The 72,089-nt window shown below is 37.7% G+C and overlaps 3 protein-coding genes across 3 annotated transcripts; all 3 read right to left on the bottom strand.

The window, feature by feature from the left end:
• Positions 1–25,078: 25,078 nt before the first annotated feature.
• Positions 25,079–25,819, bottom strand: LOC139152294 (uncharacterized). Its single transcript, XM_070725470.1, has one exon. The coding sequence runs from the start codon at positions 25,817–25,819 to the stop codon at positions 25,079–25,081; it is 741 nt and encodes a 246-aa protein (XP_070581571.1).
• An 8,758-nt stretch (positions 25,820–34,577) lies between these two features.
• Positions 34,578–63,953, bottom strand: LOC139123648 (arylsulfatase B-like). Its single transcript, XM_070689848.1, has 15 exons — positions 63,792–63,953; positions 60,288–60,399; positions 59,928–59,979; positions 59,595–59,698; positions 57,754–57,860; positions 57,411–57,475; positions 55,451–55,552; positions 54,714–54,777; positions 53,383–53,480; positions 50,962–51,104; positions 49,352–49,410; positions 47,476–47,593; positions 45,613–45,656; positions 45,201–45,293; positions 34,578–36,291 (listed from the first exon to the last, which is right to left on the bottom strand). The coding sequence occupies exons 1-15, from the start codon at positions 63,898–63,900 to the stop codon at positions 36,119–36,121; spliced, it is 1,443 nt and encodes a 480-aa protein (XP_070545949.1). The 5' UTR covers positions 63,901–63,953; the 3' UTR covers positions 34,578–36,118.
• Positions 63,954–68,897: 4,944 nt separating this feature from the next.
• LOC139152195 (uncharacterized) lies at positions 68,898–70,943 on the bottom strand. Its single transcript, XM_070725364.1, has one exon. The coding sequence runs from the start codon at positions 70,941–70,943 to the stop codon at positions 68,898–68,900; it is 2,046 nt and encodes a 681-aa protein (XP_070581465.1).
• Positions 70,944–72,089: the final 1,146 nt, after the last annotated feature.

The following is a 72,089-nucleotide window of genomic DNA, read 5'->3' as shown; positions in this document are numbered from 1 at the left end:
AGGCAAATATGGCTGAATTTTTGATATTAGATTTTGCTTTGATAAAAACATAATAGGAAAATCGCGTTTACCAAAGTAAATGCGAAAGTGAAGTTCACTAAACAAAATGACCTCAGCCCCCTTCCCGTGAACAAATTTCGTTTTTTTTTGAACTTATGCGACAATTTGAGACAGTCCCTTAGATTTTTGATTCACTGGAAATAAAAACTAATTGAACCACAAGACTATGATTTCACATGAAAAAAATGTCAATTCAATTCAACTAATTGAATCACAAGACTATGATTTCACATGAAAAAAATGTCAATTCAAGACTGTTGCTTTCTTTACCAGTAATGTAGTGATTATAATTGAACTTTTCCATTCAAGAAAATCTAAATATTTATTTTAATGCTCGTCACTGAAATAATAAAACGTGGTACCTTCTCTTTGAATGTCATTGGGTGTCGGAATTCACCACTAGAGTTGTGCGCACTAGCAAGCCAAAGTTGCTCTTCCTCTGTGAGTTCAGCATACACAACACAATACCGCGTTTTAAAAAAGGCCCCTCCGACACTTTCCTCTGATAACATATTCATACAGTTTATAAATTTAAAAGATTGAACCACACTAGAATAATTTTTTTATAACCTCATCATACTATATATTGCTCAACGCAATAATTGAGCATTTTTAGTCCCCACGGACACCGTCCGGGGGGACTTATAGGTTTGGTCATGTCCGTGTGTGCGTCCGTGCGTGCGTGCGTCCGTCCGGTGCGTGCGTCCGTCCGTTCACGCAGATATCTCAGAGATGCCTGGAGCGATTTCATTCAAACTTGGTACAAGGATTACTCCTTATGTCATACAGATGCACGTCGATTTGTTTTGTGATACGATCCAATATGGCCGCCAGGCGGGCAATTTATTACGATTTTTTCATGTACAGAGCCATAACTCAGGCATGTTCCAACTGATTTTATTCAAAGTTGGTACAAGGACATTGACCAATGTCATACAGATGCACGTCAATTTGTTTTGTGATACGATCCAATATGGCTGCCAGGCGGCCATTTTATTACGATTTTTCACGTACAGAGCCATTACTCAGGCATGTTTCGACCGATTTTATTCAGAGTTGGTACAAGGTTATTGACCAATGTCATTGATATGCACATCAATTTGTTTTATGATACGATCCAATATGGCCGCCAGGCGGCCATTTTATTACGATTTTTTCATGTACAGAGCCATTACTCAGGCATGTTTCGACCGATTTTATTCAGAGTTGGTACAAGGACATTGACCAATGTCATAGATATGCACGTCAATTTGTTTCATGATACAATCCAATATGGCCGCCAGGCGGCCATTTTATTACGATTTTTTCACGTACAGAGCCATTACTCAGGCATGTTTCGACCGATTTATTCAGAGTTGGTACAAGGTTATTGACCAATGTCATTGATATGCACATCAATTTGTTTTATGATACGATCCAATATGGCCGCCAGGCGGCCATTTTATTACGATTTTTTCATGTACAGAGCCATTACTCAGGCATGTTTCGACCGATTTTATTCAGAGTTGGTACAAGGACATTGACCAATGTCATAGATATGCACGTCAATTTGTTTCATGATACAATCCAATATGGCTGCCAGGCGGCCATTTTATTACGATTTTTTCACGTACAGAGCCATTACTCAGGCATGTTTCGACCGATTTTATTCAGAGTTGGTACAAGGTTATTGACCAATGTCATTGATATGCACATCAATTGTTTTGTGATACGATCCAATATGGCCGCAGGCGGCCATTTTATTACGATTTTTTCATGTACAGAGCCATTACTCAGGCATGTTTCGACCGATTTATTCAGAGTTGGTACAAGGACATTGACCAATGTCATAGATATGCACGTCAATTTGTTTTGTGATACGATCCAATATGGCCGCCAGGCGGCCATTTTATTACGATTTTTCATGTACAGAGCCATAACTCAGGCACGTTTCAACCGATTTTATTCAAAGTTGGTACAAGCTTATTGACAAATGTCATAGCTGTGCACGACAATTTGTTTTGTGATACGATCCAATATGGCCGCTGTGCGGCCATTTTATTACGATTTTTTCATATACAGAGCCATAACTCAGGCATATCTCAACCGATTTATTCAAAATAGGTACAAGGACATTGACCTATGTCATACATATGCACGTCAATCTGTTTGTGATACGGTCCAATATGGCCGCCAGGCGGCCATTTTATTACGATTTTTTCATGTACAGAGCCATTTCTCAGGCATATCCGCATGTTTCAACCAATTTTATTCAAAGTTGGTACAAGGACATCGACCAATGTCATAGCTATGCACATCAATTTGTTTTGTGATGCGATCCAATATGGCCACTGTGCGACCATTTGTTACGATTTTTTTCATGTCCTGAACCATAACTCAGACATGTATCAAGCGAATTCATTCAAAAGTATTTTTATCACAGACCTAATGAAGAGGACTCTATCCTCTTTGAGGACCTGTAATCAAAATACCCATTAACAAGTGGGGACTGTGTCATCAACGATGACTTGTTTTTCTTAATTTGTAATTTTTTATACTTAGGTTTTATAGATTCAATAATGAAAAATGCTCCGTAGAGAATGCTTTCAAACTTGGATTTTAGGTTATACAAAGTCATGACTTGCGGTAGTTATTTCAAAAACAATAATGTTAGTATAAAATATTGTACTTATGGGAAAAGCTTGAAATTGAAAATTTACAGAATTACCATAATCAAAATGAAGTTCAATGCTATGTCAAATAACATGTAGACAAAGGTTCAAAGTAGAATTAAGAAACTACTTAATGAAAATATAACAATATGTATCTTTTTTCTTGAGTTGTTTATGTATCTAATGTATTTTATTTCCTCTTTATCTCCGATATGTATTTTTGTCTTGCTTGAGCCCTTTATGGCATCATCGTTTGCAGTTATTAGCTGATAGTGGGCCATAGACTCGACTAGTCCTTATGGACTATTTTCTATGGTCCAAACAAGATTAAGTCATACTTTCGCTGTAATAATTTTCTTGTAATTGTACCTTTATCTGGCTAAATAAACAATTCTTTCAATTCATTCATGTTTTCAGACATTTTAATTTTTTGCAGTTGAAAAACGTAGACTATTCTCTTCCACGGTTAGGAACACAAGTTTTCACTTGTCTAAAATTTTGTTTTTCCCTTGCAATTCACTAGAAAGTGATCTTGACATTGCTCATTTTTTAGATTTCTTAAAATGAGCAAAACCCCAAAAAATGAGCGGGTGTTGATTACGAAAGATTGACAGAGGTTGAGTCGTAACGAGAACGTACTTGATTCAGTACAGAATAAAGATTGATAATATATTAGCCTTTATTGTTCGCCCGTGAAAATCTTTAGTCTGGAACTTCAATGCTTTATTTATTAGATGCCTTGAAACCACTATCGTTTGGGGACTGGAAGTTAACTATTCGCAGACGAGGCCTGTGCTACACTAAAGTGGTGGTATACCATAGACCCTTGAAACAGGGGGTATATCAAGGTGATATAGAAAGTGTAAATCAAAGATTCCCTTCAACATTACAAATCACTGCCTGACAAAATCTCCATGGATCGTTCCTAATGTCGCTGGGTTATCGGATTTTTAATACAATAATACTTGATTACCTGTTCATATTTGAGACGAAATTTTACACAAAGATGTTTCCATGGTATGATGTGATACACAGTAAAATATTTGTAAAATAAGACATTTCAAGTGTTAGACAAACTTTCGAACTATCTCCTCTTAAAGTGAAACACAGGCCCACAAGCGATAGTGATCCGGGACCTGAAAACAGCCCAGATGATTTAGCGTGGCACCCCCGGGAACAGCTATTCATTAAGATGTTCATCTCGAATACATTGTTTTTCTTTGTTATGGTGTATAAATACACACTACATTAGTGTTTAAGTTGCTATGTGTATAAATCCACAGTACAAAATATGCTGAACATTCCTAGCAGAAAATAACGAACACAAATTAAAGGGACAAAGTCGGCCATTTTTCATGAATTTTCGCAATGGTTTCATGTATCGTGTCTAAAACCGGGGTCGAATATATGCATGGTCACCTATTCATTCAGTATCTTTAAAACATGTCAAACAATATAAGTAGTATCTCGTATCACACAAAATTCTTGAAAAACGGCCGACTTTGTCCCATTAAAGAATGTATTCAGACTGTAATCATCGTTTTATTATGTCAAAAGTTACATATTTTTCTTATTGGTTGGTAGGCGGAGATTTAGCTTTGATGATGCCACAGATTGTCTAGTAGCAAAGTGCATAGACATGAAAGGTGCCATATAAAACCTGATTCCATATTTACCTAAATCTTGAGATCCAATGGGCAGATTATCTTCAGCTTTATCAGTAAACCTCATACACATTTACCGACTTTGAACATCGTGCAGTATGCGGTTGTTGAGTTTTGTCTCGTATCGTTACACAGTTACCCATATCCTATTCCATAGCTGCACCGCTGACGACAAAGCCAAGCTGAAAGTTCTGTGAAACTAACGCAGCATTTTGTCATGAATCAAGCCATTAATATCTCCAAGTCGGACTGTCACAGTATGATACAAAAGAAGTGGTTATTTCTTCTTACCAATATCATGGCAAGTACATGTTTAAGTTTAATCTGTTAAAAGTATGTCTATCTACGGATCAAACTGCTCTAAAATACAACAAACATTGGCTATAAATAGACGATATTCAAAATTGCAACTCTTTTTAGATGTTAGTCAGAATCTTCATCAACTCAAGTTCATGTGATACATGTTTGTACGATGAGAACATGACCATGTAGAATCAGAACGAAAACGTCTACCTTGAGAAAAAATGAAAAATTATTTCAATATTGCAAGATTACGTGGTTCCAGAAGTCGTTTCTTCCTCAGTGGCGGAAGTTGTACCAGCTGTAAGACTGACACCAGTAGATGAAACTTTATAACATTATACACTGTATTTTATAATCAAAATATCTCCACTTTTAAAAGACGCTTACGCACATTCCTTTAAAATGGCAACTTGGTATCCGTGTCTGTAATTTTTTAAAGCTGTCCGAATAAACAATCTAATGTCTATTTTGATGATTGTCTCGCTAAGCCGGTTTATCTCTGGTTTTAGTAACTCCAAATCGGATACTATTTCCAAGTGTCCATGTCGAATGTAAACGTATAGTAATTTTTTACCAGTCCAGCCTACTAATGTTAGTGGTACACCGATAATTCACTGGACAGTTTCCCTCGGTCCATGATGTTATAAATAACTTGGCAATACTCACTACGCATATATGGGGTGAGAACACCGCCAAAATTATCTTGAAAACTTTATTTAAACTTATCTCATTATTATTATTCCATTGTTTGGTGATTTAATGATAATTATATCAGTATTTGGCCATTATTTTGCAATTATTTGATCATTATATGGATATTATTTTGACATGATTATGAACTTATTTGGTAATTCGGTTGTTTTGACATTATTCAGCATTGATGTCTTGATTTGGAACTTATTTCATCATTATTATGCCATTATTTGGTGATTTGGTCATTTTTATGTCATTATTTGGTCTTTCTTATGCGATTATTTGGTCATGATTACGACATTGTCTTGATATTATCTTGATATTGTCTTGACATTATTATGTTAATTCGGTTCTTTTGCCATTATTCGGCATTGATGTCTTGATTTAGAACTTATCTTATCATTATTATTCCATTATTTGGTGATTTTGTCATTTTTATGTTATTATTTGGTCTTTCTTATGCGATTATTTGGTCATGATTACGACATTGTCTTGACATTCTCTTGGCTTTCAATTATCTGACCTCCTTTATTATCTGAACTCATTATTTGACCTGCATTTGAACCCTACCCAGAAATCATTGCACATTCACAATGGCGCAGTTGATACGGTCTGTTCCCTCGCATAGGGATAGAAAAGCGGGCTTTGCGTAAGTTTTAAAGCGCAGCTCAGCACATCACGTATCTAGAATAGTTGGGCGTGCTCGAAAACTGAGATCGACCACAATTTTGGATAAAAAATCGATTATTTTCGGCGGCGGAACTTGGCTGTGTTGGGTAGCCGATGGTGGCCTGTAGTATTACACCTAGCCTAGCCCTGCGTACGATGCTGTGTGTTCCTCTACAGCTTATCGCCCCTCTCACCACGTTATGACTTTTCTGCCTTAAAGAAGTATTTTGATTCATTGCGGTTTCATACCAACAAAGCAATAAAAAGTCGTTAGGTTAGCGACCGTGCCCCTATGAGTTTACAATAAAAAAAAACCATGCTCGAGAATAGTTCCCGACCAACCAAAAATATTATGTGGCATACCTACGATAAAACATCTTCGTTGAACGAATATTTCTTGATACTTATTAGTACCGGCTTTTCAGTCTGTAGCTTACAGGTGCAACTCTAACTGGCCGTAAAATAAGATAAAAGATAAAAGTATTGCTTTCTCATTTTTTCATAATTCCCATCTGGACTCATCTGGATAAGAAAGCTTCAATAATGGCACGAGTATGTTGAGATGATTTTGATTCTAATAATACAATCAAATGCAGTGTGGTCTATATTTGGCAAATAAATACGACAATGTAATCGCTTTGTCAAGGTCAAACATATTTAAGGCTGCGTTCAAAAAAAATGGTGGGGGGGGCTGGAGGAATCACGATTGAAATCTTATTTTTTTTCAGATCCCCCCCTCAATACCCTCAAAAATTTTCAAGTCCCCCCCCCAAAATTACCATATAGCCGCATATTTATTAGGAATGCACACAGAGTAAAAAAAACATGTAATTGTCGTTCTGCACGCAAATCTTTAACACTACCTCTTATCAGCAGGTTGTGGAGCCATATACCTAGGGCAAGTTCTAAAATTGATTCATTTTTAAATGCATCAGTGAACTTTTTGGATTTCTCAGTCTAAGCCGACTTGAGTTTATCCAACTCTGGCCAGTTCAATGGCACCAGCTGAAGAGCACACAAAATGACAATCATGAGAGAGTATGAAAATTGTGTATCCCTAGCTACGCTTAACCAAATTGTGTGAAAAAATGAGCACAGTGACCTACCGAAATTTTTTTTTTCAAAAGTACAAGACATGTACAACTTAGATGCCACTTATAAAATGTTTTACAAAATTGACAATACTGGAAGGTTAAAATATTCCATGAAATAAATGTATTAATCTCAGAAAATTTTGGGTCTAATAATGGCAAATTTAATAACAAATAAAAGTTTCCATTTAGTCACACATTTTTCCGTTTAAATTAGAGTCTTTACTGTTCAGAGTTTAACTTTGTGTTATTGGTACAATGAGATGTAAAAATTTAATTTACTGCATGAACTTGAAATGAATGGTTTTATATATTGATTTTAAGTGATTTTAGAAAAACTGAATTTTCATCGTACACTTGCATAAGATCAAGTATGGTGACCCCATCTTTTTTCTCTAATATTTGATTGTTTTCATATGCCAGAATTCAAAAATCCATGGTAACTGTTAGTCCCCAGTCTTCTATGTGTTGCGATTTTTTTAAGACAGCGCGGCGATTGTCGTTTTCGTCCACGGTATCGATACCTTTACTGATCTCTGTGTGGCAGGCTGGGTGTAACCTAGCCGTGCGTACGTACAGGTCTTGTGTGTTTCCGGTGTTATACGGCCTCCACCATATAACATAGCAGGCCCACGGAACGTTTCGTAGATCGTCGTCGGATGGGAAGTGACTGACACTGTGAGGCCGAAGACCGAACCTCGGTCTTAGTCACTTCCCATCCGACGACGATCTACGAAACGTGCCGTGGGCCTGTACCATATAACGCCGAGAACACACGGTACACAGACCTGTACGCTCGGCTAGGTGTAATAGCTAATGTAATACTACAGGCCACCAAAGGCTAGCCAACACAGCCCAGTTCCGCCGCCGAAAATAATCGATTTTTAATCCAAAATTGTGGTCGATCTCAGTTTTCGAGCACGCCCAACTATTCTAGATACGCGATGTGCTGAGCTGCGCTTTAAAACTTACCCAAAGCCCGTTTTTCTATCTCTATGCAAGGGAACAGACCGTATCATCTGCGCCATTGTGAATGTGAAATGATCTGGGTAGGGTTCAAATGCAGGTCAAATAATGAGTTCAGATAATAAAGGAGGTCAGATAATTGAAAGCCAAGATAATGTCAAGACAATGTCGTAATCATGACCAAATAATCCCATAAGAAAGACCAAATAATGACATAAAAATGACCAAATCACCAAATAATGGAATAATAATGATAAGATAAGTTCTAAATCAAGACATCAATGCCGAATAATAGCAAAAGGACCGAATTAACATAATAATGTCAAGACAATATCAAGAGAATGTCAAGACAATGTCGTAATCATGACCAAATAATCCCATAAGAAAGACCAAATAATGACATAAAAATGACCAAATCACCAAATAATGGAATAATAATGATAAGATAAGTTCTAAATCAAGACATCAATGCCGGAATAATGGCAAAAGAACCGAATTAACATAATAATGTCAAGACAATATCAAGAGAATGTCAAGACAATGTCGTAATCATGACCAAATAATTGCATAAGAAAGACCAAATAATGACATAAATATGACCAAATCACCAATAATGGAATAATAATGATAAGATAAGTTCTAAATCAAGACATCAATGCCGAATAATGGCAAAAAGAACCGAATTAACATAATAATGTCAAGACAATATCAAGAGAATGTCAAGACAATGTCGTAATCATGACCAAATAATCGCATAAGAAAGACCAAATAATGACATAAAAATGACCAAATCACCAAATAATGGAATAATAATGATAAGATAAGTTCTAAATCAAGACATCAATGCTGAATAATGTCAAAACAACCGAATTACCAAATAAGTTCATAATCATGTCAAAATAATATCCATATAATGATCAAATAATTGCAAAATAATGGCCAAATACTGATATAATTATCATTAAATCACCAAACAATGGAATAATAATAATGAGATAAGTTTAAATAAAGTTTTCAAGATAATTTTAGTGGCAATACTCACTACGCATACTCATACGTTTGTATTCGTGTTGAGGAAAGGAAGTGAATACTCGAGTGATACATTTTAGTCTCTTAGGGACCGTCGATAATTAAAGCTGATGCACGACAAACGTAATTAATTTGTTTAGGGGAAGGGGCAAGATCTTATTTCGTTTTTCTTGCATCAAAATCGCATAATATAAGGACTTTACTAACTTTATTTGTGTCCAAGAGTTGAATAGGCGGAGACAAAACCGTAACATGCAGCCGTGGATGTAAATACGTGAAGCAACTCAAAGTCTGCTCAGGAAAGGCACCACCTACTGATACGTCAAGCAGAAAGGAATTCAAGTAGAAAGATAGATAAAATGAAGATAAAGTTCGTTGCCACGCAATTATTTGCACAGGGTACTGCAGGTATTATGCGTCTAGAATTTATGAATTTGATTAATAACTGTCAAGTATTAAACGTCTTTTTCATTATACAAGAAGCTTTACCTGTATCGGGTGTGTGCCAAATACTTTATGCTATGTCTGTATAGTATTTCAAAGAAAACAGTCCATATCTATTAATTGCCCTCTCTAATCTCCTCCATTAATTTGTTCTGTCGATCACCAACGCGGGGGCTTATAGCCCTTACCAAATTACTCATTAGCAACTCACAAAAGTCGTTTACCTTATGAGCTGCTAACGAATTATTTGGTCAGGGTGATAAGCCCCAGCGCTAATGATCGGCAGAACAAAATTAATGAAGGGGATTAGGGAGGGTAACTAAGTGATGTAAGCTGTTTTCTTTGAAATACCATGCAAAAATGGCAAGTATACATGCGACACAGGTAAGGCTTGTATAATGACAAAACGTTTTAATACATGACATCATATTCATAACGTCTACACGAATAATGCCTGTTGCAACCTGTGGTATTTGTAATAATAATAATAACAAGGCAGTATTGCTGAAGGCAATGAGTACTTGGGCCGTGATAGAGTAATTTTGAGGACAATATATACTACTATTCAAATATGGTCTTGAATTTCCTCCTGTCAATTAGGCATTTGATTAACTGGTTATTAAACGAAGCAATGGCATGACAACGGCAAAATATGTCTAGCAACTTTTGTGGAGTTTGAGGCAGGGGTTCTTTATTTATAGTGGAAATTGCTTAAACTCCTTAAATATTCAAATTACAGCAAATTTCTTTTGTTCTCGATGGTAGATGTCTAATATTTAGATGGGCATATTTAGATTTCTACCCTATAGTTATCCCTATATACCAAAAATCGGACATCCAGCTCTATTGGCTTGCTCAGAATTAGATATGCGCATAATTAATGAGGTACAATATGTGGTGTCATAAGGTGTCCCATCATACCAAATATGAAGGGTGTAGCACTTGTGGTTACTGAGTTGTGGACAAATATATGTATTTGAGGTCAAAGGTCATTGAGGTCACGTGACATGTTGTCATAATAATTGTATTGCTAAGTTATTCCTATATACCAAAATCAGACCTCTAGCTCTATTGGCTCGCTCAAAATTAGATATGCGCATAATTAATGAGGTACAATATGTGGTGTCATAAGATGTCTTATCATACCAAATATGAAGGATGTAGCACTTGTGGTTACTGAGTTGTGGACAAATATATATATTTGAGGTCAAAGGTCATTGAGGTCACGTCACATTTTGTCATAATAATTGTATTGCTAAGTTATTCCTATATACCAAAAATCAGACCTCTAGCTCTATTGGCTCGCTCAAAATAAGATATGCGCATAATTAATGAGGTACAATATATGGTGTCATAAGGTGTCCTATCATACCAAATATGAAGGGTGTAGCACTTGTGGTTACTGAGTTGTGGACAAATATGTATATTTGAGGTCAAAGGTCATTGAGGTCACGTGACGTTTTGTCAAACAAATTATATTGCTAAGTTATCCCTATATACCAAAAATCAGACCTCTAGCTCTATTGGCTCGCTCAAAATAAGATATGCGCATAATTAATGGAGTACAATATGTGGCGTCATAAGGTGTCCCATCATACCAAATATGAAAGGTTTAGCACTTGTGGTTACTGAGTTATGGACAATAATGTATATTTGAGGTCAAAGGTCACCAAGGTCACATGATATTTTGTCAAAATGTCTGAGATATCTGCGTGAACCGATGGACTCACTGATGGACTCACGGACGGATATGACCCAATCTATAAGCCCCCTGGACTTTATCCGTGGGGACAAAAAACTGTGTCACTGCATCCTTTAGGCAATATGAATACGATGAGAAACTAAATTTTTATTTTTCTTGGCCTTATACATGGGAGTCTATGGAGGTGTAAACTAAAAAGTCCTCTAACACGGCCAAATTCGATCGCATTGTGAAACAAATCGACGTGCATCTGTATGGGTTTGGGTACTATTCTTGTGCAAAGTTTGAAAGACATTGACCAGGGCATGTCTGAGATAACTGCGTGAACGGACGGACGGCCGACGGACTGACATGACCAAACCTATAACTCCCCCAGGACTTCGTCCGTTGGCACTAAAAACAACGCAACAGTTATTACAGCTACACCGGCGGTAGGTTCATATCCAGAGCCCCGTACGGTCTGCCGCCGTCGCTTGAAAACAATCTCATAAACCTGGCCATATGGGCAACTGTGTATGTGCAGCTAGCTGGATGCTTGACTTCCCGGAGAAGGCGAGCTGTCACGTTCAAGCTCAGGATTATTTGTCGATCAAATTTCAGTAAATTTACCTTACCTAAATGAATTTCGCCGAAGTTTGACAAAATTGCATCGATTTTTCAGGTTCATATCCGACATTTTTGAGTTTTGAGTGCAGACAGAAAATAAGTTTGAGGCAACATGGCTGCGACCCCATGTTGACCCCTAGCCCTGCGTACGATGCTATGTGCTACAGCTAACACACAGCATCGTACGCAGGGCTAGCGGCGAGAGAGTTGCCGACATCGACGGTTATTTACGAGAAGTGAATAAAAGACTGTCATTTTTGGAAGCGATCGAGTAGCTGAGGTAGGGTGGGATACGACTTGGGCCCAAGAACGCTGAATTTCGGCAGTAATTTGGCTTTTTACGTCAAGTCCCAAAATGGATTTGAAGTCACCGACCCTACGTACGGGTCTTTGCAGGGCTGCGGTGAGCGGGGCGATTAGCTGTAGCGGAACACACAGCATCGTACGCAGGGCTAGTTGACCCCAACATGAAAATGTGTTCGCGATCAAATTTTCATATGTTTTTTTCAGAATTTTCGACAAAATCATTGCTTCTTAAATCTTTTGTAAAATATAAAATACTAAAATAAAATGCGATGTGCCATGTCTCCAGATTTCTAAAATATCGTTCGTTGACCGTTCGACGGAATACTCATTTCGCAAACTTGTGACGCAGTTGAAATTCAATACTGACCGCCAAATAATCTTAATGAGACGAGATCATTCTAGACATCCTCCAAATTATCCAACCATTCGCGTTAGAGTTCAGCTCGCTTAGAGTATCATAACATTCTTGGGCCTTCGTTTAGATCGACCCTAATCCCATTTAGGAAATAAATACACAAGCCACCTTGACTAAACTTCGTGCACCATCCAGGACCAAACGCACTGCAAATCTGTCTTGACGTCATCATCTCCTACATGGTAATCGGCATACCGTATTTTTTAGCAAAGGAGACACAGAATACGTCGGAGTATTCAGTTTCAAAACGTATTACATTGTGTGATGTTGTCAAAAAAAAGGTAATGTTACTGCAGTGGTATAAATTACAAAACACAAATGTTCAAATCAATTAAAGGCACATGAGCTGCAACTTTTGACATTATTTTCATGATTTTATTTTTGAATGAAAATTAGTTCATAGAAATGTTCTTACTCAGAGACGTTTACTCAAGTATAATTACCCACTGAGTGGGACTGCATGGAGAGGTTTCAAGAAGATAAATAATAAACGGGTGCCGCACCCAAATATGGCCGCCTCCATACAACTACATGATAAACAGCGTAAATGGTGCATGTACACATTTGAATCTTTACAAATACAACATGGCGCAGCCCACAGAAAGGACGGGGAAGGGATTCACTCCACTTTGACAGACAATTCCCTGTTTCTCACATAACATGGCAATATTTTGAAAATGGCGGGAAATATAAAATGAACAAAAATGTGTTAAATTTCTTGCCTATTCTGCTACAAGCAAACGTTGTTGAGGCACGGTTGATGACTATATCGTTCGATTTGCAGATTGCAATGAATATCTGAGGAAATTGGAGGTTGGACAAATTTCGCAGAGTTGCAGCTCATGGGCCTTTAAGGGGACTGGCTTTACCCAACATTTCATATTGTTTCTTATGCCAGATTTGACCACGTGCTTACTGGCGACCCCTTTACATGCAAATTTTGTGTCAAATGGTGTGTTCTCCTGGAAAAACAAACGTACGATTTCTATATGAAGGAGGCGAAATTTGCCCTCAAAACTCGAAACCACCCCTTTATGGGGTGTACCTAGCTATTTTGAACGAGCTTCTCGAATCTGCAGCTCTATTTCGAAATGATGGTCTGGTTTTCACAGCTCAAGGATAAGTGTTCTCCATCGCTGTGGGCATTACTATTCTCAACTGGGGGTACAGTTTCCAGTCGTAATGTTTTCATTGTGTCCGGGATATAAAACCTTTCCTTTTCACACTTTTACTTGGATTAAGACTAGTCCACATCTTGTCAGCGATTAAACATGTTTCAAGTTTAAATGTTAAATTCTGGTCTCGAGCCTCCTGTTCAACCAAACTGAAATTACCCCTCCCACTTTGGCTCGTCCAGTGGGTGTAGCAAGGGTCGTGCCATCGCCTAGGAAACGGAGGGTGCATTAATTGTTGCATTTCGATGCACATTTTGATTATATTCAGAAGATTTTGTGGCAAAAACTCAGATAGAGAAGCATTAATATTCACATCTCACTTATTCAAGACTGGCTGAGAGCATCACTTCCATTCAGTTAACATCATTACGCCATTTATTATGCCAAGAAAGATGAAGCCCAGACATTTTGCCCTCCCTGGTCTCAGCCAGAAATGGTTATACCTTACAGAGTTTTTTCCCACGGAATGAAAACAAATGTACTTGGGCTGAGGCCCAAGTACAATAATAATAATGTTTATTCCCAAAAACAAGTGAAGATCAAAATGTAAATTTACAATAAATCGATTACACAGAAGGAGGGAAAAGGAGTACGGAAAATAGTTGTCCAGTAACTAATCGAGTCCGCCTCCAGCCTCATTAACATATTTTGGCAAAAGAATGTGGGCAAGCTGTTCCTCTGAAACACACGTAATTACTTTACAGAAAACTACTCAGAAAAGAAAAAAAAAATATAAAGAAATCAGAAATATATTACAGTGATACATTTCTTTAGACAAGAGATTGGAGATGTTTTCTATATTCACGTTTAAAATATTTCTATTTGTTATGTTCCGTATGATATCAGGTATGCTGTTCCAAGTTTTTGTTGCTGTATATTTTACTGTAAACTGACCTAGTCTGTGTTTAGCTTTGGGTATTTCCAGATCATTTCGTTCCTTTTGTCTTGTACAATATGAATGTGAAATTGGAGTAAAAAAGTCATGAAAAGTACATGGAAGTCTAGCATGAAGAGCATCATGAACAAAGACTGCAAGCTGTAATTTATGCTGTTTGTAAATATCAAGTATATCTAGTTTTTTAAAAAGTGGTGCTGTGTGTTCTGTCCAATTACTAAAGTCATTGTGCGAATCATCGTTTTTGAAGTACAATATTTCATTAAGGTATGTTGGATATGTGGCTCCCCACACTTCAACACAATAAGTAAGATGGGGAAGAACAAAGGCGTTATACAACAGGACTAAGATCGATTGTGGCATTATGTGACGTAATCTGTAAAATACACCAGTTAATTGCTAATTTTCACACATACCTCATCAATGTGTTGTTTCCAAGACAGGTTACTGTCGATAATTACTCCAACAAAAGAAGCACATTCCACTTTCGAATGTCATTGTTCTTCAATTGAAGTGAACCGTGACACTCAATATTTTTTCTACAACTTTTCATGATCATGTAATTTGCTTTTGTGGAATTGATTGTCAGTTTGTTGGCGTCACACCAGTTACTCACATGCCTAAAATCGTCATTAATAGTATGCAGATTAATACAATTTGAACTGTTACAAAATGTGTGGAATAAATTCGAGTCATCAGCATAAAGTCGAAAGTTAAACGCGTCTGATGACATAGGAATATCATTTATATAGATTAGGAAAAGGGTAGGGCCTAAAATTGATCCTTGGGGGACTCCACATGTGATTGTTTTTGCGTGAGAATTCACACCGTGTACACCAACGAACTGACTTCTTGACGATAAATAACTTTGAATCCAGCTAAGAGGTAAACCCCTTCTACCATAAAATTCAAGTTTTGCAAGTAAAACATCGTGATTGATTGTGTCGAATGCTTTTGAAAAATCTATGAATATACCTAGAGTGGGATTGCCATTGTCAATTTCATGAAGTAGATATTGAGAAAGACTGATTAGTGATAACTTTGTACTATACTGTTTACGGAACCCGTACTGGTGATCATAGAATAAATTGTGTTGATTAAGAAGAGCAGAACCTGTTTGTTAACAATCTGTTCGTAAATTTTGCTGAGTACCGGTAAAATGGAAATAGGCCTGTAGTTGCCCATGTCATCTAGATTCCCTTTTTGTGAATTGGTAGTACCTTAGCAATTTTTAAATCATCTGGGAACACCCCTTTTGAGAATGAAAGATTTATCAAGTGACAAAGTGGCTTGGAAATTTCTTCAACAGCATCTTTGACAAGTTTAACACTAATGTTATCATGGCCAGTTGCTTTCTCAATATCAAGTGACACAATGATATCCCTTACTTCAACCTCAGTTACAGGACGTAAAAAGAATGACTGTTGATTACGATTCTTTAAGTACTTATTAAAATCTGTTGCAGTAGAAGTATCAATACTCGATGCTAAATTCTCACCTATATTAATAAAGTAATTATTAAAAAGTTCAACCATATTTTGCAAGTCAGAAGTACTTTCCATACTACTATCGGATGCAACATGAATCTGATTTGGAATCTTAAGATTCTTTCGTTTTTGCTTACCCAAAACTTCATTTATTACACACCACATCTCATTACTAGTGTTACTCTTTGTCATGAAAAGCTGTGAATAATACATTTTTTGGCTTTCTTCAGGATATTAGTTAGACAATTTCTATATTTCTTGTATTTGCTACAAAAAGGTTCCTTGAACCCACCCTTGATTAGTTCTTATACATACTATGTTTAGCTTTTATTGATTTTCTTATACCAGGGGTAATCCAAGGTTTGTTTTTCTTTTTAACTTGCTGAATGACTTAAAAGGGGCGTGTTTTGAAGAATAATTGAGGGATTGAAAAGTTTCTATAAGCTAAATTGACATCTTGACAAGAGATAACATCGTCCCATGTTTCTCTTCTGAGGTCATTTGTAAAGATATCCTTGCTATAATTGGAAAAATCCCCTGACAAAACTCGCACTTTGTCTGGTAGTGATAAACAAAAATTATTAAAAAATACAAAAACTGGTAAGTGGTCAGAAATTTCAGCATAGAGAACACCAGCATCAATGCTTCTGTCACAGAGATTTGTATAAATATGGTCAATGGTTGTCTGTGAATAACTGGTAATCCTAGTTGGATCTTGAATGACTTGCTCATAGTTTAAACAATGGAGATTGTTCAATAACCTGTTAGACATACTTGAAGACTGGTTGATGTTGATATTAAAATCACCAACTAAAACACAACCATGGTATTTGTGGTTTATCAAACGCAAAGTATTTTCAAGGCCATCTATAAATAACATTTCATCGTCACTTGGTGGTCTATAAATTACACCAACAATATACTGTTTGCCTTTGTCTTTAAATTCTAACCATAACGATTCTGCATTGGGTACTGAAATTTCGTCACAAATATTATATTGTATAGACGTATGTACATAGATCCCAACACCTCCACCTTTACAATGACTTCTACACCTTGTTTCCAATGTGTAGTTCTCCATGTTGAACATATTTTTGTTCCGAATCTGCCATATTTCTGTGAGAGCAATTATCTTAAACTTATGAATGATACAATCCTCAAAAACCGACTTAAAATTGTCGACATTTTTGTTCAAAGACCTGATATTAATGTGTGAAACAGAGAAAGAGTTCTCTCTGTTTGAAAAAGTATCATTGAATTCTGTAATGGAGTAAGAATGACTAGATATCTGATAAAGATTCGTGTCTAATATGTGCATGGTATTTGTATAGTTTGAGCATGACTGTTAACTTTCATCTTATTTTAACCATATCTGCCTCATTACGAATAATGACAGACTGCATACCTTGTTCCTTTTTAACATAGATATTGTTGTTATATGTCCATAGGTATTTGTAGTGTAAACTCTTCCTCTTGACATTCACCTGTTTCATCAAATTTCGTTTGAACGGAGTTAAGTTCTCGTTAATGTAGATCTTATTCTTCTCGCGATACCCAAGTTTGTCCGTGGTTGTTCCTTTGATATTCTTTCTTTCACTGTATGTTCTGTCACGCATTCTTCGACTGGCAAATTTTACAATTATTGGTCGATGTCTAGTGGCTCCCGCTCTTTGATCTTGTTTTCCAATCGTGTGCGTCACTTCAATATCGTGGGACGATTTGTTTGACCACTGTCAGTGTAATGTCATCTGTTTTTTCATTTGGAGTTTCCGGAATTCCGTCGATTTCTATATTTTCTCTCCTGCTATATTGGTTTTGGTCTTCTTGCATCTTTTCAAGTTCCGTCATGCGTTTAGTGAGTTCATCGTTTCGTTGCTGTATCACTTTGTTGTCACTTTCAAGACGATCAATCTGTCCCCTAATTTCTTCCACTATTGTATTGAAGTATTCCAAAGATGTAGTGATTGTATTCTGGGCAGATTTTATGTCTTGAATATCTTGCACAACAGCTGGCAAGCACGCAAGCTTGCCGTTGATGTCATCAAGCTTCTGCTCCATAGTTAGATTTTCCTTTTCTGGACTGGTCAGTGAAGAAGCTGCGATCGCAGTTTCATAATCTTGACTTGCTGGCTGAGAATTTGCTTTCTTCGAGAATCGCTTTTTCTTACACTTCCTGCACAGAAACAGGTCACCTTGCGTGAATGTTACCCTGGAGGTTTCAGCACAGTCTTGACATTGTGGCATGGCCCAATTTGCATATGAACAATGGGCCTACACAAATAGTTGACAGTATGCAGTGCAACGACGGAAAATCTTCGTTTTTCTTCTTCAAAGCACAACAAATTTCAGCCAATGAAGCATATACAATTACCTTGTATCTTCATTGCAACGATCATTCTTGACGATAACTAAAAACTCTCTTCTCATCGATGTAATTTGCGGAGAGTTGTAGAGACGAAACAGCGAGAAGATCTGTTTGGAGCAGCGCCCTCTCCGAAGCAGACTTGTATGTGTATTTCAGCTCTCTGATGGCACGTAAGTGCGACTTTGCTGTAAACACACGATACTATCTTCGCGTTTATCTAGAGCAGATCAGAAAGACCACAAAATACGGAGACGAAAAATGACCCCCCCCCCCAACAAAGAATGCGTTAACATTCAAATCTCCCCTTCTGACTTGCTATAATTTTGAAATCCCCTCAAAGGGATTGGACAGAAATTGTTTTGCACAAGCATTTTTACCCAAGGGTTATGAACTTCCATGCGTGCTTTTTGGGAGGGTCACCATTTTTGCGCAACTATAGGCAAAATGTGGCAGATATAGTCTGGATATAGGCTGGATATGCCAAGAGGTTTTGTACCGACTCTCCGAAGCAGACTCGTAAAACTTACAATTTTCAAGAGCGCATCTGCGCAAGTGCAGTTCATCAAATATATCTTGCCTGAACTTTAAACCGTAAATATACCTACAGTGTATTGCATCAAGCCTGTGCATAAACTTCGACAATTGGAAAACACTGGATTTGACTCGATTTGACTAAGATTTAAGCTAGATTCATAGGTTCTATAGGTAAACAAAGTGTGTTATGTGTCACATTACGTCCGGTACGTTCAAGATACAATCCCTCAGTGTCATTCTTTTCTCCCATGACCTCTTTCCTAATTCACAATACCCTTCCATTTTCTTCCTTAACATCAAAATTACATCCCCGTGTGCGACTGATGTGCGATTTTCATGATAATTGACATAATAGTTATCTAAAGATGGGTGTTGTTTTTTATCGAAAAAAGCTGTACTTGCGTTGGTTAAAATGTTATCTAGGTCACTATGATTAGTCAATTTATTATTTTTTTGACGTGTATATGAATATATGCTAAAGTCACATTTGTACGTAAATTGATGTAACTGAACGCCTTTATTGTATCCAAGTATCACAAATCGTTTTCTATACGCCAATATTGAATGCGTATAGGTCAGTTCACAGTAATTGATGCAAAAGGCAACTCGGATCATATATGTGAACTTGGCATTTGTCGATCTAAGTTATTGATCACTACTTGCAATTGATTCCGATAATGTGAAGTTTCAACGATAATGGGGCATAACATACAGACAATGTAGCTTTTCTTAACGCTTAACTTTGGTCAGATATAATGCATATTGCTTTTTTACTAAAATAAGTATATATCAAATATTTTCGATTCATAATGATAATGAGTTCCAACTTAAACTGCGGTGTGTATCTCATCAGCATATGATTCTAGGAGATAATAGAAAACAACTACATCATCGTGTTGTTCTTCGTTTGGATCAGAATAATAGTACCAAGTTAAAATCTACACCGTATAGACCCTTTTCATAAAGAGGGTGTCCTTTAATTATGACGTCATTTACCAAACGAAAGCGTAATGAAAGCGATGTCAGTAGCATCGTCCGCTCGCACGGCTCGTTAGCCAGACAGGAGTCTTCCACTAACCACGCCGTGCGGGATACCCCCACTATTTTGCGTTAAGGAGTTTGATGGAATTAGAAAATCAGGCGGACCAATAAGAGCACGCGTTACACTCAAAGAGAAAACTACCACGCCTACTTTCCAAGCGCCGACCACCGCACTGTTTGTGCACAGCTTTTCTCTCGATTTACTTACTGGTTTACGAGACTTGGTTCAAGTGCGTGATTGTGAGCATGTGAGTTGTGTGAACGTCTAGAATGCAATGATCTGTGTTCTGTTTTCCTGTGAAATGTGTGAGTAGGATTATGTGAACGCGTTGAGTGGGGTGAACGCGATACAGGGGAGTTTTACCCGGCACAAACTAACTCACTACTGCTGCTGCACAGACTAAATAAAAACGCGTCCAAAAACGCTACCAAATTTTACACGAGGAACTTTTACAAATCATTTTATTTTTTGAAAATTCACCGACTTGAACAAAGTCTCTGGTTTACCTTCGTCCTGTGACACCCCAATGGCTCAAACGGAGATTTAGGAGTGGGAAGGCAATCTTGCCCGAGTTTATAATACAGGATTTGATTGTCATGCATGGGGAAATCTTACTGCGTGGTGGGGATAAAGTTACGGGCGATTTTCTCGTCATTCAGAGAGGTGGCGAAAAGTTCCGTTTCAGTGATCGTGGGTTACGAAATGTATGGCGACGCTTTGTATCGTGTGAAGCGTTAGATATCTCCAAAAGAAAAAAAATCGACGAATAAATATGGCGATAGTGCAGAAGATGACTTTGAAAAAACTGACGCATGTAGTCTATAAAAAATTCACCGATGAGTAAGCTTACATTGCTTGCTGAAGCTTGTAGTAAATGAAAAATTCACCGATGAGTATATTGCTTGCTGTGATGAATAGGTCAATTTTTTTTTGAACAACACCCAAACAAAATTCGATTTCCAGTTCTAGCATATTTCACAAAGTCCTAGTCCATATTTTCGAGCCATGCTTCTAGTTGTTTCTCCCGCGGCGTGTCGATGTTCTGTTCTGGTAAATCCTGTTCATCGTCTCACAATGTTTACAATTTTCAAAAGATATGAACAACAGAAGATGACATTCCAGGGGCAGTATTGAATGGAAGGGAGCCAGCAAGGTTAACCAATGACGAGCTGAGATTCTGGTTGAAGTGTAGAGGAGACAAACCGTGGCAGAGTATGACTAAAGCAGAACTTGTGGCAAGGTATTCCAGCAATGCAGTTTCTTGTTCAGTTTTCTATGAAATACAAACTCTGTATGTTGATACACTACTTGTTATTCACATGATCGAGTACATGTAACTGTTAATTGTCTGCATGTATGTTATCTTGTTATTAAGTTGTATGCAATATTACTGAATTTCAAGAAACATCAATCTGGTAATCTTCAAGGTAAGGGATCTTGTTTTATTCTTGTTTTCAAAGCCATGATTGAATAGGACTTGATTTAAGATGATGTCTACCAAACACACGTACATTTTTATAAAAATGGAAACCCATTGTCATGGTGACTAAATCTCAATTTTCTTAAGACAAAACAATTCACTAGGTTCCATGTTCAAAGGTATACTAAATGGATTATACTATATTTATATTTTTCAGAGTGCATCACTTTATTGCCAACAAAATAGATACCATTGTTGATCCAGATACAAACAACATATACACAGAGCTGAAAAGGAGAAGCCTGGGGTTAACAAGAAATAATAAATTAGCACCTACTCAACCATCTACATCTATTCAAAGCTGTTTCCCAGTGACAGGATGGGGCACATCACTTGAGAAACTGCCATTGTTTTCCCGAGCCCAGATGGACCGCTATGCAACACAGGGTGGTAAGGCCTTGCACAGACACAAAAGAGGAGAAGCAACTTCATTTCATCGTGGTTCTGTATTTCATCATGAGAACTATATTTTTAGCCTACAGACAGCAGTTTCAGAATCCTTCTTTTTTTTGTAAATCAAAATGTTTTCACAGCTACAGTAAAACCAAAGATCCTCATTCTCTAAAATTAGCTCTGCATTTAGTAAGTGGTGAGGTGTTGTATGGCCAGTGTACATGTGTTGCAGGTAAATCTGGTTTTTGTTACCACATGATTGGGCTTAAGTTCCGAATTTGTGAATTTTCGCTATATGGATACAAAGATGTAAATGATGAAAATCTACAGAAAGATTTGAATGGTAATATTCCTGTGACATCAAAATTACAAAAGTGGAATCAAAGACGGACTGATGGAATTGAACCCTCAGCAGCTATGGATGTAGCTGTTAAAAAGCTTAAAGTGGGTCAGAAAAATCAGGGGGATGCAGTGTGCTGTACTTTGTATCAAGCTGTAAGAGGTGATGTGATTAATGTTGACAATGAAGTAACATTAAAAAAGAATTGTGTTGACAGAAACCCCAAAAGTTTTGCAATGTTGATCACTCCTTTGAATGATACTACAAATATGATTGATACTAAAGCTGGTGAAATGCCAAGAGGTTCAGCGTTAAGTTATCAGATAGCACCAAGTGAATCCAACTTTGCTGTTTACATTTCAACTAACCCTTCAGCAAGAGTTCCAGTAAATACTATGCCACTGATTAGTTACCCTAGATTTCCACTCTCTTCATTGCCAACTGAATCTACAGATAAACAACTACCTGATTGTCTCAAAGCTTTAATAAGTCAACTAACAATTGATGAAAACACTGCTTCAAGCATTGAGGTTGATACCAGGGGCCAGGCAGCTTGTGACAAATAGTGGGAATATTGCAAACCAAGGATAACTGCGTCAACATTTTTTGATGTTTGCACTAGAAAGCATAATTTTGATACTCTTGCTGAGCGATTATTTAATCCAAAGCCATTTAGGTCAGTGAGCACAGAACACGGAAGGATGTTTGAAAAGAAAGCTTTGGAGGCTTACATTAAATTTATGCAAAATGGTGGTTACAGTATAACAGTATATAAATGTGGTCTAGTTATTGACACAACACAAGGTTTTCTTGCATGTTCCCCTGATGGTAAGGTTATAGACATGAGTGCTGATTCACACTTTGATATCTGTGAAGTAAAATGCCCTGAATAAAAAAAAAAACATTACACCATTAGATGCATATTTTGACCCAAATTTCTGCAGTGAAAATATTGATAATAGACCTGTTTTGAAACAAACTCACAGATATTATTATCAAGTACAAGGCCAGATGGCCATCACAGGTGCACAGTGGTGTGATTTCATCATCTACACCCACAGGGGTTTAAGTGTTGAAAGAATAGATTTTAACTATGCATTTTGGAGAATGATGTTTCTAAAATTGAATGATTTCTTTGTAAATTATTATGGGCCATGTGTTATTGCATCTCACAATGCAACACAACAGTGAATTATGAATTTCATATTGTCAGACTTTGAAATATTCTTAGATCCTGTATGTCTAATCTTTGTGAGACAAAAAAGTTAAGCCAAGTATTTACACCAGAGTGAAGTTTGCTTTAAAATACACTCAAAAAGACAGAAAATACATCATCCAATATAGATTTATTCAACATTTATTAAAATATTCATATCTGAACCATTGCTTTTATTTATATTTATATTGACTGATCAAATTTAATTATAGAGCACTGAAAATTCTACATTCTAAAAGTATTTATATTGCTGAAATAAATAATTGATAAAACATGTAAATATTATTGAAAACTAAAGTCTCAGTTATTTTTTTGTAAATAATTTACTGAGAATATATGATCTCTTGGTATAAATAATCCACAGGTTGTATAAATATTTAAAATACCAGTTTTATGATTACAGTATCAGAATATACATTTTCTCTTTAAACACTTTTAACTATTTATATTTGTAATTTCACAGAATATATAACTGAAAGGCTTTGCCACTTTTAAAAATCAATGTTGATATACACATATTTATGATTACTTGTGACTTTAAGATAACATTTACATAGGCCAACTCTGTTTAAAATTAATGTATTTCTATTTATTTACAGAGTTCACTATGTTCTCAAATGTTAAATATTTTGAAAAAAATACTATTATGAAATGCACTTGACTTAACATTTAATAAAACTACTTTTTTGCAATTAACTAGAAAAGTGAGTAGACTGCTTGTGTACATTTCTCTTTCTACATACTATTAATTAGATCGTGAAAATTGCAAAGAAGTGCACATACCGTCCACATTTGGGTGATGCTGCCAAACATAGACAAAGGGAACACTTTGTCCCAAATATGAATTTGTTTCATTTTATTGATGGCTCTCTCAACATGTATTCGTTCTGCAGCTATTTCTTGAGTTTTAACAACTTCACCTGCATCAAATTGATTTCTCTTCTCAAGAAATGGGGGAGTGTTTAAAGAAACACCTTTAGGCTTTAGAAGGTCTGATATGGTGAATCCCTTGTCTGCCATCACAGAGTCTCCAACATCAAAATACATATCCAGAAAACCGCTTCTTTTCACCATTTCACGGTCGCTTATTGAACCCGTATATAACTGGCTCACAAATGTGATACCACCTGATGGAGAAATTCCTATTAATCCTTTCATGGTCACGTGATTTTTGTAATGTGAAAACAATTCATTATGTAAAATAAGAGACGATGGAACCTCACATTTTATTTCAGTGCAATCAATTATAACCGTGGTTGATGGATATTTTTCTTTCATTGAGAGTGGCATTGTTGCTGTGATAACATCTCTTGAAGGCCATATGTCAAGACTGCCTAGTTTCAAATACATATAGTTTACCCAAGTTACAACGATTCTGCTTACTGTTGACGATGAAATATTAAACAGGTTGGCCAAATGATGTTCAGGAAAACCTTGCCGTAATCTGCAAAGTACTAGAAAAAATTCATCAAGAGGTTCCAGAGATCTTGGTCGACCTAACTTATTTCTGTGGAAATTATTCCTGGTACCTGAATTATCCATGTTACATTTCTCATTTCCAGTATTCCAGTATCTGACATTCTCTCCATTTTTCTCCTGTATCTAAAAATTCAAAAACATCCAGAAAAGTCTTGGTACCAGGAAAACCAGTATAGAAAGCTATATCATTGTCAGAATCTAAAAATCTGTGTACACTAAAAGCAATCTGACAGTGCTTTTCATCCACAGCTATCATTTCATTTTTTAGTTCAGTTATTTCATTTCTGACCTTCATTAATTCCTTTTCATAACTGTCTTTGAGAATTTCAATTTCACTCTTCAATTTTTCTATGTCTATGTCTTTCTGTAGATTATCTTGTTTCAACTTCTCTATGTTCAGTTTATGTTGCATGATCAGTTCCTCAGCATTTACTGTGTCACAGGTATTTTGACACTCCCCTAGGACTGTTTTTGTTGTCACTGTGTCTTTAACAGTTGAGTTTGCCGATTCAGCTCTCCATTCTACAGGCGTTTTCCTATTCTGAATCAGATTGGTCCACGCAAATTGTGATGGCACCGCACTGTTACACAAGAGTCTCTTTCTTGTTAGTGTGTATCGGAAGTCATCTTTCTTGAAATGTAGGGAACAGACCTTGGTACTTGAAACAGCTGCATTGGGATCTCGCCTTGTTGCATGACGCCATTTCTTCACGAGGTCTTTATCGCGTGGGAAATTAAAGAAAGAGACCGTTTGACCAGACACTCTCCGGTAACCCTTACCAGTACAACCAGGAATACAGCAATTAAGGGGCATGTTTCAAACCTCCCTGTGGAAATAAATTCCGAGTAAGCATCTTTTCACAGCGATTACACATACCTATCCACTGTCGCTTGATGGACATCAAGAAACAACTTCAAAATGATCTGAGCATAAATGAACATAAACGTGACAGTGTGGCTTAATCCCGGCTGTTTCTAACAGCATATTCATGTCATTGTTAGGCCTGAGTCTGTATTTACGTAGTATAAACAAATCCATCTCTTCAAATGTATCAAGAACTGCAGTCGAGAAAGTCAGCAACTTATTGTACAATTTAATTCCGTACTTTCGTGTCCTCAACCATTGACTATGAGGATGATGGAGGCACCATCATCAACGATGCCTCAACGATGTTCAGATTTATCCGATTTAAGTTTACAAAACCGGGTATACAGGGGATGTAATTACACTAGAGAATATTTATGGTGTTTCACTTTCTATAAGCGTGCTAACATGTTGTTGTCAACCTGATATTTCGTGATCCAACGAATACATTCACGAGCTCAGACAGTGGTACAACGTCAACCATTTCAGCATTTGCAGACGACAGCGTCTCGCGACCGGTCGCGAGAGAGATGACAAACATTTTCTGCACACAGTGGCAAAAGTGCGGTTAAAGCAGCATAACAGCCCTATCTTGGAATGTTAGGGTAGAGAAATGTTGAATACCTTACCTTTCTAGAAAAAATTCTCAGGTAGTTCTGCTGTAACACCGTCGATAGTTCGTAACTTCGTGCGCTTTGTTTACCTTCTCCAGCTGACAGGACCTACTGACCTCGCTTTCATTACGCTTTCGTTCGGAAAATGACGTCATAATTAAAGGACGCCCTCTTTATGAAAAGGGTCAACATAGTCTGGCAGAGACCCTGCGGTTCGCGTTCTTCCCTGTTGGAACACGCGCGCGCCCTTCAGAGACGCGACGCGAATCCAAGGGTCTGGACGTTCTTCAATTTAATTTTGCTTATCATGATTTTAAAGACTTTTTTGAGTGTCAGTATTTCAATCCCTGCCATTTTACAATGAGGATAGATAATGCAAAATAAAATGGTCATTAGATTCACCTAGTTCGGTCTGGTCTGCAGCGTATACCTCATTTTGTAGCAGACAAGACGATTAGTTTTTATCATTTTGTGCCTACAAACAGGCATCACTATTTTGGGACTTCATTTTACAGTGAACCAATAGCAGTGGAGGATTAACACAATTAGCACATTAATGGGCAAGAGAAAACAAGGGAATACACCAAATTCATTCTAAAGCGAATTTAAAAGAACTCTCAACATATAAAGCGCCATTTACATTTCGTACAATGTTTTCAATTTTAGATAAGCGACAGAGCACCTCAGATAGAAACCCAAGGTATGTAAACAATAAACTGCTTGAATCACACTATACCCGAAGACACGGAAGTACACAAGGATACCGGCACACCGATGACAGTTGAGGAAAAAGAGGGAAAAACCCTATAGATATGCTACTAAATCTGATGTAGTATTCTCCGTAGGGCCACGTATGTACAGCCACTTTAAAAACAAGTATCGGGCAACAGCGAGTGACATAAGACATGAATTGTTCCTGCCAATGCCCGATGAGAAGTTCTTTCAGATACAGGTGAAGAAACCCTCTGCTGATTGCAAAGTCCAGATTCTAACCTTTGGCCGAGTAAGGTACCGTTCAGTTTTTACGGCCGGGGGGGGGGGCCGGCAAAATCCAGGGGGGGGGGTCATCACAATTTTGGAATCCGCAAAGGGGGGGTCATCGCTTTTTCACTGGTAGGAAAGGGGGGGTCACCACATTTTCAAAAACATAATACCAACAATAAAGTTCACTTTATGCCATTGCCATGATCGATCCTCTTTACCGGCGGGCCGCCTTCGGCGGCCCACTACAATAAATATACATTATGTATTACCCATGACCCTCTTAACGGGCAGACGCCTTTGGCGGCCCACTCCAATTAGGTTTACTTCATGCAATGGCCATGATCGACCCTCTTTACCGGCGGGCCGCCTGTGGCGGCCCACTCCAATAAATTTACTTTATGTAATACCCCACGGCAATCTTAATGGCCGTGCGCCTTCAGCGGCCCTGTCCAGTAAAGTCTACTTTATGCAATAGCCATGATCGACCCTCTTTACCGGCGGGCCACCTTTGGTGGCCCACTAGAATAAAGTTGACTTTAAGTAATGGCCCATGACCCTCTTAACCGGAGGGCTGCCTTTGGCGAACCACTCCAATAAAGTTCACTTTATACAATGTCCATGGACATGAGTTGTCTATGGAAATGAAGTTACAAATTGCCTTACAGTCGTCCTAATTAACAGACTCAATGGATGTGGCTGAGAAGTTTGTGCACTGGCATCTCTGCTACACGATTAAAGTGTGCCGCGTACCGGAGTTCAAATCCAAATCATGTGGGTAAATTTGACATATGGGTTTTAGTTATTTTTAAGCAGGGGGGGGGGGGGGGTCATCAATTTTTTTCTTCTGACAAAGGGGGGGTCATCTTTTTTTCACGAAAAATGCAGGGGGGTCTATATTTTTTGAACACCGGCGACAAGATTTTGCCGCCCCCCAGCCGTAAAACTGAACGCTCCCTAATAGGGGTGTCCAACTTGAAAGGTTACGATATTGCTGCAGCCGCCATAAGCAAACACATTCAGCTAATGAAGCCAAGGAGACCGTACAAAGATCCTCCTGTTTGGCTGATTCGAGGGATACCAGAAAATGAGTCAGAAGCATCGGAAGAATTCATCAAGAAGCACATAGAGTCTGGTCACCTCCGGTATAATCTCTACCCTTATGGTACTCAGGATCAGATTCGTGAAGATCTAAAACAAAGTCACTTCCAGTCCTGGTGACTATCAACTCAGTGCTGGCAAAGTTCCTCACTGAGCAGTTCCCGGACATTTCAGCGGAAATGATCGTGGATGTCGGCTATATACGTGGCCATAGTAAAATGACATCGACGCATGGGAAATTTCCATCAGCAGAGTTCTACTTGATTACGACAAGGTCTTCACGAGAGCACAGAAATTGAAGCAGGGACTTAAGGAAATGTGAAGCAATTAAAACAAGTCATCGTTGATGACACAGTCCCCACTTGTAAGGCTACTTTGATTACAGGTCCTCAGAGAGGATAGAGTCCTCTTCATTAGGTCTGTGATAAAAATACTTTGATACAGATGGCACTCAATGGCCAAGAATGAGTTCCATGGTGATGAAAACATAAAACCAATGTAGGCCACTATCCTAAGGTCATTAAATGAGTCAACTGGGAATTAGTTGACAGGATGTTGCAAAACATTTTTTCATACTATCCTAACACTAATAGATTATCACCGGTACCATATTTCATAAAGTTTAAGGCAGTATTTACAACACTATGAGATCAACATCTGTATCAAGTTTCATCAAATTTGACGTTGTATTTGTGGATATATCACTCTAAGTCTAATTAGGAAAGTTCATTACATATGCAATTACAAATTAATTAAAATGACACTGATAAATGTCTTTTTCACTGTTAAAGCAATGTAAGCTTAACATCTGTACAAAGTGTCATGAAATTTGATGCAGTATTTCTTGACATATCAGCCTAATTATGAAACGTCAATAATTGACATGATACTGCTTACATGATGTGAAACAACTTGACGAGCATGTATGAAATAGGTCAATGTCCTTGTACCAACTTTGAATGATACTGGTGGAAATATGTCTGAGTTATGGCTCAGTACATGAGAAAATCGTAACAAAATCGCCGCCACACAGCGATATTTGATCTTACTGTTTAAAAAATCAACACGTATATGTATGACATAAGTCAATGTCCAGGTACAAACTTTAAATAAAATCAGTTGAGACTTGCCAGAGTTATGGCTCTCGACATGAAAAAAACCATAACAAAATTGCCACCCTGTGGCCATATCGGACCATATCGAGAAACAAATCGAAGTACATATGTATACTATAAGTCAATGTCCTTGTACCAACTTTGAATAAATTTGCTTGATACATGTCTGAGTTGTGGTTCAGGACATGGAAAATTGTAAAAAAATGGCAACATGGCAGCCATATTGGTTCGTATCACAAAACAAGTCATCGTTGATGACACAGTCCCCACTTGTTAATGGGTACTTTGATTACATGTCCTAAGAGGATAGAGTCCTCTTCATTAATTAGGTCTGTGATAAAATACTTTGATACAGATGGCGCTCAATGGCCAAGAATGAGTTCCATGGTGATGAAAACATAAACCAATGTAGGCCACCATCCTAAAGTTCATAAAATGAGTCAACTAGGAATTAATCAACAGGATGTTGCAAAACATTTTTGCATACAATTCTAACACTTGACAGATTATCACTGGTACCATATTTCAAAAAGTTTGATGCAGTATTTACAACACTATGAGATCAACATCTGTATCAAGTTTCATCACATTTGACGCTGTATTAATTTGTGGCTATATCATCCTAATTAGGAAAGTTCATTACTTATGCAATTACAAATTAATTAAAATGACACTGATAAATGTCTTTTTCAATGTTAAAGCAATGTGACCTTAACATCAGTTAACATCTGTATAAAGTTTCATGAATTTGATGCAGTACGTATTTCTTGACATATAAGCCTACTTACGAAACTTCAATAATTGACATGTTGCTGCTACATGACGTGAAACAAATTGACGAGCATATGTATGAATTATGGTCAATGTCCTTGTACCAACTTTGAATGATACTGGTGGAAATATGTCTGAATTATGGCTCTGTACATCTGAAAATTGTAACAAAATCACCGCCATGCAGCGATATTTGATCTTACTGTTTAAAAAATCAACATGTATATGTATGACGTAAGTCAATGTACATGTACCAACTTTGAATAAGATCAGTTGAGACTTGCCAGAGTTATGGCTCTCGACATGAAACAACCATAACAAAATTGCTACCATGTGGCCATATAGGACCATCTCGTGAAACCATCGACATACATATGTATAAATAAGTCAATGTCCTTGTACCAACTTTGAATAAATTTGCTTGATGCATGTCTGAGTTATGGTTCCGGACATGAAAAAATCGGAAAAAAATGGCCACACGGCGGCCATATTGGATTGTATCATAAAACAAATCAATGTGCATATGTATGACATAGGTCAATGTCCTTGTACTAAGTTTGAATAAAATCGGTGAATAAAATTAGTTGAGACATGCCCAAGTTTTGGCTAAGGACACGAAAAAATTGTAACATAATGGCTGCCATGCAGCCATATTGGATCATATCAAGAGAAACAAATTGACATACATATGTATGACATAGGTTAATGTCCTTGTACCAACTTTGAATAAAATCGGTTAAGATATGCCTTAGAGTATTATGGCCCTTGACATGAAAAAATCGTAACAAAATGGCCGCAAGGCAGCCATATTGGATCGTTTCACATAACACATTGACATGCATATGTATGACATTAGTCAATCTCCTTGTACCAACTTGAATAAAATCCGTTGAAACATGTCTGAGTTATTGCTCTGTACATGAAAACATCGTAATAAATGGCTGCCTATCTAGCGCCATATTGGATCGTATCACATAACAAATCGACGTACATATGTAAGACATAGGTCAATGTCCTTGTACCAACTTGAATAAAATCGGTTAAGATATGCCTGAGTTATGCCTCAGCATATGAAAAAATCGTAACAAAATGGCCACTAAGCAGCCATATTGGATCGTATCACAAAACAAATTGACATGCATATCTATGACATTGGTCAATGTCCTTGTACCAACTTTGAATAAAATCGGTTAAAACATGTCTGAGTTATGGCACTGTATATGAAAATATTGTAATAAAATGGCCGCCTGGCGGCCATATTGGATCGTATCACAAAACAAATCAACATGCATATCTATGACATTGGTCAATGTCCTTGTACCAACGCTTGATAAAATCGGTTGCAACATGTCTGAGTTATGGCTCTGTACATGAAAAAATCGTAATAAAATGGCCGCCTGGCGGCCATATTGGATCGTATCACAAAACAAATTGATGTGCATATCTATGACATTGGTCAATGTCCTTGTACCAACTTTGAATAAAATCGGTTGAAACATGTCTGAGTAATGGCTCTGTACATGAAAAAATCGTAATAAAATGGCCGCCTGGCGGCCATATTGGATCGTATCACAAAACAAATTGATGTGCATCTGTATGACATATGAAGTAATCCTTGTACCAAGTTTGAATGAAATCGCTTCTTGCATCTCTGAGATATCTGCGTGAACGGACGGACGCACGCACGGACGCACACACGCACGGACGCACACACGCACGGACATGACCAAACCTATAAGTCCCCCCGGACGGTGTCCGTGGGGACTAAAAAACTCATGATGTTTTCAAAAAATCTGTTGTGAATGATCAGAAGCCAACCAAAAGTCAATGAAGTGATATAGATGTACTTAGAATATGTATCCTTACTCATATTACTCAAATAATCAGAAGGCAAACAATCGCCGAAGATAGCATACTAGTATTAAGTTTAAATATTATGCCGTGAACTACAGCGCAAGTCTTAATATTCAGAATGTGGTAACATGGAATTTTTGTTTCTGAAAAACACAAAACTTCAATCAGTCATTGTGCTCAAGAAGAAAGTGTCATCACGTTTTAGTAGAAGTATGTTTTATAAATAAATCGATTTAGTTGCTCTTGTAATTTGATTAAATCCCATCAGTACATGTGACGCCATCGACTAATGTTAATCAGACGTACTGTACTCGTGACTGGTCAAAGAGAACGGCAGCGTCTATATTATACACTGTCATAATTACTTATAATATTGCCATATGAAACTCGAGTTATTTCTGTTATTTTTGGTGAATCGGCTCCCAAAGTGTGACGTTAAAGTGCTAGCATCTTGGATGACCGGATATTTACTGCAAACACCAGTAAAACTGTTCGTACAAGCAGCAAGCTATGCTCTTACTGCAAAATATGGTATTAAGTCTTCCAGTTCCAAATTACCATACTTTGCCAACAGTAGCTATCCATAACTTGCAGGTGTATTAGAAAGCATAATTTTCGGTGGTCAACTATTTGTGCAGCTTGTTTGTTTGTTTATATAGCGAATTGTACAACGTTAAGTAGCATATCCACATTAGTTATGTGTATGTTATAATATGTTTATGGTAAACAATAACTCCAGTTTTCCCAACCTTTTTTTAAACAATAACTATATACGTAATATATTTCTATGATTTTGTGATTGTCAACAATACATGTTCAGTTTTTTTAAAATAAAATCAAATTTGATGTGAAAAACAACGCAATGATTTTTTTAAACCTTCTACATTCCATCATGTTTAGACTTGAACTTTGTATAGGTATCGATATAAACATTCCTTTGTCTTGGCTGTCAAGTACGTGCAAACAAATTTTTAAATCGCTGTTTTTATAAGCAATTAGGATTAATTTGAGAACTGTAGTTAATGTAAATTAAATATAAAGATATGAAGTCTTAAACGTATGACACAACATAAACACGCTGAAGATGCACTCAAACAAATCTCATATTAATCGATGTTGCCTTAAGACGTTGATGAGAAAAAAGCTAACAGTTTTTCTTTTACAATTATACTTCCTTTGTCAGTTTTTCTCAAAAGGAAACTATCGTTATCCTCAACCCTGGAGTGGAGAATTTGGTTTGGTCTAAGTCAAATAAATCTTCTTTATACGTACTAGGAACCGATAGTCTACGCTCCTTTTAAGCATCCCGCATTTCAATCTGCACACTATTCTGTATACAGATCAGTGTCCTCATGCTCCGAAAATCAAATGTTTGAACACTGTAGTGAAATCAACAAATCACTGGTTCCAATTGGATATGATTATCTACTTTTGTTGTTTTATCTGTTCACGTGACATCGTATTGCAACATGGTACTGTGTTTAAATGATTGATTGTCCACTCACCAATTGTTTACATGGACGTGGTATTTGAAGCACCAAACCTGTGCACAGCTTTCATAAGTTCGCGTGATTTTAAAAATATAAAAATATGTCAAAAGTTGCACAAAAAACTGCCATGATTTGATGTGCTGTCATTTGAAATGAGAAGATGAAACCCAATCTTTAACTATCGCATAATGCTGACATAACTGAGATTACAAACTTGATATTACACCTTTATGCAGCATCTAGAGCTGTAAATACCATTATGGAAGTGTGTAAAGCGGTTTAACTGTATGCCTGATGAATACCTCAAAAAAAAAATCGCAATCAAACCAATCCATACTCCGAAGACATTAGGTCAGAATTCGTAAGACAATAGTTGTAAACATAGACACAAAACAGCACAAAACAGACAGTAAATAGACGGTACACAAACAAAGTCATATTCATTAAAAAGAGATATATGGACCTCTGGCCAGAAGACCAAGAAGTGATGTCAGGTGTTTTAAAAATAATAACCTCAAAATGATACTATACCGTTGTGTACTGCGATTTGGTTGAAAAAGATAATAAGTTAAAAACACACCATCTTACCCATGTACAATCTTCCAGTGAACAAGTCTTAGAAACATAACATCTATATATGTAACCATTTGAAAAAAAACAGCAAGGATATATCATAATTCATTTGTCCAGGTAAGTCAGCTGTTTGAACATCAGTCAGAGATGTTTCCTCTCTTTCTCTTTCACTATTATGTATTTCCGCAAAAAGAGAGTTGAAATTCAGTACGAGATTGCCGGTTAGCCAATTCAGTATGCAGGTTGGCGTGATATGTGAAATTTGAGTCGCAGAAAAAGTCAGTAGATGAGCATCAATTGAACTAACCCTTGATAATATCTACGCGACCTGGGGACAAAATGATATAGATCATAGAGTGAAAATTTTCACCCAAACTCATGAAAAACTATATTCGTTACAACATTTATAAAATCACAAGTACAAAAAACCCATATTGCATCAGCCGTTGCTTATGGACCGAGTTCTTACTGTAACATTTTATCCGTCGTCTTGGTACTATCAAATCATTGAACTTCTTGAAACATATTTTTTTGTGCTTATCGTCTCTCGTTTGTCGTTTAGGGGCAATATTGATATGTTTGACAATGTCTTTTTTGTTTTATTCAGTAAAACAGTTACATTTTCTACTTCTCTGTAAGCTATGTTAACAAAAAGCAATTTAGCTTTGTCAACGGGTTTGTGTACTACATGCTTAATCCAGTTGACCGATTCTGTTCCGTAAAAAGGTCAAAATCAGTATTATACTCATACAAACTGTTTTGACAAGTTTGACACTGGACATTTAGGTATAATTTTGACAGGAGACAAAAAACTCTTCTCACAGGAGAACATATTTTTTTCTTTTAACAATAGAACAAATATTAACCTAAAGGAAATACAAGCAGAAGATACAGCTATTAATTGAACTTTAAAGGGCTCGATGACTTTTTTCGTTTTTTTTTATGTCATCAAGTTTTTTCTTATACTTTTAAAAGTATGTTGACACACACAGTATTTAGCATGTCAACGTTACCTGTAAACGTGTAGACTGCATTGTTATTGTTGACAAGTGAGTTCTGGCCATGACTAGAATTCACATGTAAACAATAAGTTTACATGTATAGACACGGTGTTGACAAGCTGAATAGTAGGTGTTTCAACATGCTTTGTGGAGTAGAACAAGAACTTGCAACTGACATACAAAACAAAGACAGTGAATAAATAATCAAAATTCACAGATACTAGCCCGTTAACAGAGCACAGCTGGGGTCAAACAGGTTGCAATTTTTCCAAAGTGAATGTTATGTCGTAGATTTTGCATGTTTATTAGCAATATTTCCATAAACAAAGTAAAGCATGAACTCTCAAAATTCATTCGACGAATGACAAATTACCATTCATCTGTAAAAATCTAGTCCATGAAACAAATGACTGAAGGGGAATGTGTCTGTCGAACGAAGAACATGCCCGGAGTTTTTTTCTAGGTATTGAAAAAATGGTTTAAAGTTTGAGAGTCAAATTTTCAAATTTTCATATTCGAGAGGCGTACTAAAGGAGTGTACAGTAGAAAGTCAGGTTCTGCGGTACTTCCGTCACTGGGGTGTAATTTAGGTTTTGAATGGCTAGAATTGAATTCGTTAGGAGGGATAACATGTATACGTGCCGTCCATTAGAACGGGACATATACAACACCACCAAACAATAAGTATCGATGACAGTGTCAGTAACACGCATAACTTATCAATAACAGGACATGGCGAGTCTGTTCTTTAACACCATCCTGGTGAGTACACATTTCCAAAATATTTCGGTGAAGATTCTTTCATCGACGGAAGATCAATGGCGGGAATAGCCTCCTCTTCTAGTTCTCTCAGTCGGGCCATCATTTCATCCACTTTTTCAGGCATTTCTGCACTGAGATCAATGCGTTCGGTTGGGTCGTCTGTAGAAAGACAAAAATTAAGAAAGATGACTTTTCACTATGTTTATCATTCCCGTTCAAAACTCTTTAGATTCTGCGGTATCATACTCTACTAAAACGGTACGTTGTTCTTAGGGAGCATTCGTTTATTTCGGGGGGGGGGTCGATGGAACTTGAGCGAGAAATGAAATGTAAAAAGCGACCTTCCTCTAAATCAAATTTCTTAAATTTGACCCCCCCAAAATTCATCAATTGTAAAATGTGCCCCCTCCAAAAATAAATTCCATTTCATTCATTAACCCTTCACACCCTATGGCCCTGGGCTAAAAAATTGGCCCTTCAAAAGTGTTTGCAAGAAAAAGAGTTACCCATCCCGATTTTCATGCACAAAACAACGCCGCTCCCCCAGATGTCACAGTCTTTATCAATAATATCTTAATTGACTTATAATTTCCAATTTGACATTTTGAACTTTCAAAGAATTTTTAACTTTACAAATATTCACTTGGTGAAATTCCAATATCATGTTGGGTTTTCAAATCTGCTCTTTCAAATATAATATTCTCGTCAGGTACATTTATATCAATTGTGAAACTTTTTAAGCGCTGATTTTAATGGATTTTAATAGCTAGTTTTGTATTTGAAAAAATATCAAAATTTCCTCACAGACCACAATGTATAGAAAATCAACATTTTTGCTTAAATTCCAAATCACATTTGCTCACACATGCACCGGTAACTACCCTAGTGTGATCAAGCACATTAATATCAATAATCAAGAGTCTATAAATACACAGGATTTAGCTAGTTTTGTATTTTAAAGAAATTATCCATGGTTTCCTCATAGACCACTCATAGATTATGTATGGAGGATCACGCAACATTTCTGTGAAATTTCTAAGTCAATTTTTTTCCATAACTCCATTCAAACCTGTAAAATTTGACCCCTTCAAATATTGATTGGTAAATTTGACCCCCCCCCCCAAAAAAAAAACGGTTTCATAAAGCAATGCCCCTGATTTCCACCGACCCCCTCCTCCCTGTAAAAAGTGAATGCCCCCTTAAGGTATAGATACACGTTTAATGCATTTTTACAGAGATTTTGCTTTTATTTCAAAATTGGAGTCCGTACCATATGACATGTGGAAAAAATCGAGACAATATTGTATTAAGAAATGCTTAAAATACTAATAAAATAGACTTTTTGCGAACTACGCGTACTGTTATATTCGGTTGTCTTAACTGTGTACGGATTAGTTACGATAGCGACGCTTATTATGTTAATTTTTCTGATCTTGTCCGGCGCACATGCGCATACTTTCCACTGTCCTGTGTGTGACGTTCAATAATAATGGCTGCCGTAGTGACAAGCGGAAGGCAGAGACGCGTAAAACGTAAGCGCGGTCATAAGAAGAGAGAAAGTAAGATCATGGACCAGGCTACCAGAACAAAACTAAGATTGTCTGACTTAGGGTCGTACTATAGCAACGTGGCAGAAGATGAGATGTCGGACACGAGTCTTTCTTCCGACGAGGAAAGCCGGTTGATTATCAGACTCTCTTCACCAAAGTAAGTTCTCCAACGTGAAAGTCAGCGACAGAGTCTGTCTACCACAGTACGCTCATTCCGATGCGAAGGTTGGCGATAAGTGAACAAATTTGTGAACGAAACTGGTGGACGTGTCAAGCGTTGCGTATGCATAAATTTTCATCTTCGAAGGGAAGTTCAACAGGTGCACGGGCTGAATGGCGAACTTGAATAGTCACCGCCATGGCTTCCGTGACGGCGCAATGTCGAAAGGCGGTCCACCGAGACTGGCAAACGTAAACTACGGTACCTCAATTCACCTTCGACTGGCGTAAAAGATACTTCTAAACTAAAGAGAAACGGATTGATAGAGCTTGACAACAGTTTACAGTTACGGTAACAAGCTTAGACTCTTAGGCCGTGTAAATAAAATTCTTTGTTTGCCGTCCTTGAATTTTTGAAAAACCTACCAGCCAGCCAGCAAAAAAAAAACAAACACAGAAAAAAACACAACACAGATCAATCGCATAAACTCTAACTTTCCCATCGGTTTATGGGTCACAAGTATGAAAAAATCATCTGTTACATTTACAATGCAGTGTTTCTTATGCTCTTCATTAGCACGCTGAAAACAATGTGTGGAAACAAAGGTTATACTAACTTGTTATACAACAAGCATACTTAGAGTTAGGTGACTGTGAGTCTGAACAAAAATTCCACAATAAACAATGGCAATAAACACTATACCAGTACATAATGTACAACATGTATAGTGTGATAGTAATCAACTGGTTGTGTTGAGAAGATCTACAGATTGTTTCTGACGGAGATTTATGCATGAGGTGGTCATAGGTGCCAGTAAAACTATTAATTAAAATAACAAGATCTCAAATATGAATAAAAGACATATTTGCGACAAATATAAAAAGATGCAACTCGCGTATTACGAGGATGTTTACGAAATCTTGAAGAAAACAATATATATTTGAATTAACACCTAATGAAGGAACCTAATAATTTCACGTAATGGGTTCAATTTTGCAACGTGTCTAAGTGATATTTTTATAATAATTATAACATGTAAATTTAAGATCGAGATCTGTATTGATGTTTACGATTGGACGTATATTTTTATCTTTAATTTATATTTATCATATGATCAAAACCAAGCTTTAAACTTAGTTTAAAATCCCGTTCCAAAATAATACGGGAAAGGACAAGAGAGAAAAATACAACAGACAGGGCAGGAGGATACAACGACCAAAGAGTAGTCCAGGGCATTTAGACCATTGGAGGAACGTATCTTGGACTGCACCTGTCAAGCTCGTCTACCGAGAAGTAAAGTCTATATAGTACCAACGAAACACTGTAAATTTCGAAATGTTGGGGTAAGCTCACAACAAAAAGGTGTTCTAATTGCAAAACCTGAAAATTCCACATATTAAACTGCAAAAGTTACTGAGTATAACAAAGTATAGTTGTCACTCAGAAAACAAATGCTAAACATCTTGGTAAAAGGTGAAACTACTATCCCTTCCATACAATTAGAATTTTTGCAGTAAGAAGAGTGGGTAGCTGAAAAAATCATAACAGCCTTGAGTAGAAATCCTCCTTTTTAAGTGTCAAATATATACTAGTCCTGAGCACTGTTTCTGTTGAGTTAAATGCTCCATTAGCTGTAACTTTAAAGGCTATTTATTCTGAATTTTGTGTATCAACTAGTCTTTTATCCGAATTCTAATAGCGCTGATCTCGGTGTCAGGTTTGTTACTATATATAGCTGCACGCGCGACTTCGAACACTGCTGCCTGAAAATCGGACAAATTGTGTTACTGCATGCGCGGTCGTTGTTGCAACTGGTAGTCTGAGCCATAAATTCATATGAATTAGTGTGATTTTCTGTATGCATTATGACACTAGCAGGTTTTAATTTCATCGTTCTTGCCGAAAATGCGGACAAATTTTTGCATATTAATGAAAGAAAAATGACGTTAAGTGATCAGCGCTATTGCATACTAAAATGCTGAATATTCTGCTTGTCCAGACAGCAATGCCGAATGGCCATTGCTATTTTTGAAAACCGAATTCTTATTCCAATATCGTGATCAATTGCGGATCGCGCAGAAGCTGATGGAAATTCAGTTCCATTCCTTATTCGAAGCTAAACCAGTCAAGAATTGTTTTCGATCCGTCTTGTATAGAGACCAAGCCAATATCGCGCACTTCCGCCGATTTGGAAACTTTGAGGGAGGAATAAACTTGTGAAACGGTCGATCGATCTTCACTTACGGTGTACTGCAGTCCGCTACAACAGGAGGTGCACATGTACACTTTACGTACAGCGGTTGATGTACCCCTTTACGATAGGTAATCTGATTTGTATCGAAACGATTGTACGACATTTGCGTTTTTGCGACATTTTGCTGCGACATTGCCAACAAAGGAAGGACACAACGCGTCGTATATTCGATCATACGATCTGTGTTTGTTTTTCATATTTCGTCCAAAAACCTACCCGCACGCGGACGGCAAACAAAGAATTTATTTTACGGCGCCTTATTTGAGAAAAAACAGATTAGCCGTAGCAGTGTTTGTATATGTAAATAAACCGCCCTCATTACTCGTACATCTCAACAATTTGTGTCAGTTTCTCCCGATTTTCTCGCCATTTATGATCTTCCGAAGGGTATTTGATGTAAAATACAAAACATCTAGTCTCCTGCTTGATGCAAGTTCGTGAACATGAATAAAAATCGCCCGGAAATTCATACCAACAATCGATTTTTGTACGTATAGGGGTGTTTACACAAATCTTTGATTATCTCTCTTCCGATTTTGGCCTGACAAGCGTAACTTCAAAAGAAATTAGGTTGGAGTAGGGTGCACAGATCGGTCTGATTTTTTACCAGGTCACAGTAGCAATACATATCTGTAAAACGGTGTCTCAGATTTTCGGTAATATATATAGAACAAATCTGGGACACCGTTTTTTTCCCAAGACTACTCAATTGTTGATTTCTGTTCAAAGATCTCAAGTCGCAATAGTCCTGAAACACCTATTTTTTTAGGTAAAAAAACCTCAAAAACGCATATTTTTGAGAGAAATGGTCACAGACACAATGATTTCGGAAAATAAACTTATTTTTCATAATGTTGAAATATAGGGCTATCAGAAAATATACAATGTGAAAGGGTCCAAAAGTGAAATTTATTGAGAAAAAGTGAGTTTAAAATAAGTATACTTTCACGTGTGTCTCTACCTTAAGTATACAGTGGAACTAGTATTCAGAACTCCGCATCACATACTCTACACTTGAAAGGGAGAGGTCGTCCCGTCTGCGGCTGCGCGACTTTCTCATTGAGAAACATTGCCTCTTCCCAGAAATTGAATACCGTGAAATCTCAAGCAAGTTTCCCGTTATTATGAAAGCACATTTATCTATTTACTATACGTTATCACTAGCAAAGGTAGAGTCGATGCGATGTGGGAAGTTGCCTTCATTTCCTTTATATTGTGTTTCAAAACTTAAAAATTTTAACCTGCGCTGCATCGGGTATATACGAGATCTGGGTGGAACGAGCTGCTAGGACAGGCAAGGTGAAATGCAAGCTAAACGCTATAATATGTAAGCTCTTAATATAAATTTCTCAATGAGTACCATGAGAGAAAATGCCGAGAGAGTTTGACCGGTTGACTCGCTGTAAATTTTATGCAGGAAATTACAATAACAATGCTTGGTCGAATGACGCAGTGCCTTGAGGGTGGGATCACCAGTGGTATATGGGGAGGAGTACCTTCCCGATGGTGATAAGTGGTGCAGATTACCGTCGCCTAGGTGACTGGCGTATACGCGTGCCAAAAGACACCTATGGTTGATTTCCTGTTGACCAGTCGGATGGCAGAGTTGCAAATACCTGGACTGAACCATTTGGTTTTTTGTGGGTGTCGGTGGTACTTTGACAATATAAGTAAAAATGCACATATATTGAGTTTATTGTCTTGTTTATGAGCGGCCAGTATTTCCAACAGCATAAATTATGTGCATTTGCCCTTGAAGGAATAAATAATTTTCGAATAAAACATCGCGAATGTAACTACATTCCTTAAGCTCGACGTTCACTTAAGTGCCCCAAAGAACCATGAAATCGCCGAACTTTCGATTGAAGAGATGAGTTTTGCCAAACCGCGTATACATAAAAAGTGGCAGATGACTTTATTTTTAGAATCATAGACAGTATAGCGAGATGTAAAAATGTGAAACAGGCTCCCCACCTAACTATCCTAAATGTTTTTGTGTCGGTTTGTGTTTGATTCGTTTCGAAAATGTGTTCCTACATTCTTATCCGATTGTTTGTGTTAATGAAATGTTTGTTTCGCTTTGGATATTTGTAGAGAAGTTTGGATTAGTGTGTACGGTAATGTTTGTTTGTGTGGGGAAAGCTTATGGCGAGACGCAGCCGGACCTATGTTGTTACAAAAGTTGATAGAGTCGCCCTTTGACGCTTGCGTTTCGAAACCCGAGTGTGGTTTCTCATCAGTCGCAGTGTAGATTCTTTCCTTAGTTTGTGTTTGTGAAAATTTATTTTAATGCATTTTAGTGGTCTTGCTTTCCGATTAGCGAGCAAGTATATTAATTTTGATCACGTTGTGAGTCCGTTTGGTGGTTCGGTTTGTTTGTTCTATATTTCTTTACTTCGGTAAAATTTTGTTTTGACTGGTGTGTCTTTTAGATTTTTGCGGAGGTTTGTGAATTTTAGGCAATAAGTACCACTGCGGGGTACGGATTTTATGTTTATTGGATCAAGATACTCACAAGTATCCTGGTTGATGTGCTTGTTCTCGTACATTTTGATTCATAGTTCGTTTACTTTGTTTACTGTTTGTTCTGGCTTGTTGTGTATAATACTGAGTGTTACGTAATTGCCTTTCGCATTCGAGTACGTAATCGTTTGTGTTGACAATAACGAAAAACCGACCCTTGTCGAAGGGTTATTTTCCCAAAATTTGTCCATTGTTTGCAAGCTGGTTTATCGCGATTCTTTTGGCACGCGACATGTTTTGTTCCTTGTTTGAAAGGGTATCTCTAGAAGTGCGAGTTTAGCAGCTTCAGATAGCTTTCAAGTTTTTGTTTTTTTGTTGTTCGTGGAGTCCAATTTGACTTTTCTTTGAATTGGTGTTGTTGCGATTGTTTGTGTCTCACGATGTAGCGTAGTCACATTATACGACTTTATTTGTTGAAATCCTGAGGTGGTTTTATTCTGTTTGGTTTTGTTGGTGTCCGAATGAATTTTAAGGCTTTTGCCTAGTACTATTTTTCGGAGTTTCATAGTTTGAGCGATGATAGGTTGTTGTTGAATTTCATGTTGTTGTCGGCTTTTCTTTGGAAATAGCTGATTTATTTCCACGGCCATGTTTTCTGTTACGTTACTGTGATTGTTTATTTGTATTTAATGTTGTGTTTCAGTTGTTTGTTATGTGTACGATTTTGGTTATTTCTTTTAAGTGTTTGTGTGTTCTATGTCATCTTATCGTATTTTTTGGTAGTTCCCTTTTTGGAGTATTTGGTGGCCCTGAAAAGGGCCGCTTGGTATGGGTTTTTGTTAGCGCTTGGCGCGTTTGTTTTGGCGATAAGCCTAGCTTTTTATGCTTCTTTTCGCTGATTCGATGTGCTTGGTGAGTAGGTGTTTGCCGCCTTCTTGTCACTGTGTGTGCTTACATGGACAGTCTGCATAGCCCTTGAATGTGGTCTCGATTTTGATCAAACTTACAATTTAGGAGTATATATCAAAACTGATAAATGATTTATGTGATTACTGTAGCTATAGATAGGCTACATTCAGGACGGGCAGCGACGGGCAGTAATTAGTAGGCAAAACAGGTGGTTTTTCACCGTGGGCAGAACTCGGTGCAATGATACTGAACATTAATAGTAAGCCTGTCACCTTGAAGGTAATGCTGTAGGTGAAAAAAGGACACACGATGGTACAAACAACACCACAAGTGAAACGTACACACAGAAATACACGCGTTCCTACGTTGTGCCCACCCGGGCCACGCGATTAAAATATGACTGATACTGCTGGATAGTGTTAATTGGGTCGGTAAACAGTCAATTAATAGTTCAATTGACTACCTGGGTGATTGGCAGGTCGTGTCCAACGACGCATATGCAAAGCAGGCCAAAAGACAAAAGCCCCCAAAGTTATTGACAGCTGGCCAGGGGTCACCATGAATACGTAATGAAGCTTCACTACGCAGAAACTGCGTAGTCAAGCCCTTCTTAACCGGTCAAACTCTCTCGGCATTTTCCGGCATGAGTACTCTACTTCTTTAATTATCTCCATTTGGTTGGTCATGTTACATGTTACATGTTACATCTTTTTATGCAACAATTATAGGCTTTACAGTACAAAACCCATTAAGTGTAAGATAACACACAAAAATATTGGTTTAAAAACCATAAATGTCACATTGTGATTTTTTCGTTGTGAATTTTTCTGTGATTGAGTACAGATATCAACATTTCTTTGAAATTTTTGAATTTTAATTTTAAACAAATTAGTGATCAGTTTTACATTTGTAATTTGGAAAAATGTTTACACCATTGATCAGTGTTGATTTTTTTCACCATACTTGAAAGTATAGGATTTCTTGCCAAATGCTTTAAAATTAATGTTTTCCTCATAAATATCAGCAATGGAATATGCAAAGGCAACTAAAGCAAAAATTACTTCTCCAAATCTGAACATCTTCATAATTTAACTGATATTTTTACTTTTTTAAAATGAAAATTCATGAAATTTCAGGTTTTCGGCTAAAGGGAAATCGTTTTCGTGCTGTTTTCCGTTTTTTCCTGCCATCTAAACGCTTTTTGTCTGCTAGTTGAGGGACCTGTTCTTATCATATCGCTATTCAACGTACTACAGCAGGCGTGAACTCTCCTCGATTCAGAAAGATGCACAGTGGCACTTCGCACACTGATAAAATATCCAATACAAGATATGGCATGTCACAAGAATAAAAACGTTTTTTGATGTTTTCTTTTCTATACCTTGAATACTTTCGAAATCTCAAAATGAAACGGTAAAAATTACACATTTGGGGCAACATAAATGTCTAACTCAACAAAATGCTGTACAGCATACTTGGATTTGTAGTCAGGTGGAGCAGCCAGTGGCACATTTACACTGTAAAAATATCGCCTTATTTTTCGATTCTGCCTTTAATAGAAATAATGCTTGTACTAGCTTGTGTTTAAAGGGATTTCCTTTTAAAGATAAACTTAATTGCTAAAGATACGGCCATTTATGAATAGGACACTTTGAGAGAATCTGATGTTAAAGAGCTTTCTAAAAAATAAGCAACGGTAAAGAATTGCAAAGTTTGTGATTGAAATACCCACCACGAATGTTGAACAGCATTGTATAGTGTCCATCAATATGTCTTTTTGTGTAATCACGAGTACATCCAGTCTCAGGAGGAGGTATCCAGTCATCTTGAATCAGAAAAAAAACTAATTTCTGTCAGATATTCCACATTTCACGCGTGAGTCTTTTCTTGGTTAAGTTCAAAGGGATGCTCAGAATATGATGATTTTCACTGACCCTGACTTTCAGAATATTCTACCGGAAATTTATTTGTTTTACAATGTCGTTTTTTCATCTGATGTAAATCCAATACTATGATGGTAAACAAAATTGATCAACTGACGTCGAGAGTTCTGAAGTTCATGTTCACATGATTTGACGTGAATTGTTCTGAAATAATTATTTTGAAACTTTCACAATTTATTGCATGGTTTATGTTATGCTTACTTGGACTGCCAGCTTGTCCATGTATAAGTTTATAATCGCCTACCCTGCAAAATAATGCAGATAATTCCGTAATAAGTAGAGAATAGCATAGCTTGCATTTGAGAATAATTTTCTCACGTCCTTTGTACGCTTCGAGTTTCAGGACTCCATGGAGCGATGGGTTTGTTTTCCTAGGAGGGATACTCTCATAGAAAAGTGTAGGGTTTGTGCTGCCCGAAAGGGTCACTTTTTTCAAAAGTCCGGAAACATGGGTCAATTTTCATCCCAAACACCCTAAACTTTGGGTCGATAACAAACGTTTTTACACAAACGTCCCATGCTTTAGGAAATCTTTATATGCAACATAATAAAGGTGAAAATTCCCCAAATTTGTCTAGCAAAGTCCTAAAAATGGGTCTTTTTTGGAATATACATGGGTAGATGTTTTCAACTTGGGCGGCGGCGGCACATCCCTGAATGAAAATATCAGAAGTACCTCTCCCGGGGTTAGCTCTTACGCGTTCTATTATCTATTTTTGCATTTGACGAGAACAAATTTATTAAATAACGTCGTCCAAGCTTTACTTACTTCACTGTCTGACAAACAACAGCGTTAGCTGTAGAACTCAAAGCCCAACTACAAAGTTATGTATTAATAATTCGGCTATTGCCCCTCTAAGTTTGAATAGCCATGTGTACTTATATAAGTTAACATAATACTTGAAGTGTGATCACTTTTTCATGGTATTAATTGAAACACCACATGCAACAAACTATTTTCAAAGTTTCAGAATTATTGTATGAAGGATCAAAATTCAAATCAGAAATTTTATAAATAATGATATTGATGGAGTGTGACACGCGGGGGAGGGTAACTCTAATTTATACATAGAAATGGGGAAGGTCGCTACGTCTAGAGCAAAAATTCTCTTGAAGTGTCACTTTTTCACTTTCCTCTGTAATTTATCTCCAGTCCCAATTCGTGTCATGTTCTAAATTTATATTTTGTCAGTCTTTTTATGTCACGATGATGGAGATACGTTTTTGGCGGTCTCAGAATGTTGCCAATACTCTCAGTACAGTTTAAGTTGCGTCAAGATGGAATTCGGTTGAAATTAATTGTGGTTGTTTCTTGGACAGTTAATACCATGACGGTTACTCTCAGGACTAAGCTTATTAACCCTACAGTAACACTTTGGCTTAGTATTATGTAGGATAGGATAGGATAGGATAGGATAGGATAGGATAGGATAGGATAGGATAGGGTAGGATAGGATAGGATAGGATAGGATAGGATAGGATAGGATAGGATAGGATAGAATAGGATAGAATAGGATAGGATAGGATAAGATAGGATAGGATAGGATAGGATAGGGTAAATAATTATATAGCGCCTAGTATCCATCAGCAATGTTCACTGGCGCTTTACACTAGGTCACATGTAAGCTCTCTTGAAGAAATGAGTCTTAAGCAGAAATCTGAAGGTGCGAATGTGCGGGGCTGATCGAATAGGAGTTCGCAGTTTGTTCCATAGAATTGATGAAGAATAGGAGAAGGATCTATCATCGTATGATTTTAACCGAGTTCGTGGAACTGTAAGTGTGGTTTGTAGACTTGATCGGAGAGATCTTCTAGGGGTGTTGACTTAAATATTGGCTTAATAATACATATTGAATTATCATTATATTGGTATGATACAACCCTGTTCCTTGCCCAAACTGGTGAGTGGGAAATATCTGGATGCCATCTTTCCAGTCTTATTGGGTGAGCATTCTGATACCATAGCATGGCAGGGTTACACTGTTGTACAGAAGTTTATCGCTGAAAGGTTTGTCATTTGTGTGCATTGGTAGGCACAGACTAGCTTACTACAAACCCCCTTACCTGATGGCCCGATGGGGAATTCTTTTCATGGGGTCGAAATTGTAAACAAACTCCGTACGAGGTGAAGGGTCACCTTTAGATATAGTATTCCAAACGTCAAGACCGTCCATATCTGGATCTTGAAAACAAAAGAAAGATAAGATTAGTTATGATAACGACTATATAAAATAGCAACACTCACGTTTATAGATAAAAGTGGAGAAATAGACAAAAAACAAACTGATTACTACAAACACACCCGCTCATGTATTTTGGGTTTCGCTCATTTAGTTTTTACTGAGTCATCACAGTCAAAATTCGATAATTAGAGGAAAAGAATAAAAATATATTGCAGCAAGGGTACACCTACCAAAAAGTCAAGCAAATATACATTTACAAAGTTATTTTTCATTATTTTTTCCCTTTTTAATGAAACTTAAATGATTCAGCAAAAACCAAATGAGCGAAACCAAAAATCCAATGAGCAGGTGTTCAAACTCAAGTGACCTGTTTGTTATTCACTTCTTAGGATGGATTCCTCTATAGTCTGTATACAGATGAAAGATCATAAAATAAAGGGGTGGACACTCGTGAAGTTTGAGGATATTTGGAATTGAAATTTACAGGAAAATGCGTTAAACTACCACAAACGTGCGATAAAACAACACCAATGCTTATTGGTAGCTTATCGTGTGTATGACTGGTTAAGAGGGATAACAATACACGTTGCTTCAAATAGACATCAAATCAGGTCCAATAATCGTTATCATTCAAGGTAACTAAGAAAGTTACCAGGTCCAAGGAACATATTGAAAATGACAAAGGCAATGGGGTCATCTTGAACCACAAAATAGTGGTGGTACCAGGTGTCCGGAACGGGTAAGCGTACCCTGCCAGCTAGCCGCACCCGTCAAGATTGACCTAAAGCGACAAAGATATGCTGCCGTTCTCCATCCCTCCTTAGTTCTAGGATTAATGATATAACGATGCTCGTCTTCGTTTGAGCTTTGGTTAAGTACTTTACTATATGCAGCCAGGCACAGTTTCTTTCACATTGTTATTTTTGTCGCAGGAAGTAAACCTGAATGATTGAAGGTTGTCTCCAATGTGTTCGTAGTATATAGTAGTGACGTTGATGTTCATACCGTCAGTCAGTGTGAAGTCATGTCACATGGATGTTGCATTATTATCAATAAGTTCAAAGACAGCTGAAAACTCTTTTTCGCAGTTGCCACGCAGACATTTTATTTTAATATCGAGCAGCTAAGTGTGAATAATTCGCACTTACATGTACAGTTTAAATATAAAAGGGACAGAAGCTGAACATTTTTATATTACTTTCTAAGCTAAGCATCGGCCTTCAAAACATTAATAATTGAAAACAATCAAAGTCCCTTGGATCAATGCTACAACATGCAATTTTAAAATTGTGAATTATTAAATTCAATTTCATGTTTGAAATCAGAAATTACCAATATGATGCACTTGGAGCGTACAACAAGAAGTCTTACGAAAGAGCACTAAATGATGAAAAGTACATAAAAAGGTAGAGGCAATATCAATGACTTTTATAAAGTCGTAAACAATGACGATACTACGCCACTTTTTAAGTGTTGCATCCTGGTACATACGACGACCAGCAAACGATATTGTAAAAGTGTACGTCATACGGAAACGGTACATCTCTGACCAATGGCCAGTTGTCCAAATTATCGACATAGTGGTGTTCCCAGTAAATTTCCCATAGGCAATCGCCGCCGTAAAGATAGGTGCCAGATTCCAATAGAAGGCGTTTCATTAGGAGCTGTATGTACAGTAACATAGAAAGTGCAGGCATTGTCACGGAGAGTACCACTTACACACTTACCGAAACTGTGCTATAAACAGGATTGCTTACCTGTTTCACCGCCAACCAAGTTTACTAATGTAGGATACCAATCAACGATGTGAATTAACCTTGAAGATAAATGAAATCAATGCTCTCATGATATATTTAACTTTACAATGTATTCTCTGAACACCACAACAATGTTTATCTAACCAACCCTTGTAGAAGGACGTCACACTATTCGATGAAGAACGATGCTACACTATCATAATCGTCGGAAGTTGTTCACCATACATAATGCATACTTGACAAACCTGATCAATACATTCTGTCTACATTTTGAAATCGCTTTGTCTGAAGAATTATTAGGATCACTTTACAAAAATCTCTCGCTTGAGAGAGCTCTACAAATATGCCATTCATATATCGTATTTCCATCAATAAAATTCAGCCAAACTAGAAAGGACCAAGTGTGTGTGTTAGTATGTGTAGGACGTGAAATTACTCATCGTATTTTAAGGTAGTGTGCGCGTCGCAAATGAAAGACTAACGCGTTTGCTCAAATTCTCCTCAAGAAATCGTTCCACTATTCTCTTTTAAAATCACGAATACAAATTTGGGTAACCGTACAAATTTTGGTACTAGAGAAACGACTTACCCAAAATTTACCTTTATCTGAAATTTACATGGCCGCAACCCCCCTGTTAACTCCATAGAGAAAAATAAGTTTCGATTCTCGAATAATAAGACGGTGAAAAGTTTTTTTTTTTACTCCAAAAGCTTTAAAATGAACCCCACAAGTGGTATATCAGAATAAATTGTAAAAGTTTGAGAGTCCGAATATCTGTCACCTAGGCGCATTCTACCCTAAACAATGACGATTAAAACAAAAACATAAACAACAGTAGAAGTGGCATGCGGTGTAATTATTCAAGACTTTTGTTTTCAGCATTAAAGTATTTCGCACCTTGAAAATGAAAGACTTAATAAACGTTTGCTAAAATTTTCCTCAAGCAAATTTTTAAGCTCACTCTGATCTTTCAACGTCAAAAATAAAAGTTGGGGTCACTGTTGAAAAATTGGTGCAAGAGAAAAAAATTACTAAATACTTAACGACATTGAAATTTAAAAAGGTCGAAATCCTGTGTGTGCCTGTGTTATCTCTGTTGGGGAAAATACAACTCCTATTTATCGAAAAATTTCACTTACTCCGACAACTGCAAAATCAGTGCCAACGATCGGTAAACGAAAACAGAATTGTAAAAATTTGAGAGTATTCGAACATTTGTCCCGAGGCGCATACCTTGCTTCATTGATAACTGTGTTCGACTTTAGCAGAGTTAAAATGAAATGTGATTTGCACGGTTTTAGTAAGACTCTAACATCTATTTGTGTAGTGTATGCCTGCTCTAGTCTTCAGCTCGAACGTTTCAACCGCAAAGGTCATACTGTATGGAGTTTGCGGTCCGAAGAGTAAAGCCGTGTCAACAACAACAATACGAAATGGTGAAAATTCTCTGTTGTTGCGACCAGAAGTAAATTTAAGTTGCTCGCAATATTCGGCTCTATATAGTAGAATACAAAGCGTGTTCATTTGAACTGTTACACAATGGGGACAATGAGTGTGTTAAATCATTGCATCTGTAAATTACTGCAACATACACTGTTTAGAAACCTACTGGTCATTTTCGTAACCTGTTTTCTCCAACATGTTACCATGAACAAGTGTAACAACCCTTGTACCGCCTTCCCAAAGTGTTTGTTTAGAACCACGTAGAGGCCAGTTATTGCCATAGGAGTCACCGTTCGCCGATCCACCATTCTGAAATACAATATGCATACTAAGGCCAAGAAAAATAAAAAGTTTGTTCTCATCCTAGACATATTACAAAAATGATGCGGTGACGTGGTTCTTTCTCTCAATTTTTTAAATTCTTCAACCAACAAGAACGCGGGAAAACAACATAGGAATGCATGCAGAGATAAATGCACAGCAGTGTTGCTTTATTATTTTTGTATGGCAACAGTTCTGCGGTATGACCTTTAGTGCAGCAAATTACAGTTTTGACAGCTTAATGTAACAGTGACATATGGGTACGGTTCTGAATGGAATGTTAGTGTCAGTTATTTTGTTTACAATTCTGTATTATACAGCAATGTGTTATGCACTATCGTCGCACATTTTTGCGTTTAAGTTTTTCATTTTATGTGCTCATGAGCAGAAAAAGGTTGATGCGGTGGGTCTGAATTGACGCCCACGGTGACAAGGATGAGAAACGAACTTTTTGTTTTTCTTGGCCTAAGGCTGCGTTCGCAAAATGTTTTTGTTCCCTTTTACTTGTTAAATTTTCCGATTCAAAGGTTTGTCAGGTAATTCAATGAAAAATCAATTATAGCATTTTAATGTCATGAACTTATTCTTATGTTAGTAATAATGAAAAAAATCTAGAACCAACATGTATGGTTTTTCGTAAAGAAATAAGTGGGCCCAGTAACAGGGCAGAAGCTGCAACTGTTGATATTTTTTTCAATATTTCTGTGCAGTATAGCAAATACAGTCTCTTGCTGTTGACATTTTTTTCAATATTTCTGTGCAGCATGCTGAAACACAATATAGCCTGTATATATAAATATTGAGTGATAATTGAATTAGAGTCCAGACTGGAAGTCATTTGTCAATGATAAAAATGCACGTTACACATACACAGGCTGTACTGGCAAGCTGAAAACGGAGGAGTTCAACTTGCTGTAGAGAGTAGAACAAGAAGGCAGTTGTATAAAATGAACAAAAATATTGTCGAAATTATCAAAGTTAATACAGCTGCCCTGCTACTGCAGTGTCACTGTCACTGCATACCAGCAGTGACAGAGATATCTCTGACTCTGATGTAGTTAAAGAAGAGTTTGGGTCAAACAACGCTCATGACAGCGAAACATACTTGTACACAAGATCTGGCCAGCGAGCAACACATGGAAGACCAGGGGACTTGAAAGTTTTCAAGGATTATTGAACTCTGGCATATGAGAATAATCAAATATTAAAGAAGAAAGATGAGGTCATAACACTTCATATTCCAAATTTTCACATTCTCATCGCAAAATAGCAAAAAAGGTAAAACTTTGAACCACAAGGACTAATTTCACTGAAACAATGAGTGACTCAATGGAATTATTCATTTTTTGCCAAATTTGCCATTATTACACCAAAAATTTCAGATTGAGATTATTATATGGCAAATTTAAACCTTGCAGGGTTGTCAAGTGTGAATAGCATCTTGCACTTTTGAAAAATGAAAAAAAATTGATTGGTCACTGTACTAAGTTTTTCATAATTTGGAATAATGTAGCCAGGAATTAAAAATTTGCACACTGATTGTCATTTTTGTGTGCTCTTCAGCAGATGCCATTGACCTTGCTAGAGTTGGATTAACTCAAGTCGGCTTAGACTGATAAATTAAAAAAGTCCACTGATGTGTTTAAAAAGGAATCAATTTAAGAACTTCCCTTAGGAATATGGCTCTACAAACTGTCTTATAACATGTAGTGTTGAACATCTGCGAGTAGAACTGCCCAATATACGTTTATTTTTTCTTTGCCAGTAAACCGAATAAATATGCGGCTAAAGGATAATTGGGGGGGGGGGGCTTAAAACGATTTTGATCATATAGACGGGGGACTTGTAAATATTTTGATGTGGGTATGAGGGTGGATCTGGAAAAAAATTCAATCGCTATTCCTCAAGGCCACCCCTTGCCGTTGTTTGTGAACGCAGCCTAAGATAGGTGTTCACCGATGGACCGCTGGCAAACCATTTGCGCCAACATTTGACTGTACTGTTATTCTCGCTTCGTTTTCTCTCTCCTTGTTCCTGTCTGTCGGTAAAACCCTTGTTCGTCAATATTGTTATTGTCCCATCGAACTCAGAACATCAGCATGGTGGCAGTGTTTTTGTGTCAATCTCTGTAATGAGAGAGTTTCGTCAACGCTCTTTTGTCTTTCTACCTGTGTTACATGCTTCCTATCGTTGCCCCTCTTCTGTTTGTCAAACTGCCTGTCTGTTCAATGTTAGTATATTGCTTTGAAATGACATTGGCACTTACATCTGACATAAATATGAGTAACGTGTCCTCCCAGAATCCATATTCCTTGAATGCTTCAACCACCGCAGCGACTGCGTCGTCCATAGCTGTAACCATGGCTGAAACGATATTAAAGTGGCACTCCCATTTGGTAATATTTTTAAAACACATTTTATTAATGCCAACGGTCGATATTTGACGTGGCGATTGCGCATGGATCGCTAGATATCGATAAAAATATGTCTTCAAAAAATTAAAAGTTTGAATTCCGGTGGCCCACCTAAATTCAGCTTCCGAACATCGAACGTTCGGCACTTGGCCATTGTCAAGCTACGAGTCTACGCGGACGCTGCTATACGCCACAGTACCACAGTACCCATGGGAGAAAGCCGAGTCTGCCGAGTCTTACTGACTAGGCAAAAAAAAAAGAAAAACAAAGTTAGCTGATTCCACCATAATTCGCATAGGTGACGAACACAGTTACGTTTGGTTGATACATAGCGGCCACCGCGTGGTATGCATAGACGCATACCACGTGACGGCCGCTACGTATCGAACCATGCGTAACTGTGTGGCAGACGACAAAATGTAGTCCCCAGAGGCGGCTAATATTTTACACATAAAAACTGATATCCATGAGGTATTGGTTAAAAATCTAATACACCTAATTGAGAATAATGAAAACGACAAAAACTAAGGAGAAGTTTATAAAAAAAATTACCTGAGGTAAAGGCATAATGATGTATATAAAGTCTTTGCAGTGGGAGGTAAATTAATTGCGTCATTCGAACGTTTTTGGACTCCCTAGAATATCGTCCATCAGCACAACAACAAACCTTCGGGGGATTTTGGGTCATAATCAGAAACTTCGGGATGTGAAAAATACGCTCGGGAAATGACATGTTTTTATCGATATCTCGCGATCCATGCGCAGTCACCACGTCAAATATCGACCGTTGGCATTAAAAAATGTGTTTTAAAATGTTACCAAGTGGGAGTGCCTCTTTAATAATACAACTAATTTAAGTAACGTGTCATTGCCCTAAACAGTCGCAAAAAGTTTTCAATAATATGCATGTTGGATAGATGTTTTATAATATTACTATTTTGCTTTCAGGTGATGTACTGAATAAGGATTTATAATTAGATGAATGAACACATATGTGGACGAAAGAAAATCCAGACGGATCTACAGACAAACAGGCGGACATAGAGACAGACCGACAGATAGACAAACATACAACAAAAAGACACAGGTAGATGGATCGATATAGACCAAGAGACAGGTAGAAGCAGAAGAAGGTGTCGAAACAGTAGAAGGCGTTATTTTGAGTGTATCTTCCCAAACCTACCTAGCTTAATTCTTCGTCCTGTATGGTTGATGTGCGAATACATGTCAAGATACTTCTGCGGTGCCTAGATTCAGGAGTAAAACATTGAATAAACAGAATGCTTAAGCTCTCCCATTATGCCGGCAATACCACAGTCCCTCTATCCACAGTCCCTCTAAGGATAGAGGGACTGTGGCAATACGTATACATGAGAATTTCAATCTCGACCCACGTCAAAGCATCCCTTCGTCTGAACCCAAACTCGGTGGAAACACAATTTTTTTCGATGTGGGTGGGTATTTTGCGGCTGCTGATTTCCCCTGACCTGGCTGTTCGCATGAATTTCGCCATTACATTCTGACGTATCCCGAGCAAAGTACTTTACATAAACCAACTTAAAGCAAATGCCAATCAGACCATAGTAATAGCACATTATGCTACCTCCATGTCTATGTGTTACCTCTTTTGTCGGACTGATGTCAAGAACACGAATAATATTTCTTCCGATTGATAATTAGGAAGTCTCTATGCTTTTATGTACTCTTACGTCGTTTTCTCCCTTTATCCTACACGTACTTGCTTCATAGCAATTTGTATTTTGTTTGACGTGATTGTCTTGTCATCAGTACAGGGTTGTATCATGTCTGAAAAGAATCGTCTGTTTTGCAGGACTGATCACTTTCGATTTTGGCGAGAAACTTTCACCAGTCCAAGTAACTTTCTGAGAATGACACCTTGTGTTGAATTTGACACCCTACCTGAATTGGTCCGTGTACACTTTGCAATGCAAAATACATAAACATGGGAGTCTTCTTATCATGATTCTTCACATACTCGATGACCTTGTTGCTAAATAAATACTGTGGTTAAAAATACACAGAATAAAAGTTGGGCATAAGAGATAATATCACACCAATGAGACAAAATGTTGCACATCTATAAATATGAGAGAGAGAGAGAGAGAGAGAGAGAGAGAGAGAGAGAGAGCAGGTGACTACGACCGGTACATTTGAAGGTCACGTTTCGAAACCCTAATCAATAAAGAATGCAAAAAAGAGCGAGATGACAAAACGACAGAGCACAACGATAAAGATAGCAATGACATGTTGCTGTGAATGCAACTATTTCAAGGCTTTTTATAGAACTCTTCATAAACGGCCGATATGAAAGTGACAGTGTTGAATTACCCTTCATTTATAGACCAACCTTTGTATCTCCCAATCATCTAAATGCATGGACTCGCCGAATTAAAATAGAATGTACCAAAGCAAGTCAAAAATAAATGAATTACAAGCTGACGAAAGTGGTGACGTGACTCTATCGTCCAGTGGCAATTTTTCAAAATATTTGTAAGCTCGCAAACTTGACCACATGGTATTGAAATAACAGCATGTGCCATGTAGTAGCAAGTTAAAAGCATGAAAATCATAAAAAAGGAAATATGTGACGTCATATTCACTGTCCTTCCCCGCCAGCTGACAGGGAAGATTAAACGTTAATCGATCAACCAAACACGGCTGTAGTACAGATCAAGTTACTACATTACGAAAATAGAAAGAAGAAATCATCGTCGATGGTGTAGTCTCTGCTGTGGCAGCTGTTTTCAGGAGCTGATGATCCCTGTTTAGATTGTAGCACTTCTCTCCTTTGATTGGTGCAATTACAAATTGATTTGCATGTCTACATTATAGTACATTGCCCTTATGCCAAGACTGAAATGTTCTGTTTAGGCATGAAACAGACAAAAACTCAATGACACAATGACCACCAAACAGTAATGTTGGATCATATTGTGACACAAGTTGAAGCACATGCCACATAGATACATTTTAGTATATTGACTTTGTGTAGAGGTTTAATGACACTTGCTCATGCTTGTTTAAGTAATGGCTCCAAAGATGGGAAAACAACAAATATTGTTGATCAGCGGCTAAATATTGGATTCTATGATGACAAAATTTGACGTGAAGATGAAGATCTTAGTGCAATTACCATGTACCAAATCGAATTGAGTTGAGTTGGTTCAGACTCTTAGGAGCATAGGCGCTATACGTAAAATAAACACATATGTCCGCCAGCGGAATGTTGCATCACTTTGCGACGCAAATTGTGTGCCATTGCATATCGTCCGAATACCACATTCAAATGAGATATGTTGAGACATGGAAGCTTAATAACTGAACATGAAACACCGAACAAAATCGTCACCTGATGACCATAATTAATTGTATCATAAAATACATGTAAATTGATGTTTATATCAATGTCATAGTACAGATACTCTGTCTTTGTACAAAGATTGAATGAAATAGGTTTAGGCATGTCTGAGTGCTGAGTTTGAACGGATAGATTGAAGGGTGCACGAAACCAAGTCCTTTCGAATCGGGGGGGGGGTCATAAAGTGAAAAATTAAACGAAAACAGACTGAAAGGAATCAATTCAAACTTCAAACTGCTTTATGGGTCAAACTTTGGGAGTATAAGTAAATTCTGTATGTGTAACATACTGAAAGAATGCTGAAAGCAACAACATAGAGTACGGCAACCGGTCAGGCAAAATATTTCGCAGAAATGTCTCCAGGCAATTTTAAGCCATTTCAAGCAGTGTTTTAAATAACATAAAAGAGCGACTACGAGTTCAGAAGAATAATCCTTTACTTTGACCACTTTAACTACTTACTGAAGTATAAAACCCATAAGCTTATCTGAGGTTACATACCGTTGAATAAACACCATCTTGACTCCAATGAGGCGTGAAGTCTTCTCTTAAGTCTAAATACCCGTCTTCTCAAAATTGAACATTAACAGATGATTAATTCATAAGGTTTGTGTTTATCAACTCTGCAATACTGGTATATAAACAGTAAACATAATGACGATGACAGCAAGGTCTGTGGTGATGGCTATCACTGCAATGACGATCGCGATGACGAGCATGACAAGTTTCATAATTATTATTCGTCCTTTGTCTTGATAACTACAATATAATAATCGCGACTGCGTTTTGCATTAAAAGTTGTAGTTGTGCAAATGACATCATAACTACGTCGATCAAAACTTACCCACTGTGTGGCTGAAATGGTCTTCGCGTGCGCTGTAGAAACCATAGAAATGATCAAAACCCCGCCTGTTTGGCGTGTAAGCTTCCTTGCAGTGACCAAGATGCCATCTGGAGAACGATAGGGGTCAACAGTTGGTCAAGGGTGGAACATCAGACTGTGGGGGTCTCAAGGGTGGGCCATCAGACTGTGGGGGTGTCAATGGTGGACCATCAGACCGTGGGAGGAAGGGGTCGTTCAAAAGGGAAAGGAAAATACAACCCTGTGCTGAGGAAATAGTTAAATGGCTTTTTGCCAACCAGGCTACATCGAAAATATTCACGCAGTGAAAACACATGGAATTGTGAAGGTGTGCACGCCTTGCCTATTCCGAAAATACGTCCGATCTTGGAAGACGATGACATATGTATATTCCATGTTCTTCTCTGTACATCTGTCATTCCAAGATCCAATAGAGTACTCTTATATCAACTGATACATGTTGACAATCGACAGTTCAAAGCAGATGGTACTTTCAGAGAATAGAGAATTTAACACAGTATGTATATCGTTTATTCGAACTGCAGGGCCGCTTTCAACTTTCGTTCAAAAGGACCATAAATAAGGTTATTTCATTCAAAATTACTCAATATAAGTTAAGTTTTCTCGTTTATGAAATCATTTCCCCAAAATATCTTATTCTGTTTTGTATCGAAGTGTTAAAGAAGCTACAGAATTCATGATATTTGCTGAAAATTTCTTTTGAATGGATCGTCTTCTGACATGTTTGAGATAAAGGCTTGCTCTAAATTTGAATTGTAACGTGTAGATTTGAACGTAATAATTTGCTTAAAATAACAGAAATGCAAATAACCTTCGACAACAAAGTCGTTGGTGGTAATTAAATGTCATAAGAATTACATCACTTGAAAGGTTAACAGAGTCTGTTAAATGTGTGAGTAGTTAGTATGAGTCTAGTTAAAGGTGTACAGTCACCTGTAATCTAAATATGCCCATATATGGTCAAAGGGGCGTTCCTTGGTAGTCAAAATACCTATGTGAAGGCGCTGTTTTCAAAAGCAGCCATCCGCTTAATATCTATGATTGGTTAGATTTTCTCTTTCCATGGTAACTGTGGCAAAATCGGAACAGGTGACAGTATACCTTTAATGGGGCATCTTGTGAAGCAGATTTGCTTCGTGTGTAAGTGAAGAGCAATATTATGTCCAACAGAGTGCTGCTGAGTATTAGGAAGTTCATATTTTCAAAGTATTTTTGTTTATCACACGTGATAGAAATGGTCGCCATAATGATAAATACAAACAATCAAAAGGGTCTATAATAACGTTTCTTGAAATACAAAATACAGGAGCAAGGCTTGAGTTGTATGGACAGTCTAGTATCAAACATGTCATAGTGATCGCCAGTGAACTTTACAAATTATTGCCCTCCAAGACATATCTGAATGCATGGAAGAACAAAGTTACATTCATATTTACATCCTGATAGTTAATTCTTATAGAACTTTTTGTAAATAATCAGTTCACCCTTATATTCATCTCATGATAAATGTCAGTGCGGCAGCTGGAAATTGATTCATCGATTGTTCGATGAAACAAACGACAAAATATGTTGAACTCACTACACACCATTCCAAGTTTGACCTTTATCAGTTTAGACACATATTTGTCATTGCCCTGGATATTTGACATTTCCAAACAAAACAGCCGCCAGGCCAAAGTGAATGGATGTATCATTGAATATTGTATCGTATCCAATAACTCAGTTTGAATAAATGACGTTGCCTCCTACCGGATCAACTATTTGACTGCAATTGTGGATTTGAAAGAGACGGGACAACTTACTTTCCGACGATGTACGTTGCGTAGCCTTGTTCTTTAAGTTTCTCTGACAGCAAGGTAAAGTGCAAAGGCAAACCTGTTGGCCTGTTCCTCAACGAAACTTGATGCTGAGAAAGAAATGATCGTAATGACTAGTTACGTATTATTGAAACCCAGATCTCAAGACCAATGATCCTTACACAAGACAATTTCTTTAAACTTTTTTGCTAAATTGGCATTGTAACATATTCTTGTACCAAGGCATCCTTTCTACAAGGTATTACATACATACATACATACATACATACATACATACATACATACATACATACATACATACATATAAAAACACTATACCTGGAAGCCGATACGGTGGGCATAGTAACCTGTCATTAGCGACGCCCTAGAACTGAACAGACAGTGAGAAAGTAGTCTTAGTGACGAATTCGGCAGGAATGAGTCACAGAATGAGAGGAAGGAAACTTGCTGATGCTGATCCTCTTAAAGAGCAAAAAACAAAGATAATCCACAAAGCCCGACAGGAAAATGTAATTGTCATCATCACTTCTAAAGTATGATCGCCACCACCACAACGAAATCTGAGAGCGAAAAATGTGACCGATTTCAAATTGATGTAAAATCTAGTTATGAAGAGAAGGCCAACATGTGTATGTCAATTTCATCCGACGAAGTAATTGCGACAGATACAATACGTACGGAGCACACGATGGAAGCGCGTAGGATTGTGTGAAGGTGACCCCTCTACTGGCAAGGTCATCAATTGTTGGTGATTTGACGACTCCATTGTTGTAACCAATATCATTCCATCCTGAAAGCATATTCCAAAAATATGACGTCAAGACAAAAACGAAATAATCTGACGATCTACAATATTAAATAACCCAGATTTAGTCAGGGTGCAGCCAACTGGTAAAATCGGTACAGTTTATAAAATAATCACAAAACGTGTTTCGAAGTCTGGTATACTGATTTTGTGTATTTTGACTTCGACCTTAAAATTTCGAGGGGAAGGTGGAGCTGTTCGCAACTGACCTTTCACTAGCATACGGAAGATATGGTTTCCCACTAAATAATAATACCCCATGCCCTCCGGCATCTATGACCTGCGCCCTCCCCACTCCAACAACAGTTCAACCTCCCTACTGCCCTCTCCCCACTACTAAAATTTCCCCATTGCCCACTAGGTGTACATATTCCCACATGTACATCTCATTCGAGCAACAATTTATCCACCATCCAGTGTGCGTTCGTTCAGTGCATGGATGTCAATAATACACACATCAGTGTTCAGTGTAAAGCTACTGGACTGTTATTAAACTTATCATTTCAACCTTTGGACATTGCTCCACCCTACGTTAGGGGTCTAATCTTCCTTGAAATTCTATCAACCACGGCATTCCCCTCCCACTACCTATTTTCCGATATCTACTGCAAGAAATGTTCTCCCCTTCCGCAGTAAAAAGTTGACTGTTTCTCTCAGCCTGCTGGATTAGTTTTTAAATTTGCCCGCCCGTTGAAAATCTGCGCGCGAATACATCGATATCACAAACAGCTTCGTTTGCTGCACCTGTTAAGTTATATTGAATGCAAATGATATAATATGCTACAATGACACCCAGAAATGAAAATATAATGATTGATTATGACATTTTTCCAGATCATCAGTAGTCTATCCTTTGTTGAAAAGCGGCAACTTTTTACGACAAGAGTGAGAGACCATTGATCACTCGAAATGTTAAAATAAAACAAAAAAACTCTTTAATAGCAGTTAAAATTCACGTCCCCAAGATAGGAAGGTTGAAACAACCCTATGCTGTAGCTTTATTGGGATCTAATCTAAAAAACATATGAGAAAATTGTACAGAGGGCATTCATTGAATTGTTCAGCCTTCTTGGTGGCGGTTTCAAGATTAATTTGTGAAATGTCTTTTTCAAAAGATGGGATTTAAAAGCTTGCTTTATAGGTGTGCTAACAGAGAAGGGACACTCAACAATAAACATTGTACAGATGATTTTCGGGTTGGAAGGTAGTTGTATTTTGCGAAATTACACTAAACCAATTATATTGTTCGTGTCTTTCACCAAAGAGAGCTGTACTGAATAGCGTGAAGGTCGTCATTTTGAGTTGCAACATTTGAAACATGCTAAAAGTTTGTTTTTAATCAGTACTTTTACAATGATATGAATTTGAAAAACCACATGAAATTACAGTTTGACAATTTATAAGGTTTACTAAAGTCTAAAAAATAATATAGTAATTTTTCATGACCAATGAATGATTTTGCTGACAATTGCATTCTGTAAAACTGAATTCAGCTCCGCTGCGGCCGTAACATCAGCGGCGACAACACGTTCACTAAGGGAGTGTTCAGTTATTATGGCCGGGGGTGGGCCGGCAAAATCCAGGGGGGTCACCTCAAAGTTGAAAACTGCAAAAGGGGGGGGGTCATGTATTTTTCAAACAGCTCAGGGGGAGTCACTTAATTTTCATAAGTATCCGTCCCGTCAAAAAGCAGTTTCAGTGTTCAGAAATATTTTGGGAGATAAAAATGATTCGTTGCATGATTTCATTCTCTGAAGTTATTGATATATAAGCTTAAATCTGAACAAAAGTATAATTATCTGTCACATGAACATCTTGACTTGGCAACTCTGAGGCTTGTTTTATTGTAGATTGAGCTCACTGAGGGCAATGAACAATTCCTATTACTTTTAAATTATAGATATAGCAAGTTTTGTCACGGAAATTATTTAGCAGTTACCTGTAGACTACTAGTACTATGAAAAGAACTTTTACGTGAAATTCCAATATCATAATTGTTGTCAACATCTGAACTTTCAAATGCCCTATTTGAACCAAGTACATTTGTATCAATTATCAAACACCTATAAAAGCACAAATTAATTTAGTTAAGCATCGTAAAAAATTATTCATAGTTTTCTCATAGACTCCAACGGTGAATCAACATTTCGGTGAAATTCCAAAATCCAATTTCTGGTGAACACATCCATTTATTACAACCCTAGTCTAATCAAGTACATTAATATTAATAATCGAGAGTACATAAACACACAGATTTACCTATTTTTGTATTGCAAAAATTATTCATAGTTTCCTCATAGACTCCCATATACCGTGAATATAAATTTCGGTGAAATTCCAAAATCCAATTTCTGGTGAACACATCCATTTATTACAACCCTAGTCTTATCAAGTGCATTAATATTAATAATCGAGAGTACATAAATACACAGGTTTACTATTTTGTATTGGAAACAAATATTCATAGTTTCCTCATAGACTCCCATGTATAGTGGATGAACATTTTCAGTGAAATTCCAAAATCAGATTTTTTGTACACATAATATGCACTTTTAACCATCATATTCCAATTAAGTACAATTATGTTAATTATTCAACGTCTGTATATGCACAAGTATAGCAAGTTTCTATACTTGTGCATATACAGACGTTGTATAATTAACATAATTGTACGTAAACAGCGGATGAACAATTTTGGGTATTCTGCAGTCAAATTTTACAACCCTATTCCAATTAAGTAAATTTATGTCAATTGTCAAATATATATAAATGCATAGATATAGTTTTGTACTGAAAAAGCATTACATAATTTTCTCATACACTACCATATATAGTGAATCAAAATTATCAACATCTGATTATCAATTAAATCCAAATATCAAAAATTTTGTACACACATGTTTGCGGAAAAATATTGCAATTCGCCTCTAATTTCTGTCCAATCCCTTTGAGGGGTAATTTCAAAATTATAGCGAGTCAGAAGGGGAAATTTGAAAATTAACACTTTGTGAGTTTGTAAGGAAGCATCTGAGAACCTTTTTTTTTTATTCTAATGCCCCCCCCCCCGATGTGTTTGTGTGTGCAGCTTTACTCAAGCAATGTAGCAATGTGGGGGGGGGGGGTGTCATGAAATTTTTGTCATCTTAAAGGGGGTCATCAATTTTTTGGTGCAATGGGTAGGGGGGTCACTTACTTTGACTGATGCGCAGGAAGAATTTGCCGGCCCAACCCCGGCCATAATAACTGAACGCTCCCTAAATATCTCATATCTGTGATCATTGAGTGTGAAAATATACGGTTTTGTGGTTTTGAACAGATCAGGTGAACGTTAATCATGCATATCTTGGTTTGTTGAGGAAAAATACGACTAAACTTACCAAGATCGTCTGCCAGGATGAATAGTATATGAGGACGTTTAGGATTGTCGCAACTATGGAATTGGAGACACAGAAGAGCTGCATAGGCCTTCAAGAGATGGCGGTACATTATGAAATTAACTTACCTACAGATGTACACTGTCCCAACTCTACTTATCGAATGATGTCCTCTGCCGTGTCACAGTTGGTGACGGCTTTGGAACATGTGATACCACCGGGGCTATTTATTAGTTATTCCAGGTGACATGTTAAACACCTATTGCCTTGTCATGAGGGCTATAGCGCCCATCTATTACCCCGAGGGGCCGCGTGTTACCAGAAACACATCGCTATTCCCCGAGGCCGTAGGCCGAGGGGTATAGCGATGTGTTTCTGGTAACACACGGCCACGAGGGGTTATAGACGAGCGCTATAGCCCGAATAAAGACCACGCGATAGGTGTTTTATAACACACCACATGCTCATGTTGTATTGTTAGCCTATATAGTTTTTAATGTGTTTTGATATTTTGCACCACAACAATCCATTGTAACAAGTTTTTACCGGGCGATGTTTCCACAGCGGTTTCAGTTATACGTGGTAGTACCACTTTCTTTCAAAAAATATTCTAAGCATACCTAGCGACATCCTTAGTTGCACTTTAATCTTTTCCTTCAATGAGCTGTTCAAATTCGATGGGGACTAGACCTATCTATTTTCTCGTCACGTGACGTATTCTAGTGAATCGCGACACGGAATGAACATTTGGCGTGTTATAACATACATCTATTACCTGGTCATGAGGGCTATAGCGCCCGTGTATTACCTAGAGGCGGCGAGGGGCCGTACACGTGTTAGCAGAAACACATCGCTATTCCCCGAGGCCGTATAGGCCGAGGGGTACAGCGATGTGTTTCTGGTAACACACGGCCAAGAGGGGTAATAAACGGGCTCTACAGCCCTAATAAAGACCATGTTATATGTGTTTTATAACATACAACACGCTCATTTTGTATCATGTTATATTTTGCACGGCAACAATCCCTTGTGACAAGTTTACTTGGCGATATTTCCACAGCGGTTACAGCTGCACGTGGTACCACTTTCTTTCAAAATATTCTAAGCATACCTAGCGACATCCTTAGTTGTACAGTGTATCATCACCAAATGGCTATTCTTAATCTTAACCGAACAACCATCAAGGCATTTTGAGTAAAAAAGATTTATCATACTGACCTCACGAAAATGATAGCTGGATAATCGTTTGGAAAGCTTATCGTTGCATTATTACAGACTAAAATAGAATACTTTGAACAAAAAGTCGCGTATACATATCAGCGATGCACGCCAAAAGTCTAGCGGTCCTGTTATTGTAATCTGTCATGAACAGTATCATATTCAAACAATCCTATAGTGCCATGCAACAACTCAAATACCGGTCGAGGTGTTAGCGATCTTTCACTAAACGAACGTGAAAAACGAACGGGCTCGTCGTCTTTCCAAGCATGCTATTGTTCAGCTTTCCTAACATTTGCATGTCTCGTGGCAAATTCTGCAACCCTGTTGGACCGAAGCCAAATTAATTAATAACCGTTAGTTCTTTCGTCGCATTATAATATTCATGTACTGCTTTGTGTCACGGACGAGACAATGGTCAGAAATAGTTGCTCAAAGGGACCATTCAATACTGTGGTTGACGTGGAGGGGGCTCAAATTATCATGTATCTGGAACCTTGGGTTAACGATGAGATTCTATGATGATAGGGTTCACATCCTTAGTAGCACGACTTCTATAGTCAGGAGTTTAATCACTCGTTTTTAATGAGATAAAATACTGAGTACACATACAATGCAGGGCTCGAAATTAACGGTAGTCCCGCGTTCACAGACTACCAACTTTTCCCTTGGGCTACCAAAAGTCCATGAAATGGTAGCCCACACAGACTACCAAAGCCTGGGAAATGAAATACTTGGCGTGCGATGTCCGTCACTTTCGGACGAGCTAAATGCAGTCAACATGCAGTTTCATTTGTTTGAAGCAATTATCCTTTCATCTGTGAAGAGATTTTTCTGGTGACTATTACAATTTCCACTGCTATGTTGTTATTTTCACAAGATGCAGAGCGTTTGACACTAGAATGTCGAGTTGCTTTTCCGTGTGCAGTCTTTGCATGCCAGTTCACACTATGCTGCTGATCGGCAGCATACAAGACGTACTTGTGTCAAATTTTTTGGGTTTTGATGCTGAAATTTAACAAAACTGTCACTTCTGTATCAAGAGATTGTGTAATCATTTTGATTTGAAATAGTAATACAAAACATTCTGTCAGTTAAGCTTGGCTGAGTTTCGCTGTCTTTTATCTAGGGTTGTCGATCAGTATCAATGTATTACGTTCTGTATAGATAGACTCGGGTGTAACAAGGCATGCCAGTTCATAAAGATCATGAGAATATTTTTTTTCTGTTTTTCTTTACTCAAGTTACAATTTCTTTGGATGTGTAAGCCGATTTTGAAAGTGATAGAAAATGTTAAAATGTATATAAATTAGCATAAATTAAGCGTTCGTGACACACAACATGGGGTTTCTCGAGTGTTGCTGAACCGGGGCTTATACTCGGACGAGTAAGGTATCCATAAACTAATATATTCATGGACTACCAGCCATTGTCACTGGGCTACCAACTTCAGCAAATGGTAGCCCAAGTGGACTACCAGGGTAAAATGTTAATTTCGAGCCCTGCAATGTATGGTAATATAGTGACGATGGTTTTCATTCACTTATGTTTCGTGACCAGGCAAATGAAACTGCTTGATTGAACAAAATGTTGCGAGATTTTCCCGAGCCCAGTCTTCGTACTTAGTTGATGTGACGTTGAGCGAGAAAGGCACATCAGAACCTACAGGCATGAACCAAAGGGGTTGGCAGTACAGTTCTTTGGCGCTTCATAGTTCTTGAAATATGATATTACGTGCTCGACGTTAATGCGACACCTATGGCGTTGAATGCCTGCCAAAATTAAGCAATGCCATTTGTGATTACGACATGCCATGCATGATGAGGTACAAAATGCGAATATTTTGACATGCAGACTTGACATTCGTAATTACAACATGCCATGATGAGGTACAAAGTGCGAATAGGCCCTACAATAGAAGGCCATACTATAATTATGGCAATGGTCTATACACTAGATATGATCAGGGTGATCGCAACCGGTTTTAGGTTGTGACCAGCACAGCACCGTAGATGTGTTAATATGGAATTGCATTTGTTTCCTTTTCATGTTGTTCGTTTTTAATGTCCTGGGACTGTCTGGATACAACCACTAATGGCTACAATGTTACACTGTGCTCCAAAAGAGTTGTTGTGTGTCCATTAACATTTGTCAACCTAGTACTAAATTTAGCACACCTATTATTCTGGCTACTTTTTCTATTTTTACTTGTACTCAGCTGTTCATCAAGTTTTCCTTCAATTTATCCAGTTCTATTATTCAGCTTTTACACTGCCATGTGTTTTGCCTCGCAGAGACAGAGTACTGCTGTTTTAAGAAGAAATTTTAAGCGTTCCTTTTCTACGTGTTGGAAGTTGGAACATCCAAGGTAGTTTATCAAAAAAATGTGGTGATGTAGATTTTCTATCAATTGTTAATCTATTTTATATAATGTGTATTCAAGAAACGTGGCTTTCGAAGTCAAACACTGTTGCTTTTGATAGTTATAGTTATTTTAGATCTGATAGAAATTTACAACATAAACGTAGTAAACGTGCTGCTGGGGGATCTGTTGTTGTATTTAAGTCATGCTTTAACTCAGGTATCCATAAGATGAAGTAAAAAATTGCTGACTTGCTGTGGGTAAAACGTGATAAAAGTCTAGTTTTATGTATAGAATTCCAAGAAATAGAGTCAGTCCAACTGCAACTATTGAAGTCATCAGGAAGAAGCGGGAGTACAGCAAAGTCTTGACACAGTGTGGAGAAATGAAAGGCGTACTCGACCAATTTCTTCAATCTTCAAACGATCTTTATTAATAAAACCGACGTTTCGGCAATACACAGATTGCCTTCCTCAGGGTAAAAACTAATAGATAAAAGCGGATAAAATAGAACGTGTCAAAGGAAGGTGGAACGACTACAGGAAAGTAAAATCATGATGACAAATCCTCACAAAGACTAAAAAAGGCGAAAAAAGTACTAAAATACATACTCAGATAAAAAAACACTGGAATGATGTAAAATACAGGATAAAAATGAGAATGTGAAAATCAACATAGGTAAAATGGAGAAGGGACTCTACTAACCTAGATCGTGTGAGGTCTGGATGGAAATGAAATGTCATTGTCAAGGGAACCCTTATGTACATGTTGAAGAGACGGAGCAACAAGACCCCCTAACTGGAGAACAGAGAGAGGGGGGGGGGGCTTACAGAAAAGTGAAGAGAAATTACCCTTCTTTACGGTTGATACCAATGGGTGACAGCGTTTCAAGTGTAGTAATGTATGAAAGTTCAGTTTTTCTTCTGAGTTGGGTACTAATAGAATGCATTTTACAAATGCCACTTACTTGAAAATGAGAAAGATTGTGACCGGGTTTGTTGAAGTGTTCGGAGACCGGAGTGGATTTTCTATTGCGAATAGTGTAGACATGCTCATATATACGTCTCTTAAACTCTCTTTTCGTTTCACCAACATATTGTTGAAGGCATTTTCGGCAGGTGATGACATATATTAGGTTGCGTGTATTACAGGTGATGTTACCGATAATATTGTGAGCTTTGCCATTATTTGTGCTGAGTAATTGTGTTGGTTTCAGCGACAAATTTACATTGGTTGCATTCACCACAGCTTTTTGTTGAACCAGGATTAACGGAGTTTGAGGGCCTTTTGAGTCTAGCCCGTACGAGAGATTTCCTGATATTAGGTGTTGTTTATAGGCAGTGAATGGAACATCGGTAATGGCTTTGGCGATTTCTTTATCGTTTGCAATTATTCCCCAGTGTTTGTTAAGAATTTGGAGATTTTGGGTAGACTGGGATTGAAAGTAACAACAAGGGGTATTCTCTTTTGACGTTTATCGGCGTTTGTGGATTTGGGCGTTATTAATTCTTTCCTGTCAATTTCTTTCACTACATTAATTTGTTATCAATCTCCCTAGCATTGTAACCGCGGTTGACAAAATGTTCTTTCATCTGTTTAGTGGCACTGTCAAAGAGGGTTTCGTTGGAGCAAATTCGGCGATAGCGAAGAGTTTGGCTCCATGAGATTGATTTAAACGTATGTTTAGGGTGACAAGAGGTGAACCACAGGTAGGTGTGGCGATCGGTGGGTTTGCTGTAGATGGAGGTGGAAATTTGGTTGTCTTGGATGGTCATGAGAGTGTCTAAAAAGGGCAGGCTGAGTGAACTATATTCCATAGTGAATTTGATTGTGGGGTGAATTTGATTACAGAATTGGAGGAAATTGTGTAGTTTGGTCAGGCCATGTATCCAGATGAAACGAACATCATCAATGAATCTTTTCCATCTCTGGGGTTTGAAATCGTGACCGTGTAAAATAGATTTTTCGATCTTACCCATGGCAAGGTTTGCGTATGATGGTGCGACCTTTGATCCCATGGCTGTACCATGTTTCTGTAAGTAAAAGGTTTCATGAAAAACAAAGTAGTTGTGATGGAGAATGAATTCTAACATCTCTATGAGAAGTTCCGGATTGTCTATATTAGATGTTGTGACAAAATCACGGACTGCGTTGAGACTAAATTCTTGTGGTATGTTGGTATATAGTGATTTACCATCAATGGTGACGAGAAGAGCATTGTCGGGGACAGTGACTTGATCGATGTCTTGAAGATGGTGGTTAGTGTCTTGTATATATGATGGTAGGGATTTGACAATAGGCTGGAGGTGGTAGTCGACGAATGTTGCGAGTTGGTTAGTAAGAGCTTGGCATTGTGGAATTATGGGACGAAGTGGGGTGTCTTTCTTGTGAACTTTTGGGAGTCCGTAGAAGTGACCGGGTTTGGGTTCAGGAGGTAGGAGATGGGAGGCTGTCTTGTTAGAAATCCAGCCCTTTCTCTTCCAGCGATTGATTTTCTTCTGGAGTTGGTCGGTGTATTGTTCAGTGGGGTCACAGGGAAGTTGTTCATAGAACTGTGTGTCTTGGAGTTGTTTATGGCATTCAGTGGCGTACCAAGTGGTGTCCATGACAACGATGCTGCCTCCTTTATCAGCCGGTTTGATGACAATATCTTCTCTGTTCTTAAGTTGTGTAAATGATTTCCGTTCGTTGGCCGACAGGTTGTCCCATGATTTGTTCCAATTGTAGCGGTTAAGGATATCACCTTCTACCATGTTAAGAAATCTCTCTAGATTTTGATTGTTGCTGGCAGGGGGGATGTAGGAAGATTTCTCTCGAGGGAATATTCTGTGTACTTCGTTGGCCTGAGTGGTATCATCTTCATCCCGGTATATATATGCAAGTCTGCACTTTCTTTTGAATTCTGCAATGTCCAGTTTGAGTTCGTTGATATTAATTGTTTTCGGTGTGGGGCAGAAAGAGAGTCCCTTTGAAAGAACGCTGATGTCAGAGTCACTAAGTTTAATGGTGGAAAGATTGATCACAGCTTTGGGGTCTGGAGTAGGCTTATTTTTCTTTCCCCTGTTGTTACGACGACTGTGGTAGTGGCGAGAGTTCCTTGTGGTATTGTTGATATTATCAGAGGGGTGACATCGATTTTTGAATTTCTTGAGTTTCTGATAATGTCTTTGTTTGCGGACAGTTGTTAAATTGGCTGTGAATCGATCGAGTTTCTCAGAAATATCAGCAATCTGATCATGTCTTAGTTGTTGAGTCATTAGAGATTCAGTGTCAGTGATTTTCCTGGCGTAGGTGTGAAAAGCTTTCTTTTGTTCATTTATAATGAGATGCATAAGTTTTCGTTCTGTATTGTGCAGCACTCTCTTCACATTGTTTTTGAAGCCCGGTCTTTCATTGCAAATGTTCGGTCTCACCTTTATTTTCAATCCCTTCGGTGTGATGTCATTTTCTATGTAGTCTGTAAGATTATTGATGTGACTTTCACATTGTATCTTCTTTTTGTAGAGAACCTTCAACTTGTTGTAGTGGTTCCATTGTGTGCTTGAAAACTCTATTAGTTTAGTTGCAGGATCCATTACGCTGGATGCTGGGGACTTCGTCAAAAGTGTAATGTATAGAATTCCAAGAAATAGAGTCAGTCCAACTGCAACTATTGAAGTCATCAGGAAGAAGCGGGAGTACAGCAAAGTCTTGACACAGTGTGGAGAAATGAAAGGCGTACTCGACCAATTTCTTCAATCTTCAAACGATCTTTATTAATAAAACCGACGTTTCGGCAATACACAGATTGCCTTCCTCAGGGTAAAAACTAATAGATAAAAGCGGATAAAATAGAACGTGTCAAAGGAAGGTGGAACGACTACAGGAAAGTAAAATCATGATGACAAATCCTCACAAAGACTAAAAAAGGCGATAAAAATACAATACTCAGGCCAACGAAGTACACAGAATATTCCCTCGAGAGAAATCTTCCTACATCCCCCCTGCCAGCAACAATCAAAATCTAGAAAGATTTCTTAACATGGTAGAAGGTGATATCCTTAACCGCTACAATTGGAACAAATCATGGGACAACCTGTCCGGCCAACGAACGGAAATCATTTACACAACTTAAGAACAGAGAAGATATTGTCATCAAACCGGCTGATAAAGGAGGCAGCATCGTTGTCATGGACACCACTTGGTACGCCACTGAATGCCATAAACACTCCAAGACACACAGTTCTATGAACAACTTCCCTGTGACCCCACTGAACAATACACCGACCAACTCCAGAAGAAAATCAATCGCTGGAAGAGAAAGGGCTGGATTTCTAACAAGACAGCCTCCATCTCCTACCTCCTGACCCAAACCCGGTCACTTCTACGGACTCCCCAAAGTTCATAAGAAAGATACCCCACTTCGTCCCATTATCCCCAATGTCAAGCTCTTACTGCCCAACTCGCAACATTCGTCGACCACCACCTCCAGCCTATCGTCAAATCCTTACCATCATATATACAAGACACCAACCACCATCTTCAAGACATCGATCAAGCCAACGTTCCCGACAATGCTCTTCTCGTCACCATGGATGTCAAATCACTATATACCAACATACCACATGAATTCGGTCTCAACGCTGTTCGTGACTTTGTCACATCATCCAATATAGACAATCCGGAAACTTCTCATAGAGATGTTAGATTTCATTCTCAACCACAACTACTTTGTTTTTCAT

This window comes from Ptychodera flava, chromosome 1 (assembly GCF_041260155.1).
Source record: "Ptychodera flava strain L36383 chromosome 1, AS_Pfla_20210202, whole genome shotgun sequence".
In the NCBI taxonomy this organism is placed as follows: Eukaryota; Metazoa; Hemichordata; class Enteropneusta; family Ptychoderidae; genus Ptychodera; species Ptychodera flava.
Note: the sequence above shows the minus strand (reverse complement) of the source record. Positions and strands in the feature narration are given on the sequence as shown.

Bases quoted from the DNA above. Each gene is read 5' to 3' on its own strand.
- LOC139123648 (XM_070689848.1), bottom strand. From the start codon at position 63,900: ATGTACCGCCATCTCTTGAAGGCCTATGCAGCTCTTCTGTGTCTCCAA. The intron at 59,699-59,927 runs GTATAGTGTTTT...TTTCTTTCTCAG, and splicing joins CCCACCGTATCGGCTTCCAG to CATCAAGTTTCGTTGAGGAA. The intron at 45,657-47,475 runs GTAAGGGGGTTT...ATTATTTTGCAG, and splicing joins ATTCCCCATCGGGCCATCAG to GGTAGGCGATTATAAACTTA.
- LOC139152195 (XM_070725364.1), bottom strand. From the start codon at position 70,943: ATGGATCCTGCAACTAAACTAATAGAGTTTTCAAGCACACAATGGAAC.
- LOC139152294 (XM_070725470.1), bottom strand. From the start codon at position 25,819: ATGCCCCTTAATTGCTGTATTCCTGGTTGTACTGGTAAGGGTTACCGG.